This window comes from Rhinoraja longicauda, chromosome 6, assembly GCF_053455715.1.
Source record: "Rhinoraja longicauda isolate Sanriku21f chromosome 6, sRhiLon1.1, whole genome shotgun sequence".
In the NCBI taxonomy this organism is placed as follows: domain Eukaryota; kingdom Metazoa; phylum Chordata; class Chondrichthyes; order Rajiformes; family Arhynchobatidae; genus Rhinoraja; species Rhinoraja longicauda.
In genome coordinates this window covers 37,771,831-37,832,778 of record NC_135958.1, presented here as the reverse complement: position 1 = coordinate 37,832,778, position 60,948 = coordinate 37,771,831, and the positions used below count along the sequence as shown (strand labels likewise).

At 42.0% G+C, this 60,948-nt stretch overlaps 2 protein-coding genes across 3 annotated transcripts; one reads left to right on the top strand and one right to left on the bottom strand.

The window, feature by feature from the left end:
* Nucleotides 1-2,878: 2,878 nt before the first annotated feature.
* ist1 (IST1 factor associated with ESCRT-III) lies at nt 2,879-26,611 on the bottom strand. Of its 2 annotated transcripts, none has more exons than XM_078400813.1 (10): nt 26,533-26,611; nt 23,778-23,891; nt 22,545-22,725; nt 18,923-19,010; nt 16,888-16,971; nt 16,162-16,272; nt 14,195-14,368; nt 9,140-9,253; nt 5,810-5,861; nt 2,879-5,673 (listed from the first exon to the last, which is right to left on the bottom strand). In XM_078400813.1, the coding sequence occupies exons 2-10, from the start codon at nt 23,863-23,865 to the stop codon at nt 5,459-5,461; spliced, it is 1,107 nt and encodes a 368-aa protein (XP_078256939.1). In that variant the 5' UTR covers nt 23,866-23,891; nt 26,533-26,611; the 3' UTR covers nt 2,879-5,458. The 2 variants fall into 2 exon arrangements, with proteins under 2 accessions (XP_078256939.1, XP_078256940.1); XM_078400814.1 differs by lacking the exon at nt 18,923-19,010 and adding an exon at nt 18,774-18,861.
* A 24,512-nt stretch (nt 26,612-51,123) lies between these two features.
* Nucleotides 51,124-54,825, top strand: slc10a3 (solute carrier family 10 member 3). The gene has a single exon (XM_078400801.1). It carries the CDS (start codon nt 51,587-51,589, stop codon nt 52,991-52,993), a length of 1,407 nt encoding a protein of 468 aa, XP_078256927.1. The 5' UTR covers nt 51,124-51,586; the 3' UTR covers nt 52,994-54,825.
* The last annotated feature ends 6,123 nt before the right edge of the window (nt 54,826-60,948 follow it).

Genomic DNA, 60,948 nt, shown 5'->3' with positions numbered 1-60,948 from the left:
CTCAACATTTCAAGAAAAAAGTTTTGACTAATATGCAAACAGCCTAAATATTCATTCCCATCACCACCAACATGACTACAATGTGTACCAAATGTCTATAAAATGCACTGAGTAGCTCCTCCAGGCTATTCCAACAAAACTTCACTAACCTGCAACCTCTACCCCAAAGGACTACGAGGTCAACTTGGTGCACTGCAACACCACCAACAGACTCCCCTCCGAGCCACATACAATTCCTCTCCGAGTCACATACCATATTGATCTAGAAATATATTGTGGATCCTTCATCCATCAACGTCGAGCCTAAATCCTGCAAGTCCCTGCCTAACAGCATTGTGGGAGTACCTTCAACAGGAGGACTGCAATAGTTTCAGAAGCTAGCTCACTGCATCAAGGGGATTTAGCGAGAGGCAATAAATATTACAGTGCCAGTAATTCCCAGGTTTGAAAAATAAATGATTAAAAACACAAATTCTTTTCACCTTTCAACATTCCAAAATGACCACTCTCCACAGACCCCTTGGTTATCTCTTGCACCTTTCCTGTTTCCCTTCATATACTATTTTCCCAGCAAGCACAGATGCAAAACACTGAACTTTCACCGCTCCCTGTCCAACCAAATCTTTGAACACTCTTTACAGGTGACAAATCAACTTCGTCATAGAATGATACTGCATGGAAACAGGCCCTTCAGCCCAACTTGCCCACACCGGCCAACGTGTCCCAGCTACACTAGTCCCACCTGCATGCGTTTGGTCCATATCCCTCCAAGCCTGTCCTTTCCTTGTACCCGTTTCCTTAAATGTTGGGATCGTCCCAGCCTCAACTACCTCCTCTGGCAACTTGTTCCTTTCACCCACCACCCTTTGTGTGAAAAGGTTACCCCTCAGATTCTTGTTAAATCTTTTCCCCTTCACGGTAAACCTGTCATCTGGTCCTCGATTCACCTACTCTGGGCAAGAGACTGTGCATCTACCCAATCTATTCCTCTCATGATTTTATACACCTCTGTAAGATCACCCCTCATCCTCCTGTGCTCCAAGGAATGGAATCCCAGCCTACTCAACCTCTCCCTATATCTCCCTATATCCAGGACCCTCTGGTCCTGGCAACATCCTAGTAAATCTTCTCTGTAACCTTTCCAGCTTGACATCTTTCCTATAACATGGTGCCCAGAACTGAACACAATAGTCTAAATACAGCCTCACCAATGTCTTATAGAACTGCAACATGACCGCCCAACTTCTCTTCTCAATACACTGACTGACGAAGGCCTTTTTGACCACCCTATCTGCCTACAACTCCATCTTCAAGGAACCATGCACCTGAACTCCTAGATCCCTCTGCTCTCGATCCCCAGAGCTCCACCATTCACTGTGTAGGTCCTGCCTATGTTAAACTTCCCAAAATACACCTCACATTTCTCTGTATTAAAATTATATTTCTTTCTTTCACTTAAGAACAAGACCATACCAATTTCCTCACTTTGTTACAACTTCGTACCTGAACCTGCACTACTATACGTAAATGATTGAGAAAAACAAGTTATCAAGATTACCTGAATCTCAGAGTTGAACTTTTGGTTGTATAAAGGAATAATATGGTAGAAAATTGTAGATAATCTGCCACATGCTGTCATCATGTTATAAAGGTGTTTGGGTCACATTTGTTCATTACTCAATAAAAAAGCCAGCACAGATTTGAAGAATCTGATGGCTTCCTTCTGCACAATGCTAATTGGCTCCAACCCTTCACACTCCTGCATATCCAGTTCACAAGGAAGAAATGTGTAGGAAAGAACTGCAGATGCTAGTTTAAATCGATGGTAGAAACGTCACCCATTCCTTCCCTCCAGAGATGCTGCCTGTCCCACTGGGATGAAAGGCAGCATAAAGGATTGAGTGTGGCTATACTATTTAGTGCCTTTTGAAAGATGGTGCAAAGAGTGCTTCTTGTACGTACACCTTCTGTTGACCAGGTGCGATGATGGTAGCTTTGCCACTCGTAAGTTATACGAGCAGAATTAGGCCATTCGGCCCAATCAAGTCTACTCTGCCATTCAATCATGGTTGATCTATCTTTCCCTCTCAACCCCATTCTTCTGCCTTCTCCCCATTACCCATGATGCCTGTACTAATCAAGAATCTGTCAATCTCCGCCTCAAAAATATCCATTGACTTGGCCTCCACACCCTTAGGTGGCAATGTATTCCAGATTCACCATGCGATGACTAAAGAAATTCCTCCTCAACTCTTCCAAAGGTACGTCCTTTTATTCTGAGGCTATGGCCTCTGGTCCTAGACCCTCCCACTAGTGGAAACATCCTCTCCACATCCATTATCCAGACCTTTCATTATTCATTAAGTTTCAATATACTTCTAAACTCCAGCGAGTACAGGCCAGTGCCGTCAAATGCTCATCATATATTAACCCAATCATTCCTGGAATGATTCTCGTACATCTCCTCTGGACCCTCTCCAAAGTCAGCACATCGCTCCTCAGATATGGGGCTCAAAACTACTTACAATACTCCAAATGCATTCCGACCAGGGCCTTATAAAGCCTTAGCATTCCATCCTAGTCCTCTCGAAATAAATGTTAGCATTGCATTTGCCTTCCTTATTACCGATTTGACTTTCAAATGAATGAAGGCAGGGCCAGACGGACTTCAGCAAGGCCTTTGATAGGTTCCTTGCGGTAGGCCACACTGGATGGTTAGATTGTATGAGATCCAGGGACCAACTGAACAATTACAACCAACAGGAGTTTATTTTAATATATATGTCAACTTAACAATTCAAACCAAAGGGAGCTATTTTTTTTTTCAAATACAACTTAATAATTACAATCAACAGGAGCTTTTTTTAAAGTAGTTTTATTTAGTACTGTTGAAACATATAATAAACAGAATAATGTGCCCCATCTATGTATTTGGGGTTAAAGATGAATAAGGCCTTCATTGTTTACCATGAATAATAAGGATTTAGAAAATCATTTTTATCAACACATCATGAAGTCATTATTAACAGATACACTGATTATTTTTTTTAGATCTATTCAGCACCTCCAATCAACAGTAGATGGTCAATAAGTTAGGCTGCCACCTGGTTGGTTACTCAGTTTGAAGGCTATTTTACAGCTGCCAGGCCCTGTACACATTATGTCAACAATCACTGTTGCATGCACGCACAAATTAACTCTGGAATATCAGAATATGTTAATATTGCTGTTCCATCCAATTCCATCGGCCGTTATGAGAAACCATTCCAGTTGGAAGAGAAAATGCACAAGTTAAAGAATCACTATTTCAAACTGTCCTAATGAGCTTGTCACCTTGGAAGGATTTTGATAACCGATGAAAAGAATATGCATGGCTGGGCAAGAATTGTGAAACTCAGGACACTTTAATTTGCTTGCCAATCACCTGATGCACAGACACCATCTCAGCCCATATGGATTATCTGGCTGTGTTCTAGGGTCTAATTACATCCACCAAACGTCAGGTCCTATGATTAGTGTAATAGTGAGAAATATAGATGCAAGTAACAGAGTCTGAGAGTCAAAGGCCAGTCTTGAGTTTATGGAAGGCAAAGCATTTTCTCCATTTTGTCTTTAGTAATCTTGCTGTATTACATATTTCTCAATAAAGCAAAAAACACCACTACCTCAGACATGGGGTTCAATTCAAAGGAGACTGCATGAAGAACTGATGACTGACGATAATTTATGTATCTTTTATTTATAATGAATGATCTCTTGCTCTCTTGCTATCCACTTTGTTGAATTTCCCCAGTGTGGGATGAATAAAGGAATATATTATTATTATTATTAAGATCGAGAAATCTATAGCAAAACGTATTGAATATTTCATTATTAGACACCCCTCGCAGGGATAAGTAGCACAGTATGTTTTCCAGACTATTAGCATGTCGTGGCCACAAAAGAACTACAGTATCCTCAGAGCATTAATTGATGAACCAATATACATAATAATTAAGGAATTAAGTCAATAAAGCTTAATGATCGGATGGTTTTGTATATTTATATTATCTAGGAGATGCATAAAAAGAGCATTTACTAGGTTAATTCCCGGAATGGCGGGACTGTCATATGTTGAAAGACTGAAGCGACTAGACTTGTATACACTGGAATTTAGAAGGATGAGAGGGGATCTTATCAAAACGTATAACATTATTAAGGGGTTGGACACGTTAGAGGCAGGAAACATGTTCCCAATGTTGGGGGAGTCCAGAACCAGGGGACACAGTTTAAGAATAAGGGGTAGGCCATTTAGAACAGAGATGAGGAAAAACCTTTTACAGTCAGAGAGTTGTGAATCTGTGGAATTCTCTGCCTCAGAAGGCAGTGGAGGCCAATTCTCTGAATGCATTCAAGAGAGAGCTAGATAGAGCTCTTAAGGATAGCAGAGTCAGGGGGTATGGGGAGAAGGCAGGAACGGGGTACAGATTGAGAATGATCAGCCATGATCACATTGAATGGCGGTGCTGGCTTGAAGGGCCGAATGGCCTACTCCTGCACCTATTGTCTATAGCACAAGATGTGAATAACTGCAGATAAGACAGTCAAGTTGAGCAAGTTATTAGATTTCAGTGCTCACCCAAAATTAGTATATATTTCTGACATGAAAAAAATGTCCTCAGACTACCTAGGTCATAATTTTTAAATGGCCAGAAATATACATAACCCATGCAACGCAAATCTGAACACATTTTACATTTCTTTTGTTGAGGAAATGTTACATTCAGCAAATGCAATTATTATCTATCAAAGTAGATTCATAGAAATTGTTTAATCATTTCAAGTGCAGAAAATCCAGTTAACTTAAAAAAAGCTGATGTGTAATGACAGTGTTTTATTACAGATTAAGTTTACATCAGACTAGATAGTACGAGGAGTTACGCACCCATATATAGAAACCACAATTTTTTTGCGTACACAAGTTACCGCGTAAATAACTAGATCAAAACTATATACACTTTTACCAAGTTTATTGACAACTTATCTTGTCAAGATGTCTAGTTTCCTCTCTCTTATACAAATCTGACATTACAGGTAATCTCAGTTGGCAGCTGTCAACACAATGTATGGTCATGAGTGCAAGTGCACCCACAGTCCTGATCAGTTGAGGGAGTGGGGAAAGGATTAGCATTTAACTAAGTATACACTAATGAAGATATGAAGTCATGGCCAAATTTCATTTGAATCATTGCACCCATTTAGTTCAGCAAGTCCCCCCAAATACCAACATAACCTGATAGAATATTATCTGAAAGTACAGTATAACATCCACTGAAAGCCAAAAATATTTTCAAGGAGTGTTAATATTCCAGTATACACAGCATCTGGTTCCATTGTAAAGCTTTCAGATTAAAGCAGAGATACACTGGTGAATTTAGGATACTCTGAAAATTAAAGGATAATTTAATAATCAAGAAAGTTAAGTTTTTTTCTTCAAGTCCTCAAATCGACGCGAGAGATCATCAAAATCAATATCTTCTGAAGCTGTAGAAGTGCCACCCACAGATGTTGCTGGTAAGGTGTCAGGCACAGAGGGCAACTCTGGTAGTGTCATGTTATCATAGATAAAGTCGCTTGGGCCAGGAGGAGCAGGTCCAAACGTCTTCCGAGGTGCGGCAGTTGGGGCCGAAGGACCTAAACAAGAGCGACAAAAATTAATGTAGAATATAGGTTTACATCTGCTGACATTAATCACAAAAAAACTCCAATTCCATTACTAAAGCTATTAAACCAAATATATCTATATTAAACCAAATACATCTATACTTACCAGGAAACTTGGAAGAAGGCAAATGAGTGTCAGTACATCTAACATCATCAATCTATGAAACAAAATCAATCATCAGAAACGCAGTCAATTTTAACAGCACAAATGTTACTGCCAATTGCTTGCTGTGAAGTGATAACAGGGAAGCAAATGCCTAGCAAGCAGCTGTGGTCTGCATCAACATCTCTGGAAGGAGAGATCAATTTTACGAAGCATGCTTTGTTAAAGACTCTTGCTCAAGTGCCGGTATTAAGCGGATGGTGATATGTTGAGCCAAGAGAGTTATGTTTAACTGCGAAAGAAGCACAGATTCAAATCATCTCTGCAGGACCTAATCTACTAATCCAGTTCAATAGTCCACAGCATCTCACATTAAACAAATCATTCAGCCTGATTTATTAATGCATTCTTCAATGGTTCTTCTTAGTCCCCCAAAAAGCCTTTACAATGGCCCTACAAAGTGCATGGGGTGACAAGAAGAGGTACAGTTCTGCACTGAGTAGCTCCTTCAGTGACAGACTCCTTCACCCCAAGTGCGTGAAGGAGATATAGGAGGTCCTTCCTTCCCGCTGCTGTGAGACTGCACAACCAGCACTGCTCCCAGCAGACGAGTCAACAATAACAGCTAAGAACACACAGAAAACTGATGACAATTTATGTATCTTTTATTTATAATGAATGATCTCTTGCTCTCTTTGCTGCTGTAACACTGTAAACTTCCCCGGTGTGGGACAAATAAAGGAATATATTAAACCTGGTAAACTTCGTAGCTACAGATGATTAAAGTTCCAATAAATAACCTGATAATAAATAGGGTCTAATGCCTGCCTTACCCCAAGCACACATCTTCCCAACTCATACACATTTTACCATGTTCCCAACAACAATCTGATCAGTGAAAGACCAATGAAAAACTAATGTTCACTGGTGTCGTCACTCCTTCAACATGAGAAATAGAAAAGGTTAGTACCATTTCTTTTTCAAGAGATGAGACACTCATAAATTCTGTTAGGAAGAGTGATTTGTGTCCAAGACAGATTGAAAAACATTTCAAACTATAATTAGTTAATGTCTCCAACAGCCAAAAACACTAAGTATTTAAACCTAGAGCCAAGCTGCAAATATAGTGCCATTATAACGCAGATCCAAACAATGCAAGTATGGATCCAAACAATGCAAGCAGATGGCTGGCTGTTGTTCACAAAATCCAGGCATCATATTCTGTTGAGGCAACGTCTGGAACCCATGCACTATATATTTCATTATTCTACTCACAGTCCCCAAATCAAATGCATTTGCTCTTTCTATATTTGTTTCTAGACCTGCTTCCTGTCCACTGCTTACAACTCTGATTTTTGCACATTTACTCCCAGCTGACTCCCAATTCCAACTTAAAGCAATCAACCTTCATCTGCATCCACCTTCCTTCTTAAATCCTGCTTCTGCCTTATCAATTTCTCAAAAGAGTGGATTTCAATCAGAATCTGATTCGAAAATCAAAATCTGAAATCAGAGTCCAAAGACGGATGGCACGGTGGTGCAGCGGTAGAGTTGTTGCCTTACAGCCTCAGAGGCCCAGGTTCAATCCTGACTACGAGTGCTGTCTGTACGGAGTTCGTACGTTTTTCCCGTAACCGTGGAGCTTTCTCCGAGATGTTCGGTTTCCTCCCACCTCCAAAGACTTTACAGGTTTGTAGGTTAATTGGCTTGGTGTAAGTGCAAAATTGTCCCATGCGTGTGTCGGATAGCGGCACGGTAGCGCAGCGGTAGAGTTGTTGCTTTACAGCGAATGCAGCGCCGGAGACTCAGGTTCGATCCTGACTACGGGTGCTGCACTGTAAGGAGTTTGTACGTTCTCCCCGTGACCTGCGTGGGTTTTCTCCGAGATCTTCGGTTTCCTCCCACACTCCAAAGACGTACAGGTATGTAGGTTAATTGGCTGGGTAAATGTAAAAATTGTCCCTAGTGGGTGTAGGATAGTGTTAATGTACGGGGATCACTGGGCGGCATGGACTTGGTGGGCCGAAAAGGCCTGTTTCCGGCTGTATATATATGATGATATGATAAGATGCGGGGATTGCTGGTCAGTGCGGACTCGGTGGACCGAAAGGCCTGTTTCCGTGCTGTATCTCTAAACTAAATTAAAAAGAGACTCAACCCAAAACATCACCAGGTATGCTGCCTGACCCGCTGAGTTATTCCAGCATTCTTTGTCTCTCCTTGGATTTCAATCACACTTTCACTTCCCTCGTCCACCCAGCAGATTTTTCCAACTTTGAAACACCCCAGGAAATGTATCCACATTAAGGGCCATGAATCAGTCCAAGTTATCAAAAACATTGATTCAACAAATTGGCAAACAACCGGCATGATTTTCATTTATGAAGGCTCTTTAAACTGATCGGTCAACATTTTTCTTTAACAGCATTCACATAGGCTATCTGAAATTAACACCACCAAAATAGACAATTCACCTACACTAGAGCATGAGAGCAAAAGACATCTGCAAGTTCAAGTCAGCAGGTCAAGTAGCATCTAGGATTTGCAGACATTACTCGAACCGCTGAATTCTCCCAGCAGTTTGATATCGCTCCAGATTCCAGCATCCGCAGTCCCATATCTCCAGGGTGCCTGACAGTGCTTGTATTCCAAGTCTCTACCAACCTCATTTCATTCAGCTGCTCCGTCTTCAGTTTCTATCCTCCTGCCACGTTGTGATGCCCCAAAGCATCCTACTGCAGAACGTTGACACCCATATGACCACCTATCTCCTGAAGTGTTAAGGAATTGCACTGTTTGAATGTTATTGTTAAGAGTTGTAAATATATAAATGTATCCATTTATATCTAAATGACAAATTGAGCAAAATTTTGAAAAGTTCCACTCAAAAAATAACTTCTGTAATCTGCGTCTTAAGTATGTTTACACAAAATCTAGGTGCCAAGCATTACATGAACAGGGTTGCTAAAGATTTTCTGAAATCACAAATCAAAACCTTGAAATTATATATTCAATTATATATGTAAATATTCAAACTTGAAGCATAAGTGAGGCCATTTGCCATTAAAACATCAGAAGCTTAAGTGTGCATTTAAAGCCATGCTAATCATCAATTAAATCTCTCTCTCTCTCTTCAGCACAATGGAAGGAATAATGACTCCATAACATCAAGCAAGCTTAATGGTTAATGACATGGATGATGCGCAATGACATTAACAATCAATGTTAATGGTTGAAAGCACAAGTACAAGTAAAACAACGTCTTTCCTGAATATCCATTCTTCCTTCGTCCAGACTTGGGTCTGCTCTTGCAAATGAATCTCAGCAACTTACAGATTCATATGTTGGAGGCTGCATTGGAAGTGGAGGCGGATTTCCTCCAATGTTTGGAGGCTGGAAGTTGTTGAATGGCTGATAAGTGTCCACTGAGAGACCATTAAAATCATCCTAGGAGAGACAAAAAGAGAGAACTCAACCAAATGCTAAGCATCCATTGCCACACCAACCGATCGTGTGTGTCCAGCATAACGCCAACATTTCATGTATGCATCAAGTCAAAAAATGTTTTTAAAAATAAACCAAGCAATATTGCAGACAATGGAGCAGATCAATGCTCTGCACTTTTGTATAACAACTACTCATTAATAATGGTGGACAAGTAAACAAATTAGAGAAAGAGGAGGTCTTTTTCAACTATAACGGACCCCAAGATGCAAGTTCTAAAGAAAAGTCAAGGCATTTGTTCAATCGCCACTTTCTCCCAAGCTTCCTACCATCACTGAAGCTAGAATCCCACTGAAGCTAGAATCCAGAAAAATTGGTTCACGTCATAGGACATCAAGAAATGGCTAAAAGCACTGAATACATCAAAAGCTATGAAGAACAAAGAAACTGGATGTATCGTTCAGATGTTGCCACACCTCTACATAGGCTAGCACAGTTACACAATGGCCCACTAATGGTGAAAACTGCTCAGATATGTCATGTTTACAAAGAGCGCAGTGCACATCTAGCTAATTATGAACCAGTTAGTCTATGTCAGCATATTGACCGAGGCTGTCAATAATGGTGCTGTTAAGTACTACTGATTCCCAGATGCTCAGTGTGCATTTCACCAGGATCATTGCACATCAGATCTGACCTTAGCCTTGATCCAAATATACAGCAAAGCTGCATTCCTAAGGCAAGATGAGAGCGACTGCCTTTTACATCAAAGGCTCAGTGCGGTAATAAGGTTAAAGCAAAGTCATTGAGCAAAGCAAAAGCACTCCACCGAGGAAACGAGACATCAGCTCACAAAGTCGGCCTTGGAATTTGATTATGGGAACAGATCCACTGGGTCCGGCAAGGCTGGAGCTCCAGAGCCCCGGGTGAAGGGGGCAAATCTGACCGTCAATCGGAGGTCCGGCCGCGGAGGTTGGCTATGGGAATGGATCCATCGCCTCCTGCCGGGCCGGTGTTCCAGAGCCCCGGCTGCAAAGGGCACTTTCAATCTGCTGATCGACTGTGGAGGTCCTGATGAGGTCAAGATCGGCCGCCTCGCCCAGCAGAGGCACCACAATTTTGGCAGCACTTCCGCAGGGGATTTCAAGTGCACCCTCGTAATTTAGTCGGGCAACCAACCACCAGTTGCTGGAAAATCGGCTGTGGACCTATACTTTCCTTCCACCATTAGATTTAGGGATGTTCACAAAGATTGCAGAATGTTCAATTTCAAGGGCAACTCCTCTGCAAATGAAGCTGCCCGTGCTTGCAGGCAGAAGAATCGAAGTAATTGTTGACAAGCGGACAAAAATGGATAGGAAGAGTTTAGAGGGCAGTGGTACTAGGCTAACATGCCAACTTGGTCAGCATGGACAAGGTGATGAAAGAACCTGTTTCCATGTGCTGTGCAGCACTATGACTAAATGCCATTGGCCCAACAAAAGTGTCAGGAAATGTCCTGCTGCCACAAGAGGAAGTCTGAAAACTTATCTTTGGCATTCAATGGTATTATCATTGCCAATTCTTCCACCATTAATATCCTGAGGATCATTGATTCGAAACTCAGCTGGATCAATAGACAATAGACAATAGGTGCAGGAGTAGGCCATTCAGCCCTTCGAGCCAGCACCGCCATTCAATGCAATCGTGGCTGATCACTCTCAATCAGTACCCCGTTCCTGCTTTCTCCCCATACCCCCTCACTCCGCTATCCTTAAGCAAATTGGAAGCTGAGTATCCTGCATCCAGAAGTTCACCTCCATACATTCCAAGGTATTTCCACTATCTTACACGGCACACCAAGAATGTCACGGAATACCCTCCACTTGCCTGGATGAATGCAGCAGTAATTACTCCCAGGAAGCTTGGCATCATCCAGGAAAAAGCAGCCCACTTGGTTAACACCCTGAACATCCAATCCCTCCACTACCAGTACATAGTGGGCTCAGGTGTATACTATGAGTGAGCAACTGCAGTGCAAAGATGAGAGCAGGTGCTTGGGAAACATCAATCATACAAGTTCCTCTCAAAGTCAAACACCATCTTCAATTTGAAATATATCATCGATTGCAGATCACTTAGTATTTTACCATACGTGTTTATGACAATAAACAACTTAATTATCAATACCAAGCCAAAACACGTTCGGAATGCAAAAAAAAGTGCATTGTGCAATATGCATGATAAATGTCTGATGATCCACCTTTCTTTCAACTTTAGAGATACAGTGTGTAAACAGGCCCTTTTACCCCCCTACACACTCGGAACAATTTTGCAACTTATCAAAGCCAATTAACCTACAAACCTGTGTAGGAAAGAACTGCAAATGCTGGTTTAAATGAAGGGTCTCGACCCAAAACGTCACCCATCTCTTCTCTCGGATAACAACCTGTCCCTAAATACCACCAAGACCAAGGAGCTGATCATCAACTTCCGTAGGTCACATAACGGGGAATATGCCCCGATCTCTATCAATGGGGTCAGTGTGGAGAGAGTGTCCAGCTTCAAGTTTCTGGGCACTCACATTTCGGAGGACCTAACATGGTCCAATAACACTGCTGCGCTGGTCAAGAAGGCACAACAAAGACTGTTCTACTTAAGAACACTGAAAAAGTCTGGTCTACCCCAACAGCTGCTGACGACCTTCTACCGCTGCACCATAGAGAGCATCCTAACGCATGGAATCCCTGTGTGGTACCTCAGCTGCACGGAGGCAGAAAGGAAAGCTCTACAGCGGGTAGTCCATAGAGCTCAGAGGGCCATCGGAACACAGCTACCAGACTTGGAGGGCATCTACAACACACGATGCCTCAGAAAAGCCACCAGCATCCACAAAGACTCTTCACACCCCTGCAACAGTCTGTTCGAACTCCTTCCATCGGGCAGACGATACAAGGCCTTCTATGCCCGCACCTCCAGACTCAGGAACAGCTTCATCCCCAGGGCCATAGCTGCTATGAACCGGTCCTGCTGAGCCGGATGGCCACAACGCATAGATCAACTTGCACTTTACCCTGTCCAAAACTGTTACAACTGTTCGTTTCGTTGGGTTGCTGCTGTCTAAATTACCTAAATTAGTGCATCGTATGGGAGGCGCATTCCCAATCTCGTTGTACCCCTGGGTACAATGACAATAAAGATATATTGTATTGTATTGTATTGTATTGTATTGTATTGTATTGTATTGTATGTTGCCTATCCTGCTGAGTTACTCCAGCATTTTGTGTCAACCTACAAACCTGTTCGTCTTTGGAGTGTGGGAGGAAACCGGAGAAAACCCAGCGATCACAGGGAGAACGTACAAACTCTGTGCAGACAGCACCTGTAGTCAGGATCGAACCCAGGTCTCCGGTGCGGTAAGGCGGCAACTTTACTGCTGCACCAGAATGCCTCCCAGCTGCACCACTGTGCCGCTGCCTTTTTAGAGACATTCAGTAGATTTAAATTGGATTACTCTCCAAGTCAATGTTGTATATACCTTGATTGCCTTGCAATTTTCTTTACAAGAACAATGACACACACACACACACAGATTTAATTAGAAAGATTAAACCGTGTTCAATTCATTTTTGCTCATCTAATTCATTCCCAAAGTCAGCCAGAATGAGGGTTGATGACAAATTGGATCCTGTGTAATGTCCACAATATAAGGTGAACAGGTTGGAAATTCAGGTTTTCAGTAACTGAAGCATTAATTTAATAAAAAATTCTTACACTTTAGATGATTAGCCCACATCAGTCACTAAATTAGAAACACAGATCAATTAAATATTCTATTAAATTTGGTAGATAAAAAATAAAACATTTGTTTTTTTGCTAAGAAAGTCAATGAGCCGAGATTTACAGCTACAAAGCGTAGCACACTCAAGAACAAATTTTCTGACTATAGAAAGGGAATAATTTATGAGGCAGGAATGTTTAATTAACAGATGATTTAGATTCTTACACTTCGTCAAAACAAAGGCTCCAGATATATCAAGACTACCACATGTATCTGATGAAAATCTTTTAACTATATCCAAATACAACATGTATTTTAATATTCAGCAAACTATTGTGTTCTTTATAATCCATCCCAAATACATTATGATTGCATAAATGCACAACTCAAATTGGTTTATAATCACAAAGAGTCAATAAAATTCAATTTAGGTTCCATATTTGAATGATCAAGATTACAACCAGTGCTTTCCTAGCCAGTTTCTCATTATTTACTGCACCTTATCCAAGGCACTGTTGCTGAATATCCTAGCCCACAATATGATTTGTTTTCTGGTTCACATCTACTTGCACTTTGAGAACCTCCAAATTAACAAACAACCTCCATTTGTTTAAAGTACTTCATTGCCTCATCTTTCCTGAGCACCTCTCTCCCTTTTCACAATTGATGGTCATGCCTTCTTCAAATTCCTTCTTACATTTCTTCTTTCTACTCCATTTTTTTGGATGTTCTTAAAACCCTCCTAATGTTTCCCCCTTCGTCTTATTATCCATCTTCACATATCTGAAGTTGGTTTTATTACACTGCTGTATTAATTCACTGCCAGCAATATCACAGAAATTTAGTTTAGTTTAGAGATACAGCGCAGAAACAGGCCCTTTGGCCCACCGAGTCCGCGCCGACCAGTGATCCCCGCACATTAACACTATCCTACACACATTAGGAACAATTTACATCATACCGAGCCAATTAGCCTACAAACCTATACGTCTTTGGAATATGGGAGGAAACCGAAGATCTCAGAGAAAACCCAAGCAGGTCACGTGCGAACGTACAAACTCCATACAGACAGCACCCGTAGTCAGGATCGAACCCAGGTCCCTGGCGCTGTAAGGCAGTAACTCTACAGCTGAGCCCATGTAAAGGGAGAATTAAAATTTGACAGTGATTGTTTAACAACTTACTTTTCTTGGAGGGTACGAGAATGGTACAGGTGGTACAGGCATTGACATAATGCCTGCAGTGGGTGCTGTGAATCCTCCACCACCTCCTCCACCACCTCCTCCACCAGGTCCACCTTTTTTATCTTCATTAACAACATCAATCAAATCTGCTTCCACTCCTACTGGAATTTCACCCTAGAAATGAAAATAAAATTGAATCAGTATACAATTTCATTCAATATAGCACTCTTAAATCCTACCAATTTTAACAGTGCATGCCGCAACAGAAGAAACGTGCACAGCATAATATTTGTCATTAGGTGCACTTAGTTAAGCATCGTTGAAAGGATCCAGAGATTTAACAGAATGCTATCAGAGATAAATTAATGAGTTCAGTTATGTGCAAAGACCACACAAGTAGATCAAAAATAAAAACATAATGCTGGAAACATGCAAAGGAGGCAGCATCAGTGGCAAGAGAAATAAGATTTAACATTTCAGGTCAAAGACCCTTCATCAGAAGTGGAAAACAGAAAAGAGAGGGTGGGAAAGAGACGGATAAGGCTCCTCTATCTTGTTTCATCAACTTCAAATCTACTACAAACAGAGCTACTAGAGGTGCAGCTTGGGGGGACTGCACTATCCCATTCAGGAAAACTGCATTTAGCCAGGCTGTCTTCTCCTTCAGAGCATCAGATCAATGGAATTCAATACCAAAATCAGTTAGAGATTCTCCATCATATTATTCATTTAAGCGTAACGTCAAGAAATGGCTTATTGAGAAACAACAAAGTCAACACTGATCGAAGGTATTTATTCACAAAATGCTGGAGCAACTCAGCAGGTCAGGCAGCATCTCAGGACAGAAGGAATGGGTGACCTTTCAGGTCGAGACCCTTCTTCAGACTGATGTCAGGGGGGCGGGACAAAGGAAGGATATAGGTGGAGACAGGAAGATAGAGGGAGATCTGGGAAGGGGCAGGGGAAGGGAGGGACAGAGAAACTATCTATAGTTTGAGAATTCGATGTTCATACCACTGGGCTGCAAGCTGCCCAGGCGAAATATGAGGTGCTGTTCCTCCAATTTGCGGTGGGCCTCACTATGGCACTGGAGGAGGCCCATGACAGAAAGGTCAGACTGGGAATGGGAGGGGGAGTTGAAGTGCACGGCCACCGGGAGATCAGTTTGGGCAACGCGGACCGAGCGCAGGTGTTGAGCGAAGCGATCGCCGAGCCTGCGCTTGGTTTTGCCGATGTAAATAAGTTGACATCTGGAGCAGCGGATGCAATAGATGAGGTTGGAGGAGGTGCAGGTGAACCTCTCTCTGAGTTACTCCAGCATTTTGTGAATAAATACCTTCGATTTGTACCAGCATCTGCAGTTATTTTCTTATATTAAGTCAACACTGATGCTACTTATATCCAACTTGAATGTGACTTTTAAAACTTAAACTTAAAAAATGTAAACTTTAAATTAAGACTGTACTCACACTGTATTTTTACATCTGCTGTTTGGGTTTTGTCTGCTCATCTTAATTAACTGCATTGCTTTGTATGGTAATATGCTATGTTTTTAACTATTGTACATATTGTATTGTATTTCTTTTCTAGGATGCCTAACAACATCAGGCTAAGGGACTGTCGATGAAAACTAGCCTCTCGGCTAACTCGAGTACATTTACATTTGTTTAAATGTCAATTAATGTACATTGTCCCCTTTTCAAATAAATTATTATTATTATTAAAAGGGAATATCATTGAAAGGATAAGGTTGGGATGGTTATAGTAAAAATATTATAGAAATAGAGAGTAAACAATTAAGGGGTTCACATTCAATCAAAATATTTCAATCAATCACTTACAACTCACATAGATGATTATGCCCCCTATTGATTGATAATGAACTGGATGAATCCAAGTTAAAGCTTCAGTTCAGATTATGTACTACAAGAGACAGAATTAGTCAGATGACCTTGAGATATACATACCATGACAACAGAATCAGGTTCGTATGGAACATTATAGTTCTTTGCTATCTCGATTAAGTATCTCTCCACTAGGATCTTTGGGGGCGCTTCAACACTTAACTTGAGCATCAGCTGAAAGTGAATGGAGTTGATATCAAAAAAGAAGAATAAAAGCATAAAAATTAAAGTAACTATCATAGCAAATTAAAAAACAAATTAGTTACTATCCATCAAACTTATCTATAATTAACTAACAAATTTAAACTGGGGTAATTTTAAGTATATCTCATTTTTACATCCAAAGCATTGTAAAGAAAGTGACTGAAAGCATTCTCGAGAGGCCTGAGCAATCTGGCGAAATACAAAGTGAGGGATGGACTGTTAAAGTTTTCTTCCTTTTCATGGGATGGTATATTCAGGTGCTCCTTCGAGCGGACTTCAAAGTTTTCACGGCTCAACGTTGAAGAATAGGAGAATTGAGGGATAGTGTGCTGATGTTTAAAAACAAATTATATGGTCATTATGGCATTGTTACCTTTAGGCCATTGGTATGAGTAAATTGTTTTTCCTTTCTTGGATCAATGAACACAATTCAAAATTAATTCACTGTGTAAAGCAATGGAAGGTTCCAATGTCATGAAAGGCACGATATAAATATTTTCTTCCTACATCGAGAATACTGTACACTTTGACGGTATACACTTTATGACAATGAAGCATTTAAAAAGAAGATTAGACTACACTTACCCTCTCATTCACAGTTCCTATTTGGTTTGTTCTGCAAAGTTTTCCATATTCCTTACTATATTTGGCACAGAGCTGATCGGAAACCTACAAGAGAAAATGATTTTGAAATATCGTTGTCGATCCAGAGGTGCAGGAAAATGAAATGGTCTATACAATGCGGACAAAATTACAAGAGTGCACTTGAAATCTCCCCCCCCCCACCCCAAGAAGTCCCCCTGAAAAGGTTGTGCTTAAGCTGGGTGAGGCGGCTGATTGCAACCTCATCGGGATTTCTGCGACGATTGGCAGATCAAATTTGTCCCCTGCGGCCGAGGCTCTGGAACTCCGGCCCAGGCACAGTCAGCAGATCTGTTCCCATAGCCAATATCCACAGCCAAATTTGTGGGCCGGCATCTCAGCAACCCTGCGTGACAGGCAGCACCCCTGGACGGAAGGAATGGGCGACGTTTTGGGTCGAGACTCTTCTTCAGACAGCATAAAGTCTGCCAGTCTGAAGGGTGTCTACCCAAAACATCACCCATTTTTTCTATCCAGAGATGCTGCCTATCCCGCCGAGTTTCTCCATTTTGTATCTTTCCTTCCTACACATCCCCCCTCCCCCCCAGCCCCTCCTGAGGCTGTTTTTCTGTTTGTCCAGCAAAAAGGATAATCCAGCAAGGCTCTGGAACCAACAGTGCCGGAAAATCAGTGGTGGATCCTACTTAAAAGAAAAATCAAATGGACTCAAAACAAATATATGTAAATGATCAATATTTGCAAAAATCCCATTGTGCCACTTGAAAAAAGGAGACTGGCTGTGCTCCAAGCCTGAACTCTAATCATCAGATCCAGAATTAAACTTGATAAAGGTTGCCACAAGGTTCATGAGTCTCAGTGTCTATTCCATTGACCACCTGTCTACCTTTTGTCAAAAAAACAAAATCCTCAAGTGCAGACTACAACTAATACATTCAATTTAAAAGAATCGAGATATGCGAAGCTGAAAATTTAAATAAATATTATTCATTTGTTAATTCTTATTCCACTGCTAAAAAAACTCCAGAGTAGTTTCTCACCACATCCTCTACTCTGCACGTATCTATTCTGCACATATCGAGAAGATCTGCTGCCTCACACTGTCAGAGATCCAGATTCAATTGTGACCTTGGTGCTGTGTATGTGTGAAGTTTGCATCTTTTACCTGTGTGTGTAGGTTTCCCCCAGGTGATCGTGTTTCCTACCACATTCCAAAGGTGGACGGGCTGGTAGGTTAATTAATCGTTGTAAATTACCCTTAACATGAAGGTGAGTGATAGAACCTTGGGGGAATTAATGGTTTATTCTCTGTTGTATCTTGATCCAACCGACCAAGATGCTTCACTCATCATGAAGCAGCACTAGGGCTCTAACCTGACCCTCACCTATGCTCCTAATAAACAATGCGTCAAAAATATATGTTTTTCTTGCAAATCTCTCATGCACTTCACTTCCAGCCAAATCTGAAATCAATTTACATCCTTAAACTGTATAATAAAGCATTGATAACGTCAGCATGGATTAGAATCCGAGCATGCACTTTGTCAGTTAGTAAAGAATAATGTAACATGAAAATTATAAAGGAATGTACAAAGCTTACTGCTTTCCACATTAGTTTAGAGATGAGAAGGCAAAGCTGCATGCAACTGAGCTGCATTTGTTACTGCTTATATATTAATGTAGACAAGCTAATATTAATCAAGCCTTGGACCTACAAATTTAAAAAACAAAATAATAAAACTAAAGAAACTAAGACCAACAAACCTAGCTATCAGCAGCACAAATATCTAACTCCAGACACAAGCACATAAAATACACGCAAAAGCACAGCACTATACTATAACTGCACTATCTCCATTCCCGCTACTTACTATTTTCAACTCTACTACTTCTGAAGGCAACCTTGGGGCAGCCCAGATTAGTGTAGAGATTGCCTCTGCCAGACCTGCATCCAGTTCCCTGAATGAAAGGGGTCAGATGGAGATTGTGAATTTGTAATCCCGTTAAGAGGAATACTTACAGTTCTAAGTTCAACTACTTCAGTCTGTAGCCGTGGAGCAGCCCAAATCAGAGTGGATATTGACTCACTGAGACCAGTGTCAAGTTCTCTAAACACACATGAGGAAGAAAACATAGATTACAAGAGGAAATGTCGTGCAATGGGCCCTTCACTATAATTAATTAAATAATACACCAATAAACTTATTCAGCTAGATGCCACAATGTAAATAAAGGTAATCCAACTGCTGAGAAACCTACACTTACCTGTCAGCCAATGAAGTGTGGTCTTCTTCAACCCAATGAGCAAAGGGAATGCTTAGGGCCAACTGTGTGAGAAGGAACTGCCGATGCTGGTTTAAACCGAAGAGCTGGAGTAACTCAGCGGGACAGGCAGCATCTCTGGAGAGAAGGAATGGGTGACGTTTTGGGTCGAGACCCTTCTTCAGTCTACTCCAGCTTTTTATGTCTATCTTCGGTTTAAACCAGCATCTGTGTCCAGCTTTTTATGTCTAGCTTAGGACCTACTCTCAATCTAGAGTGAACTCGTATAACTGGAATAGCTATTGGGAAATATACTGGAACTACTAAACAGAATCTGCAACGCTATTCACTGGGACACCAAGTTGTAAGATTCTGGGAATATCAAGATAGAAGAATTCCAGATATATTTGACACCTACATTATCGGGCGAAGATCAATTGTTGGTGAGAATCTAGCATATCCAAGTAAAATATTAAATTACTGATTTTGCCACAGAGTTTACCAGGTTTGCCCTAAAATCACCCAATTTATTGGTCCTTTCCCCTCCTTTGCATCCAAAAAATAGCTGGATTATGACAATAGATGGGCATTAACTGGGGTCCATTCTAGGTGATTATGAAGGTTGGCAAGGATTTTGCCATTAGCAGCAATATGACAGTGTTTAGTTTAGAGGTACAGCGCGGAAACAGGCCCTTCGGCCCACCGAATCCACGCTAACATGCGATCCTCGCACACTAACACTACCCTGAACGCACTAGGGACAATTTACAGTTTCACCAAAGCCAATTAACCTACAATTTCCCCTTTACTTTCTAGTAGCCTAAACGGCAGTAAATCCAGCAATGGTAAAACTGACTTTAAAAACTCAGTTGCACCACATTCAATTAAGTAAAACTCACTTCGGCTTTGCTAGAACAAGCATTCTGCGTGAAAAATTAAAATCAGCAATTTGAATTATGATACAATACGATAGAACTTTATTTATCCCAGGAGGGAAATTGATCTATCAACAGTCACAAAACACAAAATGCATGAAGCATGAAATTAAAGTGACGAGTGGAAAGGATTGGGGATGTGCAAAGTTTGCGGAGGGGAGTCAGTCTACCCCACGGCAGAAGGGGGAGGAGTTGTACAGTTTGATAGCCACAGGGAAGAAGGATCTCCTGTGGCGTTCTATGCTGCATCTTGGTGGAACCAGTCTGTTGCTGAAGGTACTCCTCAGGTTGACCAGTGTGTCATGGAGGGGGCGAGCTCTATTGTCCAAGATGCTCTGTAGTTTGAGGAGCATCCTCCCCTCCAAGACCACCTCCCATGAATCCAACTCCCTCCCCCCCCCCCACCCCCAGGACAGAGCCAGCCTTCCTGATGAGTTTATTGATCCTATTGGCGACCGTGGCCTTCGCCCTGCTGCCCCAGCACACGACAGCAAGGAAGATGGCACTGGCTACCACCGATTGATAGAACATCTGCAGTACCTCACTGCAGATGTTGAAGGAGCAGAGCCTTCTCAAAAAGTACAGCCGGGTCTGTTCTTGATTTCATTCCAAAAGGACTTTGGTAATGCATCAAGGGAATGACAGGATATCAATGACATCAACACCTAGACTTGTTTTAAAAGAGTTTAACTGCGGCTGTACAGTACAGGAACAAACACTTGGGAGCCATTATGTCTGTGCCGAACACAATGCCAACAAACTAATCTCCTCCGTTGTACATGATCGATATCCCAATGCATATCCATGTGCCCATATAAAAGTCACTTAAACACCACTATCGTTTCACTTCCTACACCAAAACGTGGCAGCTCATACCCACCATTCTTTATGTTAAAAAAGTTACCCCGCACATCTCCTTTAAAGTTTGCCCTCTTGTCTTAAACCTATGCCCTTTAGTCTTTGACTTTCCCACCCCTGGGAAAGGAGGTCTTGACCGTCTACTCAATCTCTGCCTCTCATAATTGTTTCTACTTCCATCAGTCTCCCTGCAACCTCTAGTGTTCCTGGAAAACAATCCAAGTTTGTCCAACCGCTCCTTGTGGCCGTTACCCTCTAATCCAGGCAACATTCTGGTAGACGTCTTCTGCATCCTCTCCAAAGCCTCCACAACCTTCCTGTTATGGGGTGACCAGAACCGTACACAATACTCTAAATTTGTTCTCACCAAAGTTTTATAAAGTTACATGACTGACTCGTACACTCAATGCTTCGACTGAAGGCAAGCATACCACTCTATCTATTTGTGTTGCCGCTTTCAGGGTGCTATGGACTTGTGCCCCAAGATACATCTGGACATCATCGTTGCTAAGGGTTTGCCATTAATTGTATATTTTCCCCTTACAACTGATCTCCCAAACTGCAACACCTCACACTTACTAAGATTCATAAACAAGGAATTTCACCAAAAAAAGTTAAAATGAAGTATCTGGGATTTGGACAATGGCAGCTGATAGGTGTTTAATGAAGGTATAAAAGCCATGATCATGAAAGAGTAACATTTTCTATGGTGACTCATGTGACAAATGGACAGGAGATATAGTGAAGAGGATAGACAATTCTGTTACAGTAACCATTCAAACATTATGATGACAATATTCAGAAATTCTAGATAACTTAATTGTATTTCAGAGACATGACAGTCAAAAAACTTTATCGATAATAAATCCTTCAATAATGCTGTTAGTTTTATGAGGCCTTTTTTCGCCCCTCACAGAAATGTGAAGAGGTTGTCCTACGACAGCAGTATTATCATCATCATAGTACGTTAATATTATTCAATGTTGGCAGAAATGCAAACACTTGCAGCCAACACTGTTACACTAACTTTGTTTTGTTTTTTTATTTCCCTTGCTCCCTTCCAACAAAATACCTTGGTTACAAATTTAAAGCAACCATAACTTTTTGGTTAAATTAGAATAGATGGTTCTCTCTGCTGGCTTTGTAAACTTAATGATTTCTAAGTTAGAGTCGCACTAAGGGCGGCACGGTAGCGCAGCGGTAGAGTTGCTGCTTTACAGCGAATGCAGCGCCGGAGACTCAGGTTCGATCCTGACTACGGGTGCTGCACTGTAAGGAGTTTGTACGTTCTCCCCGTGACCTGCGTGGGTTTACTCCGAGATCTTCGGTTTCCTCCCACACTCCAAAGACGTACAGGTATGTAGGTTAATTGGCTGGGTAAATGTAAAAATTGTCCCTAGTGGGTGTAGGATAGTGTTAATGTACGGGGATCACTGGGCGGCACGGACTTGGAGGGCCGAAAAGGCCTGTTTCCGGCTGTATGTATATGATATGATATGATATGATAAGATTTTGCTTGTTAGCCATTTATGACAATCAATAACTACACAAGACTGGGACAAAAATATAAATGCCATGCTTACATACTTCATTGATTGGATCATGCCAAATCGTGCAAGCAACAAATCACAGTACAATTCCAGAATCTCCATGGCTTCCACCAAGTAGTCCTCTCGAATGATATGCTCAACGCGGATCCGTGCCCGCTCATCCTTCCCAGATGCAAGATAATCTGCAATTTCCTTCCTGGCTTTTTGAGCTAATTCAGCTGCAAGAGTAATTCAGCAATATCAAATAGAGCAATGTTCTTAATGAATGAAATCTTTTGTATTACATTTATTATTTCCCAGGTAACAAATGGGTTGTTTTAAGCAGACATTCATAAGCAGAAGATAGACACAAAAAGCTGGAGTAACTCAGCGGGACAGGCAGCATTTCTGGAGAGAAGAAATTAGTGACATTTCGGGTTGCCAAGTCACTCGATATGGTAACCATACTCTATGGTATTGTAACAAATAGTATCAAAAGCACACTAGACTTATGTCAAAGAATAATTACCAAAGGTGGAGAGAGAGGGAGAGGAGAATCTATGTGTAGGAAAGAACTGCAGATGCTGGTTTAATTTGAAGATAGACACAACCTGCTGGAGTAACTCAGCGGAGGTATTTATTCACAAAATGCTGGAGTAACTCAGCAGGTCAGGCAGCATCTCGGGAGAGAAGGAATGGGTGATGTTTCGGGTCGAGACCCTTCTTCAGTCTCTCAAGAGAGAGTTAGATTTAGCACTTAGGGCTTGGGGAAAAAGCAGGAACGGGGTACTGATTTTAGTTGATCAGCCATGATCATATTGAATGGTGGTGCTGACTCGAAGGGCCGAATGGCCTAGTCCTGCACCTATTTTTCTATGTTTTCCATGACCCAAAATGTCACCCATATCTTCTCTCCAGAGATGCTGCCTGTCCCACTGAGTTACTCCAGCATTTTGTGTCTACCTTCGAGAGGAGAAACTAGTCCTGCTCCCAGGGACAAAAGTATGTATGTATGTCAGACATTTTAACTTAATATTATGGGAGATCAATCGTACATATGGGTGTCCATAAGTCTGGTGGTTCCAAACCCAGGGATGCCCTGTATATTTAACTGAGGCATACAATATAGTGCAAAAGAGCTAGGCTATCATGCAGCAATTTATTAAATAAAGGCCTTGATACTCCAACTCCATCAACTTTATAAAATGTTTAATTAACTAATTACGGTCACAAAGATGGTTATTTAAAGTTAATTCAGAAAATCTATCATAATTTCATTAAAAACACCTACTTTTCTTTTTTTCCAGCAGCTTAAGCCTATTGATAACTAGTCGCAAGTTCACCCGTAAACGCTCGGATCGAAATCCTGATCGCAACATGACTGGATCTTCAAAATTGAATCAACCTAACGAAGATAAAGGATAAAATTTAAACAAGTCACAAAAATGTCACCCATAGGTGACCCAAATGTCACCTAGTTTCAAACTGAGTTATATCTATGATAATAATTAATACTAAATAGAAAGTAGTCACACCATTTGTGTATTGTTTCTTTCTATTTCCTTGTTACTTTATACTTCATGCTGAATATCATTATCCTCTTGTATCCTGATTGGAGTGATCCAGGATGGGGAGGAATCTGCCTACAGACAGGAAGTGACACAGCTGGCGTCCTGGTGCCTTCACAACAACCTGGAGCTCAATGCTCGCAAGACAGTGGAACTAATTGTAGACTTTCGAAGAGATCCCCCTCCCCTCCTGCAACTCACCATCAACAACACCATAGTCAAATCTGTGGAGTCATTTAAGTTCCTTGGAACCATCATCTCCAGGGACCTTAAATGGGGGGCCACCATCGACTCCACGGTCAAAAAGACCCAACAGAGGATGTACTTCCTGCGGCAACTGAAGAAACACAATCTGCCACAGGCAATGATGGTCCAATTCTATACTGCTATCATTGAGTCCGTCCTCACCTTCTCCATCATGGTCTGGTTTGGCTCAGCCACCAAGCACGACATCCGAAGGCTAAAAAGGATTATTCGCACAGCTGAGAAGGTTGTTGGCTGCAACCTTCCCCCCATTGACGAACTGTACACTGCAAGGCCCAGGAAGCGAGCAGGCAAGATAATCTCTGACCCCTCTCACCCTGGCCACAAACTCTTCGAAGCACTTCCCTCTGGAAATGATTGTCAAAGCAGCCACAGCCAGACATAAAAACAGCCTTTTTCCACGAGTGATAGTTCTACTCAATAACCAAAGTCTGTAGTCTCTTTTTTGCTCTGGTTTATTTTCACCCACATGTTTAGACCGTAATGGTGTATCCTTATTGTTTTGATGTGTTTATGCTTTATTCTTAATTGTTAACTGTATGTTTGTGTTGTCATTTGTGAGCAGACAACAAAATATCAATCTATCAAATAAATCAATATGATGCACAATACAATCTCCGTTTATGAAGGCCCACAGCACCTCCTGGATTGACAGCTGGACTGATAAATGCATGGACAGGCTGTTTCACATGGTGCATGTTGATAGGTGCCAGCATTCTTCAAATAATAATCTATGTTGCTTAAAGGAAAGCTAGATGTCCTTGTTACCATTTGCTGAGCACCTTTGCTGGTGATGAAATTTCTTTTATATTCTATTCTCATTCACAAATTTAAATAGACGACTAACGGCCATTAAAATCTATGTCAGAAGAAATAATCTGTCTTCTCAATAGTCTATTCATTACCTTTGCTATTTGAAATAGGCCTGATAGCACAATCTTACTATCAAAATGTTTCTCATCATCACCACCGTTGTTGTAAACTGGTATCACAAAATATTAGACTCTTCATTCCTTCAAGTGATTGCAATGCCTCAATTTTTTGGCCCACTGCATAATCACAAAATTAATTTAGACACAGTTGTAATAAAGGACAATAGATTTGGCACACCAAAGTCCTATAAACAAGAATGAAATGCCTTTGAGGTTAACTAAAAGTTTTTAAAAACTGAAGATGCTGGAAACGTGAATTACAAAACATAAAATGTTGGAATAGTCAGCAGATCAACTGGCATCTCTGGACAAGAAAGAGTTAACATTTCAGGTCCGTGTCGTTTCATTAGAACAATGGGGGGGGGGAAACAAACATTTTATGTTGCAGACATGTGGGAGGGGTGAAGCAAATATAGGAATGTCTTGAGATAGGGTGAAGACCAAGAGAATCTAGATGACAAAGATGTTGGTGATATAATCTACAAGAGGGTTGTTAGGGCGTGGTAATGTTACAGATTTATGACTTACATTAGAATCAGCATATGATTTTGCCTTAAAAAATAAAAAGGGATTATCTGAAACTGCTGAATTTAATATTAAGAGTTAAGAACTACAAACATGCCAGGAAAGCCAATGAGGAGTTGTTCAATCGTGATCTTTTGAGTATTATTTGAAGAATAACTATTGGCTTTATCCTGACCTCCAACGGACTGAACTTAACCTCATAGCTTGTTAGACTTTCATATATTTTGCGCTTAGTCTCTTAAAATGGCAACACAAAACTTAATGAAAGAACTCTTCCTTGAGCCAGAAGACCCACCTTACATGATCCTCGCCAATGTTAGAAATGTACCCATAGTTTTGCTTTAGTATATGATTTTGTTAAATAACTCTCAATGTAAAACCACCAGGACTTAACTACAACCTTTTATTCCAACAAAAGAATGGGAAGTTTTTCAAGACAATCACAAAAGCAAACTTCTGGGTCCCGCAAGTTTATTGCCCTTCCAGGGGGAGGGGGGAGATATCAAACTAGATGCGATGTTCAAACTTTACACAAAGCGATGGGCTTCCTTATGCGATGATTTTTAGGCCCCAAAAGTGTGGAAACACGGAAGTGGGTACAGAAAGATAAACAGAAGGCAGTCATTAAAACCCGGCCTTGAGGTCTCGCTGTCGAGGCCCGGTGCTCCCCTGCTGTGTCGGGTCGCGCAGGGGAGTGTGGGTGCTGGAGTGCCCCCAGCCCCTCACTCCATCCCCTCCTCCTCGCTTCCCCCCTCACCTGTCCTCCTGGCGTCCCGATTGCTGTGACCAAACTCCCGGTGACGTCACCGGTCACCTGACGCCAGTGACCCTCGCCGCCGGAAGTGACGCCATGCCTCCGCACGGTCATCGCCGGCTGGCGTTGCTACGCAACCGGCTGCTGCTGAAGATCAGCGTTCATGGCAACTATCTGCACAGGTCACATTATACTTCGTGAAGTCCAGGATAGCGCTAACACTGTCGCGTAATAGAACTTGCCTGAAGAATTGTTATTGAAATGTGATGTTCCAGACCGAGTAGTTTCTGCTCTTTGCATCTGAAGAGACTGCAGATGCTGGTTTATACCGAAGTCAGACAGACACAACAAGTTGGAGTAACTGTCTCAGCGGGACAGGCAGCATCTCTGGAGAGAAGGAATGGGGGACCTTTCCCATTGGTCACATCACCCATTCCTTCTCTTCAGAGATGCTGCTTGTGTGTCCAGTTTCTGCTCTTTCCTGCGTCCACTCTTTCCTATCTCAAAACCACAATCTGGACTTTAAGAAGCACATTTGCCGCTGTGTGTGAAAAGCCAGCTAGAGCCACAGAACAATCGCTCACACTTTCTGAATTTTTTTTAAATGCTGGGAATACTCAGGAGGATCAGCCCACTGGGGAGTCAATAGACTAGACAATAGACAATAGGTGCAGGAGTAGGCCATTCGGCCCTTCGAGCCAGCACCGCCATTCAATGTGATCATGGCTGATCATTCTCAATCAGTACCCCGTTCCTGCCTTCTCCCCATACCCCCTGACTCCGCTATCCTTAAGAGCTCTATCTAGCTCTCTCTTGAATGCATTCAGAGAATTGGCCTCTACTGCCTTCTGAGGCAGAGAATTCCACAGATTCACAACTCTGACTGAAAACGTTTTTCCTCATCTCCGTTCTAAATGGCCTACCCCTTATTCTTAAACCGTGGCCCCTTGTTCTGGACTCCCCCAACATTGGGAACATGTTTCCTGCCTCTAATGTGTCCAACCCCTTAATAATCTTATACGTTTCGATAAGATCCCCTCTCATCCATCTAAATTCCAGTGTATACAAACCTCGGTATTTATTCACAAAATGCTGGAGTAACTCAGCAGGTCAGGCAGCATCTCAGGGGAGAAGGAATGCGCGACATTTCGGGTCAAGATCCTTCTTCAGACTGATGTCAGGGGGGCGGGACAAAGGAAGGATATAGGTGGAGACAGGAAGATAGTGGGAGATCTGGGAAGAGGGAGGGGAAGAGAGGGACAGAGGAACTATCTAAAATTGGAGAAGTCAATGTTCATACCACTGGGCTGCAAGCTGCCCAGGTGAAATATTAGGGGCTGTGTATACAAGCTTAGTCGCTCCAGTCTTTTCTCCAGAGAGAAACTGTTATCGATTGAGCTTGTTGACATATCAATATGCATAGGAAATGTTAACACTTTTTTCACTCTCAGTGGATGTTGCTTGATCTGTTGAGAATTTTCGGTACTTTCTATCGTTATGTTAGATTTTAGGCATGTGTAGTTTCTGCCCTTCACTCAAGCATTCTGAATGGTTTGATTTCAGCTGGTGTTAACCTGATTGGCTGACCTATCACTGAACACATGGCTGACCATCATGCATTTGTTAGCTGCCATCTCAAATATCTGGCAAATGACTCAGGAAAGCATCCAAAGGAAAATATGGTTAAAAATTAGTGATATGGGTTGGCATATATCTTATTGACACCCTACATATATGTTTGCAACTGCCCTAAGTTGCACGCTGAGTTTCCTGAGGAAATGAAGTTCTAAAATATTTTAAAAGCTTAAGCTTTGCATATTCAGTGTGACAGTGATCCTGTCCTTGTGTAGCTGCAGTAACAGGCATCTGCTGCCTCTCATCTTGGTTCTCATAAGAAGTCCAAACTAACATGGCATATGTAACACAAACTGATCTCAGATCAGAGCTCTAAAGTGCTGATCAATCAAACAAAAAGAAAGATGTTGATTATAATTTTTTCAGCACGAATACTATGAGCAAATCCTATCAATGAAACAAGTAAGTACATACTATAAGAACTGACCGTGTTGGCATATTTCGCCGTTAAAGGCTTCAGAATCTTCAATTGGTACAATCCTCTCACTTTGCTTCCACTGGTAAGTTCTCAAAAATTACATGGAGTCCAAGTTAACTTACAAAATTCATGTCCATATTGCTCTAACTTCTCCGTGGATTGTCATCTTGTCGTGGTGGAGAAGCTTGTGTGGTCCTGAGATCCTGAGAGCGATGCCGTCTGGAGCTATGCTCCTGGTAGGGTCACACATGGCGGTAAGGTTGAGGGAGAGGTCCCTGACAAAGAGCAATCCAACCAAGACCTCAACGGTGAAACAGGCGGAGGATGATGGCTGACTTTAGTGGAGCGTCGCAACGGCTGGGAAGGCGGATGAAGGCTGCGGTGAGCAGGTGCTATAGATGGGAAGGTAGACGCTCCCGCCTCCATGAGACTCGGGCAGATGATGCTCATCAGCCTGGGAAGGCAGTCCATCTCGGAGAGGGGAAACTCTGATCAAAAATCTCCACTGTCTTGTGGCCATATCCAGTCATGGAAAAGGCTCCAGGAGTAAACCTCAAAAACATCTGGAGTCGGAGTCCCTATGGCAGTTCATCGTTGTCTACAACCTCATTCTGGCAGCTCCTGCGACGGCACTGGTGGTAAACTGTAATGGTTCTGCTGTTCCTTTGGATCGGTCAGCGACGTGGAGAGGGGGGACGTGCTGCATGGGCAACAGCCTGTCCTTCATATGACATCGCCCTGGCTTGCATCCGACCACACATCTACGCTGCTCTAGCCGAGTTTTGGAGCAAGCAGCCAACAACCAAGATGCATCACCCATGGTCAGCCATGACCGAGGGGGGCCTTAGATTAGATGGATTGCTCTAATTGAGCAGTAAGTTTATTGAAATTAAAATCCAACCCCATCTGAGGTGGTTGAACCACAAAGCCAAAATACCGATCTGAAATGTGGAAACCAATGGTTTAAACCTTCAGTTTGATCAGTTTGTGTTACATATGCCATGTTCCTAGTGAAAATCATTATATATTAGACTAATATATATTAGTCGGAGAGGGGAGGGGGGAGGGGGAGGAGAGGGTGCTGCACCAATGCAGGAGAGGTTTGGGCTCAACGGGTCCACTTGGTCAAGTCTTTCCTATGACAGGGTGTCCAAAACTGAACACAATACTGTAAATGTGGCCTTACCAATGTCTTGTACAACTCTAACAAAGCCTCCCAACTTCCAAACTCAATACTCTGACTGATGATGGTCAGTGTGCCGAAAGCCTTCTTGACCACCCTATCTACGTGATGCTATTTTCAAGGAGCTATATAGCTGCATTCCTAGATCCATCTGCTTTACAATATACCACAGAGCCCTGCCATTCACTGCATAGGTCTTGCCCTGGTTTGACGTCCTAAAATGCAACACCTCGCACTTATCTGTATTAAACTCCATTAACCATCCCTCAGCCCACTTGCCGACATTTCCGTCACCACCAACATGATCCCATCACTAATTACATCTTCCCATCTCCACCCCTTTTCATCTTCTGCAGAGACCACTCCCTCCGCAACTCCTTGGTTCACTCATCTTTTCTCACCAAAACCACCCCCTCCCTAGGTACCTTCCTCTGCTGCCGCAGGAGATGTAATAGCTGTCCTTATATCTCCTCCCTCAATTCCACCCTGGGACTATAGCAATCCTTCCAGGTGAGATAAAGATTCACATGCACTTCCTCTAACCTCATCTACTGCATCCGGTATTCCGGTATTCCTTACCGGATGCAGTAGATGTTGCTGTACATTGACAAGACAAACCATTTTGCTGAACATTTACGCTCGGTCCGCCAAGTCGTCCCCCTTCCTCCCCACCACCCCCACTATAATCAGTGTTAAGAAGGGTCCAGACCCGAAATGCCATCTATCCATTTTCTCCAGAGATGCTGCATGACCTGCTGAGTTGCTCCCGCATTTTGAATCCATCCTTGGTATAAACCAGCTTCTGCAGATCCTTGTTATCGTACTCCAACAGGTCCTGACTTGTGCCTTGTGCCTTGTAGATTTTTTCTAAAGGCCTTTTAAAGATTTTCTGAAGATCTAAAGGTCTTGGGTTCCCAGAGGTGAGTCACTCATTGCAGAATTCCCAGCCTCTAACTAGCTCTTGCAGCCATGGTATTTATATGTTTGGTCCAGTTGAGGATATTGATGGCAGAGGACTCAGTGATGATACGTCTTTGAATGTCTTCATGGAAGTGATCAGTAGCTGACACTTTCCTAGCACAATTGTTATTTGCCACTTATCAGCCCCTGACTGAATGTTGTCAAACTCTAGTCGCAGGGCTGCTTTATTTACTGAGGAGGTGAGGAATTGAAAACCGCGCATTCATTAACAAACATTGGTGTTTTTGACCTGTTGTTGGAATGAACATCATTGGTGCAGCAATGGAGGTGACCTAGGACAGAAAGATCAATATGTGAAGGGGTGATGGTTAGGCCTAAGATACTGCCCTGAATAGTTACAATTTGATAATTTTATTGGAATCAGCTTGGCTATGGACTTGGTTGGTTTTGGAATCTAGATCTTCATTACTATTGGTGTGATATTGTCTGGTTCCATGACCTTTGCAGTTTCCAGTGATGTCAGAATGTTGAGGATTTCCACATACAGTATAGACAAATCAGCACAATAGTCCCATATTAGCTGACAAATGTCATGATCATTGATTGTGATGATTGTGCTTCATAGAAACATAGAAAATAGGTGCAGGAGTAGGCCATTCGGCCCTTCGAGCCTGCACCGCCATTCAATATGATCATGGCTGATCATCCAGCTCACTAACCTGTACCTGCCTTCTCTCCATACCCCCTGATCCCTTTAGCCACAAGGGCCACATCTAACTCCCTCTTAAATATAGCCAATGAACTGGCCTCAACTACCTTCTGTGGCAGATAATTCCACAGAGTCACCACTCTCTGTGTGAAGAAATGTTTTCTCATCTCGGTCCTAAAAGACTTCCCCCTTATCCTTAAGCTGTGACCCATGGTTCTGGACTTCCCCAACATCGGGAACAATCTTCCCGCATCTAGCCTCTCCAACCCCTTAAGAATTGTATATGTTTCTATAAGATCCCCCCTCAGTCTTCTAAATTCCAGCGAGTATAAGCCTAGTCTATCCAGTCTTTCTTCATATGAAAGTCCTGCCATCCCAGGGATCAATCTGGTGAACCTTCTCTGTACTCCCTCTAAGGCTTGAATGGGCAAGAAGTTGTAAAAATTCTCCACGTCATGTTGTGAGGAATCTAAACAACCTGCACTAGATTCGATCTGGCACAGGAAATTGCCTACATTTATTTTATTGGAGACTGACAACAAAAGGTTTAGTTAGTGTTCCTGATTTTTGTTTTAGTTGAGTATATTCTTACCGATTTTAAATGTTTTGTGTTTTTCAGGGTTTTATTTTTACCATTTTTACTTTTTTTAAAATAATGTGTGCTTTTTCCCTCATTCCCGGGGTGGGTTAGTATTTGTACACTCTGTGTGGATTTAAAGTGCTATCTGCATTCTATCTCTAAACTGCTAGTTGTTCACTGTAAGTTAAACAATGTGGTTGTGGAGTGTAACAGGAAGTAACAGTGATATGTTAAACGTGCTTTGCAACTGGACAAAATAATTGCAGGTGCTCTGGCTGAGTTTTATGAGTCATCATTAAATAGGGGTGAGGGGGCCGAAGACTGGAGGGTGGCACATGTTGTGCCTCTATTTAAGAAGGGCTGCAAGGAAAAACCTGGGAACTATAGGCCTGTGAGTCTAACATCTGTCGTCAGAACATTACTAGAGAGAATATTGAGGGATGAAATATACATTTAGATAGACAGGGGCTAATTAGGGATAGTCAGCAGGCTTTTGTACATGGGAGAACATGTCTCATGAACTGAATGAGTTTTTTTGAAGATGTAAACAAAAAGATTGATGAGGGCGGATTATCGGAAGGAACTGCAGATGCTGATTTACACCGAAGATAGACACAAAATGCTGGAGTAACTGAGTGGGACAGGCAGCATCTCTGGATAGAAGTTATGGGTGACGTTTCGGGTCTAGACCCTTCTTCAGACTGAGTCAGGGAGAGGGAGACACAGAGATAGGGAAGTGTAAGGTGTGAAAACAAGACATCAAAGAGGATACAGCTCAAAGAAAATGAAGATTATTTTTAGCTAGGAGAAGGTGACAACGAAGCATACAGAGATGTAATCAGGGGGTACAGTCAGACTGGCCAGAGAACTAGGAAGGGAGAGGGATGGTGGGAGGGAAAGCAAGAGTTACTTGAAGTTCGAGGTCAATATTCATTCATGCGGCTGGGGTGTAAGCTGTCCACGTGAAATATGACTTGCTGTTCCTCCAATTTGCATTGGGCCTCACTCTAACAGTGGAGGAGGCCCAGGACAGAAAGATCAGTATGGGAATTGGAGGCGGAGTTGAAGTGTTTAGCAACAGGGAGATCAGGTAGGTTTAGGCTGACTGAGCGGGGGTGTTCAGTGAAATGATCGCTGAGCCTGCACTTGTTCTCGCTGATGTACAGGAGTCCACACCTGGAACAACGCATACAGTAAATGAAGTTGGAGGAGGTGCAAGTGAACCTCTGCCTCACCTGAAAAGACTGTCGGGGTCCCTGGACTGAGTCGAGGGAGGAGATATAGGGACAGGTGTGGGGGCAGGTATATATGGATTTCAGCAAGGTATTTGACAAGGTTCTGCATGGTAGGTTGCTCTGGAAGGTTAGATCATATGGGATTATAGGGGAGCTAGCCAACAGGATAGAAAATTGGCTTCATGGAAGGAAGCACTGTAATGGTGGAAGGTTGTTTTTCGGACTGGAGACTTGTGACCAGTGGTGTGCCTCAGGGTTCGACTCTTACATAGACCATTAAACTCACAGGTTCTTAATCATATTGAAAACTGCCTTTCATTTGCTTAAATGTGATGTGCTCCACTGATACTCCTCTCACAACCCTTCTATTAGGTGCCAACAAGTGCATGTTTCCAGCATTAGGCCGTAATAGATTTTGCCATTTATGTAGCACCCTCCGTTGTATTTTTGAACAAGGCTTCTGCCTGAAACAAGCTAGCAATTAGGAACCAGTGGATCACCTCTGGAAGATGGATGGTAAGAACTGCACACTGACTGTTTTAGACTGCTATGTCTTCTTCGCATCTCTTGCAGTGCCCTAAATTCTACACTTCTTCCTTACCTGGAATTTCAAAAATCCTTCCGGCTTCAAACGCCAAACAGGCCAAACACAGCTAAATGGGACTAGCTTAGACAGGGAACCTTGTTCGCTGTGGACGTGTTTAGCTTGTTTCTGTGCTGCATGGCTCTATGACTGGCACGGTGGCGCAGCGGTAGAGTTGCTGCCTTACAGCGAATGCAGCGCCGGAGACTCAGGTTCGATCCTGACTACGGGCGCCGTCTGTACGGAGTTTGTACGTTCTCTCCGTGACTTGCGTGGGTTTTCTCCGAGATCTTCGGTTTCCTCCCACACTTCAAAGACGTACAGGTTTGTAGGTTAATTGGCTGGGCAAATGTAAAAATTGTCCCTAGTGGGTGTAGGATAGTGTTAATGTGCGGGGATCGCTGGGCGGCGCGGACCCGGTGGGCCTGTTTCTGCACTGTATCTCTAAAAAAAAAATCTAAAAAAATGACTATGACTATGACCACATGTACTACAGTATGTGTAATTTTCAATGGAAACTGGCATAGCAGAAATTTCTGTGTTTCTGTAAAACATTCTGCTATAATCTTCTTTGCTCTTTCATTAAATGACTCGTATGCTGCAATTGAAATTCAGTTACATAGCTTCTCGTACAATACTATTAAATAAACCAGGAAGTCTCTTTTCCCAAATGAAAATCTTCAATGGCTGTGTTGTCATTTTGTAATGTTATAAAACATTTAACATTGTGGTATTAAAAATTCAACACTTTCATTAATTATTGGTGCTGCCCTGGTCCTTGGTCTGCTTATATTACTTAAGACATTTGCTCAAATGGAAACTAAACAGTAAACTTTTGTTAAATTAATGCAACACCAACTATATCGGTGGTTCAGAATATAGGGGTATTAAAACCTGTATCACATTGCCTATGGTGGAATTTTACTGTGCTGTGGGAACTTGCTTCCTTAGACATTTCTTACTTTATAACAAGTATTATATTTTGGATAACCCAAGGTTTAGTTTAGTTTAAAGATATAGTGCGGAAACAGGTCCTTTGGCCCACCGAGTCCGCGCCAACGGCATCCAACAAAAACCAGGGACAATTTACGTTTATAGAAAGCCAATTAACCTACAGAACTGTATGTCTTTAGAGTGTGGGTGGAAACCAAAGGTCTCGGAGAAAACCAACGCGGTCATGGGGAGATCGAACAAACTCCGGACAGACAGCACCCATAGTTGGGACTGAACCCAGGTGTCTGGCTGTAAAGGCAGCAACTCTACCGCTGTGCCAAGGTTGCAAAAGGCACTTGAAATATATCCATCTTTTTTTCTCTTTAGCCTTTGACACAATTTTGATGCAATATTTCCCTTAAGACAAACTTTCAGTATTTTGTCTTGTTCCATAAATGGTAACAGCTAAATAAGAAATTGGAAGTGATGTGGAAAAAAAAATGTATGTGGTAAAATGTTTTAATATTTATTTCTACATAATATAAAAGAATAACATCAGTATTTAGAGTGTGCAAATAAGAAAAGCAAATTCAGCCTATTTGTATGAAAATAAATAGTAAGATCAATCTCAAGCACTTGCCCTTTGAATCTGTTCTGCAGTACAATGGCAAGATAATCGGCGTCAATGTCGGTCAATGGTGAAGGGGAACTCCCTTGTTGTCCTTTCTGCTCGTGCTTTGCAGAACACAACATCTGGGAGGCTTTTGGATGGGCATGTGGACGTGCAGGGAATGAAGGGATGTGGACCATGTGCAGGTAGAGGAGATTGGTTTGGCTAGAAATCATCTACAGCGCAGGCGTGTGGGTTTGAGGGCCTGATGCTGCATTGTACTGTTCTATGCGCTTATGTTTCACCATCATCAATGTCTTCACCTTCTTCCACCCATCATATCCACAAGGCACAGTTCTCCCTCACCTACTCTATTGTTTTCGTCCAAATTAATGTTTCTCGGTAGATTTCCTGCCAGACGGAGAACTGCTCCAGTCTCCTTGTGCTATCAAACTCCCTCATCTCTAAGGCTGCTCTTTTCTACATGCTCTGTGCCTTTGGTGATATTTTCTCCACTTTCCTGAAGAACAGTGTCCAGACTTTATGGAAATTAGACACCATACAGCACAAACGTAAATAAAATAGGGTGTTTGGGCCAGTCTCATGTTTAAAATTGTGCAATGTAATTGCCATTTATTTTATATTGAACATCTATCTACATGATAAGGATCCTGAATGAGATTAGACCTAGATTTAGATTTATTATTGTCACATATACCAAGGTACAGTGAAAAGCTATGTTTAACATGCCATCCAGATAATACTATACATAAGTTTCCAGGTCTTTACACACTTTTAAAATTATGTTCTCATTGCTCTCTTTATTCTTTCTATCAGAGTGAGTGTGATAGGGCAGAGATTGAGTAGTGGACTATGAGCCAGAGGTTTGAATCATTAGTCCAGAAGCAAGGCTTCAAACTCCACCATTGCAGTTGGGGAATTTAAATTGAAAGTGTGAGGTGTTACATTTTGGGAAATCAAACCAGGACAGAGCCTTCGTTGCCCTGAGCAGTGTTGGGGAGCTAAGGGATCTAGGACAACAAGTACATAGATTCCTGAAAGGAGTTCACAGCGAGATAGGATAGTGAGGAAAGCTTTCAAAAGAAAACATTGTCCTTCATCAGTCAGGGAATTGAGTGTAGATGTTGGGATGTTATGTTAAAGTTGTACAACACTTCGGTGAAGCCGCACTTGGAATGTTGTGTTCAGTTTTGCTCACCCTGCTATAGGAAAGATGCCATTATGCTGGAAAAGATACAGAGACAAATTGCAAAGATTTTACCAGGATTTAGTGGCTTGAGCTATAGGGAGAGTTTGGGCAAGCTTGGACCTTATTCCTCAGTGCGCAGAAACTGAGGGGTGTTCTTATAGAGGTGTATAAGATCATGAGGGGAACAGATAGGGTGAATGCACAGATTTTTTTTTTTTACAAGGGGAGGGGAATCACAAACTAGAAGGCATAGGTTTAAGGTAAGACGGGGAAAGATTTAATAGGCACCCGTGGGACATCTTCCTCACACAGAAGGTCATGACTATATGGAATGAACAGCCAGAGGAAGTAGTTGAGGCAGGTACAATAACAACATTTAAAAGCAATTTGGACAGGCAAGTGGATAGGATAGAACATAAAAGGATACCAGTCAATCATGGGTAAATCGGACTAACTTAAGTGGGCATCTTGGTCGACATGCATGAGTTTGCCAAAGGGCTTGTTTCTGTGCTTTCTGAGTTCTTTGGGGTTTTGCATTTTTGTTGGAGACTTCTTTTTGAACCTTCTCGTATGGAAGTTTCCTCACAGATACGTCTCATATTTACACAATGAGCAGGATCTGAAATCAGAAAACAAATAGCAACCAATGTCACAGAATCTATCCACATTCAGAAAGATTACAGAATTAAATTTTAAGCCAGGTGGTTTTCAGTTTTGTCACATATCAATAGAGGAAATATTTATTTTTAGTCATGAGGGTTAAACAAATTTGGAAATACTACCCACAGATTGTATTTACCTTGAACATTCAGTTCTATGGATGTCAATGGAGTAGTAGAGTAGGAGGGTGGAGTTGTGGTATTTAGGGTGGAATGTTGGCCTAGATACTGAAAAACTCCCCATTGTACATAGAAACATAGAAAATAGCTGCAGGAGGAGGCCCTTCGGCCCTTCGAGCCAGCACCGCCATTCATTGTGATCATGGCTGATCATCCACAATCAGTAAGCCGTGCCTGCCTTCTCCCCATATCCCTTGATGCCACTAGCCCCTAGAGCTCTATATAACTCTCTCTTAAATCCATCCAGTGATTTGGCCTCCACTGCCCTCTGTGGCAGAGAATTCCACAAATTCACAACTCTCTGGGTGAAAAAGTACATGCAGTACTCCAACTGAAGTCTGACCAATGTTTTATAAAATAGGAGTCTAGCCTCTGTGTTCTTTTAGTCAATGACCTGACTAATGAAGGCTACAATGTTTTCTTAATTACTTTAACTACAATCGCTGTCACGTTCATTGATCTTTGGACTTGTACTCCAAGGACCTCTTTTCCTCAATACAAATGGTGCAAATTTGAAAGAGTTCATCTTGAGTTGAGTAGACCAGGGCTCTATTTTCCAGAGGTTTGAAGAGCGTTTCCAGAGAGATATAGCATGGAAACAGGCCATTCGATCTAGTGGGCACCCATCCATATTAACCACATTTTTCAGTTCTTGGGCCGTAGCCTTCTTGACAATTAAGCATCAGGTAGATACGTCTTAAATGTAATCAACACTACTTTCTCAGGCACTGTATACCAAGGACTCACCACTCTCTGGGTTAAAAAGGTCCCTCTCAGATCCCCACTAAATTTCTTACCCCTTACCCTACCCCAAATCTATTCCCTCCAGTTTTATCTTTCTCTGATATGGGAAAATATTTCCTGTAATCTATGTTATCTATTCCCCTTATAATTGTACATATCTCAGTCATGTCCCATTTTAACTTCCTCCACTCCAGGGGAAACAGACGTATCCTCTGGTCTCTCTTCATAACTCTTCCATACCGAATGAATCTCTTCTACACCCTATCCAGCGCTATCCCATTGTTCCTGTGGTGACAGAAATGAACTCAGTATTCCAACTGAGGTCTGACCAATAAAATAGAGCATTCACTCCATGCTCTTGTATTCAATTCACCTATAAATGAAAGTCACAATGCTGACTTAACCGTGTTATGCATTTGTGCTGCCATTTTCAAGGATCTTTGGGTTTGTACAACAAGTCAAGTCGAGTCAAGCCAAGGATCAGGTACAATGAAAATCTTGCTTCCAGCAAATTCACAGACATATAGACTCACGCAACACAGAAAAAAACATAAATCTGATATAAATTATATATTAGACATAAATTCTGCAAGACAGTGAAACAAAAAACACTGCAAAAAAAACCAACAATATTAGTGCAGAGCGCAATTTGATAAAAACAAGAGCATGGTCCATCTGTTCCTCAGTACTCCCATGCAACATATTGTTCATTGTATATCCTTGCCTTATTTGTTCTTCCAATATGCATCATCTCACGTTTATCATAAGTAAGCTCTATCTGCCATTTCTCAGCCCATTTCACCAATACATCGACATCACCCCACAGCCTAAGACTACACCACACACAATCAGCATTTCCACCAATTTTTGTGTCGACTGTTCAACTTTATTGGTGTAAAGCACATTCTGGGATCATGAAAGGCACTGCAGTTTATTGCCTTAAAATTCATGCAAGGTCACTAATAATAAATTGAAGTCAATGGAACCAAATTTCAGAAGCAAACTGAAATATGGTGTTACAACCTAAAAAGGTGTTTGGCAGTATTATAAGAAAATAACTGCAGATGCTGGTACAAATCGAAGGTATTTATTCACAAAGTGCTGGAGTAACTCAGCAGGTCGGGCAGCATCTCGGGAGAGAAGGAATGGGTGACGTTTCGGGTCGAGACCCTTCTTCAGACAGTTTGGCAGTATTGACTGAGGATGAATTTCGAGCTTCTTGGCAACCTTGCTTGTGAGTTGAAAAGTTAAGGGTTTGCGCTCCATTCTAGATATCTCGGTAAGTAAAGATGCGAATATCTAATTAAAATTCTTATGCATTGACATTCAATCAGATTCTCACATCCATTTGGAGTGATGTCCCCAGACACACTGCATCAATTGGGGGAACAATACCTTAAAATTTAAAAACAACGGGCCGAATGGCCACTCCTATTGCTTATGATCTTATGAAATTAAGGGCAATCGTATATCTGACGGCTTTCAATTCTGGCAATGGAGAGGTGACAGCCTACTCCCTTTTGCATCTTTTCAGACTTCTTGGGATGAGTTACGACTTAGTCTGAGAAAATTGGCAAAGTACAGATATTTAAGGAAATCGAGTGATTGTCTGATGGGCAGCTAACATGAAGATGAAAACACTTGATATTTACTCACATGAAATCCATCCTAATCTGCAGCCTTTTCATTATGTATTGTTCAATAATTGAAACTGAAAATTGATACAAAAGATACAGTGGCAGGTCATGAACACCAAGAACTGGGCATTGTAACGGTGGAAAAGTGATATGCACACGGGGATAAGGTTACCAGACAACACTCCTTCTGTTTTCTTTGCTTGACCTGCTGAATTTATTTTTCTAACAAATAAGGTTCACATCAGGAATTAAAATATTTCAATATATTATAGCTTGATGTATGGCTGATGTCTGATGTGTTTGGAAGTGCTTTACTAACTAGAACTGGCAGTAATTGCTGTCATTTTCATTTGAATGAAAGTTATGTTAACACCAAAAGTTGTTCGAATAGAATAGGAGATTCTTAACTTAGTGCTTTTACAGAAATTTGAAATTTTAGATTTCCGTGTTTTGAATTGATGTTTGGAATTTTTTTTTGTATTTATTGTTCATATTTTGATCTCTCACTAATTGCTCCTCTGACTATAGGTACAGTAGCACAGTATTTAAAATACCAAAATGGTATCCAGATATACGATCTACCCAGAGCTACGAGAACAAATTGCATGGGAAACTAGTTTCAAATAAGTATGTAAAATTGGAACGAAGATATGAAACCACTTGTTGAGGCACGGTTGTGCATCGAGTAAGAGCCGCTACCTTACAGTGCCTGAGACCTGGTTCCATCCTCATATTGGAGGCTGTCCATGTGGAGTTTACATGTTCTCTGTGTGATCATATAGGTTTCCTCCTGGAGCTCCAATTTTCTCCTACAAAGATGTGAGCTTGTAGATTAATTTGCCTAGCATGTAGGTTAGTGGTATAATCATACCACTAACCTACATACCATAAGGTACTATCACGATGTTCAAGAGACATTTGGACAGGTACATGGATAGGATAGGTTTAGAGGGTTATGTGCCAAGCATGGGAAGGTGGGACAAGTGTAGATGGGGCATGTTATACATGTTGGTGGGCTAGTTGGGCTGAAGGGCCTGTTTCCATGCTCTAATCTGGGAGTTAGCAGGTATGTGCAAGAATTTTAAAATGGGATTAATGTAGGACTACTGTATGTCCGTGCTTGATGGTTGGTGTGTGCTTAAGTGCCTTTTTCCATGTTGTATATCTCTATGAGTCTACCTGATTTTTGTTTAAAAACCTATCTGGATTACTAATATCCTTGTATGTGACTGCAGACATTTAGTGCAAGATAAAGTCCAGTAAAGTTTGTAAAAGAATGAGGTGATGGTAGGCCAGGACTGCTCTCTAGTTGGTGATAGGATGATTCAGTTGCCTGATAACAGCTGGGAAGAAACTGTCCCTGAATCGGGAGATATGCATTTTCATGCTTCTGTACCTCTTGCCTGATGGGGGAGGGAGAAGAGGAATTGATGGGGGTGAGACTCGTCCTTAATTATGCTGGTGGCCTTGCGTGAAGTGTAGATGGAGTCCATGGAAGGGGTGTTGGTTTGCGTGATGGTCTGGATTGTGTCCACAACTCTGTGCAATTTCTTGTGGTTTTTGATGGAGCTGGTCCCAAACCATGCTGTGATGCACCCCGATAAAATGTTTTCTATGGCACATCTGAGAGGTTAGAACTTGGTATGGAGGGTGAGGGGAGAAAGTTTAGTGCAGAATTGGCAGGAGAAAAGCAGGGAGCGAGTAGGTTATGTTGGTTTAAATTGCACTTATTTTAATGCAAGAGGCCTGATGAGTAAGACGGATGAACTAGGATAGGTACGTGTGACTAGGACGTTGTAGCCATTACGGAAACCTGGTTAAGAGAGAGGCAGGACTGGCAGTTAAATGTTCCAGGGTACTGATGCTTCAGTACAGACAGAGGTGGAGGTAAAAGAGAAGAGGGTGTTGTGTTATTGGTTTAGGAGGATGTCACGACAGTGGTCAGAGGTGACATTAAAGATGTTACATCTAGTGTGGGTGAAGCTGAAGAACAAGAAGGGGATGTAAGAAAATAACTGCAGATGCTGGTACAAATCAAAGGTATTTATTCACAAAATGCTGTAGTAACTCAGCAGGTCAGGCAGCATCTCAGGGGAGAAGGAATGGGGTCTCGATCCGAAACGTCACCCATTCCTTCTCTCCTGAGATGCTGCCTGACCTGCTGAGTTACTCCAGCATTTTGTGGACAAGAAGGGGATGATCACTTGTTGGGAGTGTACTACATGCCCCCAAATAGTCAACAGGAATTAGAAGAGCAAATATGCTGGCAGATTGCCGGAAGCTGTGGGTCTAATAAGGTTGTCATAGTAGGGGATTTTAACTTTCCCAATATTCACTTAGAATGTCATAGTGTGAAAGATTTAGATGGGGTGGAATTTGCCAAACGTTCAGGAAAATTTCCTCTGGCAATATGGAATAGAACACTTTATTGTCACATGTGACTAGGCACAGTGAAATTCATTGCTTGCATTCCCAATGCATACAAATAGCAGCCCCCTGCGGTGCAAAGTTACAAAGCACGCAGGCTCCCCCTTTTCTTCTTCCCCCAACCCCCCACAGTGGTTCCCCCTCGTTGGGTCCCCATTGTCCTTTGTTCTCCCACCCTCCCCAATTGTCCATTATTCTCCCTCCACCTCCCTCACGGCGGTCCCCCCACACTGGGTCCTCCATTGTTCCTCCCCCTCCCTCACGGTGGTCCGCCTACGCCGGGTCCTACATTGTTCCTCCCCCTCCCTCACTGCGGTCCCCCCACGCTGGGTCCTCCATTGTTCCCCCCCCTCCCTCACGGTGGTCCCCTCACGCCGAGTCCTCCATTGTTCCTCCCCCTCCCTCACGGTGGTCCCCCCATGCCAGGTCCTCCATTATTCTTCCCCTCCTCCCTCACGTTGGCCCTTCACGCTCTCATCGACTGTGGGTCGACCCTCAAGGTTTCACCACTGCCGAGGCCGCATCGTCGCGAGGCTTCACCGATGCCACCACTTCACTGCCGCCGAGGCCTCACTGCTACTGACGCCCCACTTCACGTGTCCGTGGTGCTAACCCGGGCACCAGCTGCGGGTTCCGTCGGCCGCTCCGCCGTCCCAGGCTTCTACACGGCAATCCAGGAGGCCGTGATAAAGGCCTCTGGTTGCGTTCCCAGTTCAAAGCCGCGGCCCGTCGGGAAGCCTACTAGTTGCGTGGCCCTTCGGGAAGCCTTCCCAATGTTAGCCTCACAGGGGAGAGGGCAATGCTTGAGCTAGTCTTGGGAAATTGGGAGGGGCAAGTGGTTGAAGTGTTCGTGGGTGAGCCTTTCGGTCAGGGCAAGTGACCACTGTTCTATTAGGTTTAAGACAGTCATGGTTAGAAACAGGGCGGATCCACGAGTTAAAATTCTAAATTGGGGCAAGGCCAACTTTGAAGGAATTAGACAGGAACTCGGTCAAGTTGATTGGAGCAGGTTGTTTGAAAGAGAAGGAACGTCAGGAAAGTGGGATGTTTTTAAAAGTGTATTGACAAGAGTCGAGGATGTGCATGTTCCTGTAGTAGTGAAGGCCAAGACAGGTGTGTGTAAGGAAGCTTGAATGAGGAGGGAAATTGAGGCTCTAGTCAAGAGTAAGAAGGAGGCACGGGGCAGCTGGGATCAAGCGTATCCCTGGAGGAGTTTCGGGAATTGAGGATCAAGCCAAAAAAGATCAGGGGGGCAAAAAGGGTCAGGAGACAGCCCTGGCAGATAATATGAAGAATAATCCCAATAGATTGCATGTACACACGGGTCAGGAGACAGCCCTGGCAGATAATATGAAGAATAATCCCAATATATTTTATGTACAGAAAGGGAAAAAGGGTAACCAGAGAATGAGATCCCTAAGGAATCAAAGCGGTCAGCTCTGTGTGGAGCCACAGGAGATGGCAATGTCCTCCATGAGTATTTCTCTGTTTTTACCATGGAGAGACATAAGGACTGGCGAACTTGGGGCAGTTAATGGAAGTGTCTTGAGAGCAATCAGTATAATAGTCGAAGAAGTGCTGAAGGTCCTGGCACTTCTTGAAGGTAGACAAATCTCCTGGGTTTGATCAAATATATCCGAGGACACTGTGGGAGGCTAGAGTATTCTAAGCGATAAGGTAAACATGCACTTTGATGGACAAGGGCTGATCAGGGATAGTCAGCGAAGGTCGTGTCTCACAAATCTGATTTTGAGTTTTTTGAAGATGCGACCAAAAAGGTTGATGAGGGTAGAACTGTAGATGTTGTATATATGGATTGCAGCAAGGCCTTCGACAAGGTTCCACATGATGGGTCGCTCCGGAAGGTTAGACAGCATACGATGTAGAGAATGCTGAATGGATAGAAATTTGGCTTCATAGAAGGAAGCAGAGGGTGATGGTGGAAGGTTGTTTGTCGGACTGGAGGTCTGTGACTAGTGGTGTGCTTCAGGGTTCGATGCTGGACCCATTGTTATTTGTCACCTATATCAATCATTTGGATTAGAACATACACGGCATGATTAGCAAGTTTGCAGATGACACAAAAATGGGTGGTATTGTAGATAGTGAAGATGGTTGTCAAAAATTACAGCAGGATCTTGATCGATTGGGCAGGTGGGCTGAGGAATGGTTGATGGAATTTAATAGAGAGAAATGTGAGGTGTTATATTTTGGGAAGCCTAACATGGGCAGGACCTACACGATGAATGTAGGGCTCTGGGGAGTGTTGTAGAACAGAGGGATCAAGGAGTGCAGGTACATAATTCCTTGAAATTGGCATAACAGGTAGATAGGGTGGTCAAAAAGGCTTTCAGCACATTGGCCTTCATCAGAGTATTATGGAGGTTAGGAAGTCATGCTGCAGTTATGTAAGATGTTGGTGAGGCCATATTTACAATATTGTGTTCAGTTTTGGGCATCATGTTTTAGAAAGATGTTGTCAAGCTGTAAAAGGGTGCAAAGAAGATTTACAAGGATGTAGCCTAGACTCAGGGGCCTGCGCTACATGGAAAGGTTGAGAAGGCAAGGAATTTATTCCTTGGAGGAGGAGGAAGAGGGGTGATCATATGGAGGTGTACAAATCATGAGAGGAGTAGATCGGGTAAACAGTCTTTTGCCCAAAGTAGGGGAATGAAGAACCAGAGGACATAAGTTTAAGGTGGAGTGGTGGGGAAGATTTAATAGGAACCTGAGGGGTAACATTTTGGAATTGGTAGGGAGTTGGCTGGTTATCGCAACGTTTAAGAAAGTTTTAGACAGGTGCATGGATATGATAGGTTTAGAGGGATGAGATTTCCCCCTCCCATTCCCACACTGACCTTTCTGTCCTGGGCCTCCTCCATTGTCAGAGTGAGACCCAGTCCAAATTGGAGGAACAGCACCTCATATTTTGCTTGGGTAGCTTACACCCCAACGGTATGAACATTGACTTCTCTAACTAGTAACCCTTGCTTTCCTTCTCTCTCCTTCCCTTCCCAACTCTCTGACCAGTCCTTCTCCCAGCTAACAATGATCTATTCTACATGGTCCTTGATCACCATTCCCTCTGCCCTGTTTTCATACCTTACTCTTCCTTATCTATGTATCTCCCTCTCCCATGACAACAGTCGGAAGGGTCTCGACCCAAAACGTCACCCATTCCTCTCCAGAGATGCTGCCTGTCCCGCTGAGTTACTCTAGCATTTTGTGTCTATCTTAGGTTTAGAGGGATATGGGCCAATCGCAGGCAGGTGGGACCAGTGTAGATGGGACGTGTTGATCAGCGTGGGCACGTAGGGCTGAAGGACCTGTTTCCAGGCTGTATGTCTCCGTATGTTTCAGTTGGTGAGAGAAGTTGGTATTTATCGGTTAAGATGCAAGATTCTATTAGGAAAACAGGGGGTAAAGGTATTACATTTTGTAGTTGGAATGTCAAGGGTGTTAATGAACCAATTAAAAGAGGTAAAGTACTTTCACATTTAAAATCTATTGATGCAGACATAATGTTCCTTCAGGAAACTCATCTCAAAAATGTAGCACATAATAGACTGAAAGGCAAATGGATTGATAAATTATTTCACTCATCGTTTCCCTTTAAATCAAGAGGTGTTGCCATTTTAATTCGTAAGGGTATACCATTTATACATACTTCCTCTATAGTCGACACTGAAGGTAGATATGTTATATTAGTGGGAGAACTATATTCTACAAAATTCATATTGGTGAATGTCTATGCACCAAATTTTGATAATCCGTTATTTTAAAAATATATATTTAATACCATTCCAGAATTTGGACAATATAACTTGATAATTGGAGGAGATTTAACTTGTACATTAGATCCTTATTTGGATAGATCGTCAACTCAAAGGAAAACAAAATCCAAGTCGTGTGAATTATTAAACTCTTATATAAATAGTGCAAATATAAAAGATGTTTGGAGGATTGAAAATCCTTCAGGCCGAGAGTATTAATTTTATTCACCAGTGCATAAAACTTACTCAAGAATTGACTATTTCTTGGTGGACTCCAAACTTATTCCTTATACGTATAATTCAAAATATCATAATATTATTATATCCGATCATGCCCCTTTAACATTTAGGGTAAAACTCCAAGGAGTAACGGGGAAACAGACTAATTGGAGATTTAATCCGCAAATCTTAAATGAAAAAGCATGTTATGACTATCTTAAATCGCAATTTGAAACTTTTTTTTACGCAAATGACCTCCCTGAAACACCTGCGTCCCTGCTTTGGGAAACATTTAAAGCGTTTGTGAGAGGATGTATTATTGCCTTTCAAGCGTCTCAAAACAAGAAGAAGCGGGCTGAACAACATGACCTAGAAAGTCAGATAAAACAGTTAGACATAACAAATGCCATCGCTCCCTCTATTGAAATACATAATAAAATTGCAGCTCTCAAATATAAGTTAAATTATATTCTCTCAGCTCATATTTTAAGGCTTTTTCAATATACTAAACAAAAACATTTTGAATTTGGAGATAAACCACAGAAATTGCTAGCACGTCAACTCCGCAAATTAGAAGATGATTCTACAATTCATAAAATTAGATCAGAAAACGGAGATTTGCTTAAATTACCTAAGGATATTAATCAGAGATTTTTTGCAATTTTATCAGTCATTATATTCATCAAAAATAACAGATAGCTCTGCGCAGATGCAAAACTTTTTGCAGGAATGTAACCTTCCTGGTTTGAATGTGAGTGATAGAAATTCACTGGGCGCAGAAATAACTATGAAAGACGTTGAAGAGACCATTAAATCCATGAAAAATGGGAAGACTCCTGGCCCTGATGGCTTAAATAATGAATTTTATAAAAAAAATAGTGATTTGATCTCTCCACGTTTGCAAACTGGAGTCACGCCTTTAAACAATAGAGATTACCGCAAACTCTGACTGAATCAACAATAATCCTCATTCTTAAAACAGATAAGGATTCTGAAGACCCTGGTTCGTATAGGGCGATAGCTCTTTTAAATACTGATCAGAAGATATTAGCGAAAATCTTAGCTCATAGATTAAGTCTAGTTATAGATAAATTGATACACCCCGATCAATCAGGCTTTATAGCCAAACGATATTCATTTTTCAATTTGAGACGCTTGTTCAATATAATATATTCAAATAGACTATTAAACGAAGATTTAGCAATCATCTCGCTAGATGCTGAAAAAGCATTTGATCAAGTAGAATGGCCCTATCTTTTCTCAGTGATGGAAAAATTTCAATTAGGTGAAAATTTTTGTTCATGGGTGAAACTTTTATATACATCCCCAACAGCTAGAATATTAACTAATCAAATGCTGTCATCCAAATTTCATTTATCTAGGGGTTGTAGACAAGGATGTCCACTATCACCGCTTCTATTTGCCCTTATTATAGAACCACTTGCTGAGAGTATTAGATCAAATTCAGATATTCATGGCTATAATACTAAACATACAACCAATAAAATTTCTTTATATGCGGATGATGTATTAATATATATTACAAAGCCAGAAATTAGCATTCCGAATTTATTAAATCTCATAACTCAATTTGGTTCATTTTCAGGTTATAGAATTAACTGGTACAAAAGTGAAATTATGCCAATAATGGAGCATAATCCGGCCATACTTCAACAATTTTCTTTTAAAATTGCCTATGAAAAGTTTAAATATCTTGGAATTTACGTGACTAGGAAATATACTTCTTTATTTAAATTAAATTTTCCTCCTTTCTCACTAAATTACATAGAAATATCCAATTTTGGAAAACACTTCCTATATCATTAGTTGGTCGTAGTAATGCTATAAAGATGATCTTTCTCCCACAGCTACTATACTTATTTCAAGCAATTCCGATCTATCTTCCAAAAAAGTTTTTTTTTTTAAATTGATTCAATTGTTACTAATTTTATTTGGGACTACAAGACTCATAGAATAAATAAATGACATCTATGTAAGTCTAAAACTAATGGAGGAATTGCCTTACCTAACTTCTTATTTTATTATTGGGCGGTTAATATTAAAAATATAACCTGCTGGTTGGATGATTCTGATCAACAACCGGATTGGTTAAAGATGGAGAAAGAGGATTGTTTACCATTTGATATTGGTGCGATCCTCTTAGCTCCAATAAATTTAAATAAAAAAACATATGGAGGTAATCCCATTATACACAGTGTTATCCGTACCTGGAAACAATTAAATCTTACGTTAAAATTGAGTAAATTATCTGTTTTCCTTCCTATTGCGAATAACCCTTCTTTTAAACCGTCTGTCTTAGATAGAGGATTTGCTCAATGGAAAAGTTATGGAATTAAAAGGGTGGGAGATCTTTATCATAAGGGAACTTTTCTTTCTTTTCAGGATTTACAGCGGAAGTACGGATTACATGTTAATAATTATTTTAGATATTTACAACTTAGAGATTATGTAAAATTACACATGCAAGAATATAAATTTAGAGGTCCAGAAACACTTGATGTATGCCTGAATCGACATTATAATTCAAATAAATTAATATCCTTTATTTATAATACTCTCCTAGACACTGACATTCCGTCATCAGAATCTTATAGACGAGCATGGGAGGACGAATTGAATCAACTCATAATGCAATGAAAGTTTACAACATATACACCAATGTTCATTAAATACTAGACATTCCTTAATACAATTTAAAATAATACATAGGTTACATTATTCAAAGACGAAATTAAATAGGATTTTTCCTAGTATCTCTCCTATTTGTGATAAATGTCAATTTCAAGAAGCTAATTTAACTCATATTTTCGTAACTTGTATAAAAATGCAAAACTTCTGGTTGGAGATTTTTAAAATAGTTTCTAAAGTTATTAACAAGCAATTGGATATGGATCCAAAATTAATTATATTAGGATTATCAGAACATACTACAAACTTTACAACAAGTCAGGTACATTTTCTTGATTACAGTCTAATAACTGCAAAAAAATTAATACTTAAATTTTGGAAAAAACCAATAACCCCCACAATTAAAATGTGGACTACGGAAATGACAGAGACCCTGCATTTGGAAAAAATAAGATTTGCCTTAATTGACAAACCTGAGTTATTTTTAAAAATATGGTCTCCATTTATTGAATTTTTAGAAAAGTAAATGGGTTTGGCACAGGACTAAAATAAAAATTTTAAATTAAAAGTTGAAACTTGAGTTAGGGGTTGGATGTACAACTGTGGTTATTGTCTCCCGGATCTACTCCCTTTAATTTTTATAGTTATATCTTTTTTTTTAATCCTCTTATTCTCTCTTCCCAATAGTTTAGTTTTTTTTCGTTTTTTTTTTCCTTTCTTCTTTATTTTTTTTATTTTCTCTCTTTAAAATTTTAAAAATTGAAGCTATGTAAGAACTCTGTAACAAATGTGTCTTTTATTTCTATTTGTACATATGCTTTTCAAAAATTTAAAAAATTTAAAAAAATTAAAAAAGTTGGTAACATACCAAACCCTTGGCATCATGTTCAGCACGTACACTGTGGGCCGACAGGCCTGCTGCTGTGTTGTAATTTTCTATGTTTTATGAAACTAATAAAAATCACTTGATCACTCCTTTTAAGACAGTCCTTGAAAGGATTTTCTTAAACCATGGTTTTGATCACCTGCGCTAAGATATCCCATGTGACTCAGTATCAAGCCCTGCGAGGAACCATGAGATGTTTTACCAAACTGAGATGCTACACACATTGTTCTTGTTACTCGTATTTCTTAAGTAAATTTATTTTGAGCTAAAATAAAGAATATAAAGCTGTTCTTGGTGCAGATTTAAATTCCAAACATAGGTTGCTTTGCTTGCGCCGTTTACGTGGAGACTAATTGCACACCTTGGGTATGCAAGCAAACAATTTCACTGTGACTTGTCACATGTGATAATAAACTATTCAATTCAATTGGACCACAGGGCGAAAAAAGTAACCTTTCAAGCCATCTGTCTGGGCAGAAACTGTACAGATCACAAAGGGGGGGGGGGGGGCTAAGGTGCGACACGCCGGGCACATATACTGGCAGCCGAAACAGAAAGCAAAAGCTCCAAGTCGGTGGGGTGAGAGGATCTCTTCCCGCTCGTCAATAACCCACATCAAATTAAAAGTCAAAAATTGGGATTTCCCAATCAAAAGTACCTATCAAATTCTAAGATAAGACACAAATAGCTGGAGTAACTCAGCAGCAGGACAGACAGCATCTCTGGTTCCTACACAGACCGAGTTCTGAATACTGACTCGGTTTGAGCGTGGATTCTGCAGTCAAGATCTCAGTTCGTGCATACTATCGGATTACAGAGTTGTCTGGTAACTGATACCTGCTCTGGAGCACCGTCAGCATGTAACGGCCTGATCCGCTGAGTTCCTCCAGCACTATGTAATTTGTTAAAACTAATCACCCGAATGCGCCAGAAAGTAAACGCTTGGTTCCCCTATTTGTTGCTCGGGCGGCAGTATTAGAACCGATGCATCATCACAAGGGAGAATTGGGAGGAGGGGGAAACCTGGCGTGATTAAGGACTGGCCCCCACACATTGTAAACAGACTGACTCACAAACAGACTGACAGACTTTAGGGGCACGCTGTTTAAAGACAAAGTCCGAAATCACCCGCCTCAAATGCAATACAGAGCCTTGGGGCTGCAGTGGACCACGTTATGGGCGATCGGCCGAGAGAGGCGGTGAAGGGCATCGCGTTACGGCTGAGACACCTGGTCACCGGCCGCAGAGCCCTGGGTGGGTGGGTGGATGGATGGAGGGAGGGTGGATGGAGGGTGGGTGGATGGAGGGAGGGTTGATGGGTGTGAGGGAGGATGGGTGGGAGGGTAGATGGAGGGTGGGTGGGAGGTGCATCTTTCGAACCGCGGGGGCGCGTTATCTCCAGGCTGACGTCGGTGGAGGGGGAGCCGCTGCCAACCAATGCTCGCCCTCTGACGGCCTTAGACCGAGCTGTGCCGGAAGGGAGCTCCAGCAGAGAGAGAGAGAGAGAGGTAGAGGGGTGAGGAGGAGAGAAAGAGAGAGGTGGAGGAGGAGAAAGAGAGAGTGGGAGAGGAGAGAGGTGGACGCCCGCTGGCCGGGTGGGTGGCGCGACGTGCCTGTGGCCGGGCGGCCGGAGTGGAGAGCAGCCTCCCTCCCTCCCTCCCTCCCATGGCGGCGGGGCGGCGAACCCCCGGCGGTGTCTCGGCGGGGCAGGGGTGCGGGCCGGGCCGGGGCCGGGGGTAACCGAGACCCCGGCCTCCTGCTGACAACCAAACCTGCTGTGCTGCTGCTGCCGTCTCCGGACAGCCTCTACCTCGCCTCTGCCTTTCCGCGGGAGTGACGCAGGAACAAAAACAAAGTTGCCGCGGGATGGGCGATGGCGCCTGCAAGTTGCGGGCGGCGCTGCTGATCGTTGCCGTGGCCATGGTCGGCGGGCTGTGGGGCTTGGGCCTGTGCCTGGCGGAGCCCAACCCCACCCTCACCGCCACCACTCCCTACTATGTCAACATCGGCGACGGCTCCGCCACGCAGTTCGACTTCCCCGAGAACACCCGCGGTATTATCGTGGTGTCCAGCCGGTACCGGGCGGCCGGCGGGGACGGGGTCAAGGACTGCACCAGACTGACAGTCGAGTCTCTGGACCAGGACGTCCTCAAAATCATCAACGTTACAGAAGCCGAAAACAGCGCCGGGTCGGAGAAAGGCTTCGTGGTCAGCATCCAGTCCAGACTGGCCGGCACCGCATCGCTCTACATCAGGCTGCAGGACGTGGCCGGGGACAGGGCCAAGCCACTGACCGTGGAAGAGCGGACAGACTACATCATTAAAGTGTCGCCCACAGACGACCCCATCAGTTATAATGGCCTGGGGCATTTCTCTGAAAACCCTCTCCTTTACTTTCTTTTACCGTTGATATTTATAAATAAATGTGCTTTTGGCTGCAAGGTGGAGATAGAAGTCCTTCGAGGTATCCTGAAGCAGCCCCAGCCTGTGATTCTGGGAGTGATAGGGCAGTTTGTCATCATGCCCTTGTATGGATATATTTTATCCAGGATCTTTTCTCTGCCTAAAGCCCTCTCCCTCGGTCTGGCAATTACCTGCTCTGCCCCAGGAGGAGGGGGAGGTTATCTTTACAGTCTTCTTCTGGGAGGGGATGTAACCCTTGCTATTTCCATGACCTTGATTTCCACTTTGGTCGCCACCGGTATGATGCCACTTTCATCCACAATATATAGCCACATTCTCAATGTTCATGAATCACTTCATGTGCCATTTACCAAGATTTTGGTGACATTGTTGTTCATAGCTATTCCCATTTCGACAGGAATGTTAATCAAGTATAAATTGCCACGGGTCAGCAAGTTCTTACTTTTGTTTATCCAACCTCTCAGTTTTATATTGATCATTGGAGGACTCTTCGTGGCTTATCAGATGGGAGCTGCCATACTTTACAATGTGCGTAAAGAAATAATTATTGCTGGAGTTGCTGTTCCTGTGTTTGGACTGTTCATTGGATATCTCATGGCCCATTGTTTGAGATTGCCTGTACCTTTGTGCAAAACAGTCAGTATTGAGATTGGAGTCCAAAATAGCCTGCTAGCTCTTGCTGTACTTCAGTTGTCCTTCCGCCGCATCGAAGCAGATTTTGCCTCGCAAGCTCCTTTCATTGTGGCTCTGAGCAGCACTTCAGAAATGCTGCTGCTTGTGATTGTTCATTTCATATACAAAATCCTCAGGCCCGGCCCAGTCTCTGAAGAAAATGGCTTTAAATCTTAACCTTTCTTGGATTTGTTCCAATAAAGCAACTTCGCTGCACTGCAAATGTATTTGAAATATTTTTGTATTGACCTATTTTCTAAAATGAGAGTATATAGCTACTGCAGTAACTTAATATGTTTACATGGCTTTCTGAAATGAGCCACTTTCATGTTTTTTTTGTGGTAAGCACAAATGGACTGTAATTGGAAAAATGTTGGTGTGTTAAAATAGGAACTCTGGTGTCATCTAGTATCTAATTTCAGTGGAATTCAGCTGGAAAATGTTCTTGTTGAAGAGAAGAAATGTCTTTAATTTGTTTTAAGTTTTCTTGCTTTAAAATAGCATTTTCTTTTTGTACAACAGATTGTGCAGTGGTAGTTCCTGCCCCCATTAACATTAAGGGTATGACATTTCAAAGGGGAGCACTGGGACATTGCCACCTAGGCATAATGAGGATTTCAGTATTGTCCGAAGGGCAAATGTCAGCGTTGTTTGCTTTGAATGGTAATTGGCAACATTGTCTTAAAACACACGTGTTTAAAAATATACTGTAATTATTATTTTTGTTAAATTGCACAGATTTTTCAATGGGCACATTCTCATTGGTGGGGGTGAGTAGCATTCCTTGCTCATGATCCTGCATCAATTGGACTGCTTTGCAAAATGTTTGATATTGACTGCTCCATCCAGAAGTAGCTAATGAATAGAGATACTTCTTTTGTGGAGCTTGGCATCAATAAGAATGCACACTTTAAAAAAAATGCACTCTGGGCTTCAATCTGTATCATGGCGTTTAAATGAAATGTCTGACTTTTTTCTAGTGCACTGGTTAGATTTTTCCCACTGATTCCTAGCCTGAGCCCATTATTCAAATGTGGGCGATCATGATGCACATTAAGCTGCTTGATTTATTCAGAATACCTCTGTCAAGTCCAATTACATCTTTGCACGTGAACTTCCCAAGAAAGGTCATTGAATTCCTCCATCATTCTCACTTCAATCTTTCTCTAGCTGAAAGTTTGGAAACTTTGTCATGCCACTATCATTACTGAGATTGGTTACCATGCCAAAGACTGCAAGGCAAGTTATACACATATCTTTAACTTAAAAAAAATCATTTTCTGTAAGAAACATTTCCTTTAAAATTGGATTCCTATTCAAACATACACAAGAAATCAATATAGCTTGGAATGCTGGACTTGAAGCAATTAATTAGTTGTGTCATCAGAGGTTATTTTGTGCAGTCCATTTGCCGTTGACTTAATTAGCTAGCATCTTGTCATAAAACAATTTTTTAGATAATAATATGAATGTAGAATTGCTTTTGAATTTTTTTGGAGGAAACTTTGTTGGAGAAAAAGTTATAATGGAAAAAAATGTATTTTGACCAACACCAGGAACAAAATGCAAATGCACTTTTACCATTAATAGGGAGAGTTACACTTATTCAAGCTAGTTTCAATTTGGATTTTAATTTTACTTTCAGTTACTCTTTTTCTGCTAAAGACAGCTATAATAGGTTGTGCAATAATGTTTATTTGTTCATATTTTGTTATGTAAACTGCAATTCGGAATCCCATTTTGTAGTGCATATTCTGCATTTAAAGATGTTTGTTAAGTAAATTTTGTGCTGAGAAACAAGATGATGTCCATTTCTTTGGTTTTTGCCTACTGTGTAAAACTTAATCCATTTGAAAAAAAACATCCTCGCAATGAAAGGCATTGGTGTATTCTAAGGATATGAAAGGTACAATTGAAATTCACGCGGAAATAAGAAACACCAGAGGAAGCCCGAGTAGAAGCTCATTGATACTTTTGCTAATTACCTTAAATTAAAGGTGTGAAAGATGCTTTATGGAGTGTGTCCATATTTGGAATATAGTACATAAAAGAGTATTCTATTAATATTCAACATTCATTTCCAAACACCTCAATGGAAAATTTGCATAGCTTTGGGATAAGAATTGGAAATCGTATTCGTCATTTTTTTTAAATGACAAGGGGATTCTTTATATTCTATTTTTAATAATGGTATCCGAATTTGGCAATTTAAATAAAATAATCTAGGTATAAATACTCTTGAGAACATTTCCCTAATACAAGAACGATGTTACTTTTTAAAATGAAACCCTATGAACAAATACATTGAATTGTATACAGAATGCCAATAATACTTTAGCTAGGCAGTTGGTAGATTTGCTTACAGTATTCAAAACAGATTGGCAGATAAGAATGACTGACTGTACCATTAACTGTTAAACTGCTCTCTGCGATATATTATGGAATACTTTTTACTTTTTTGAAGGATAAATAATTAAACGGTTTCACATATACAATCACCTTCAAATTGCCATATTGTGTGAGAAGTTGCAATTCAGCCAACTATGACAAAATAATCTTCTGAAATGAAGACTTCAATGATAATTTAATCATCTGATGAACACAAAATATTATTTTTATATTTTCATATTTCAGATACAGCGCGGAAACAGGTCTTTTCGGCCCACCAAGTCCGCGCTGCCCAGCGATCCCCGCACATTAACACTATCCTACACACTAGGGACAATTTTTACATTTACCCAGTCAATTAACCTACATACCTGTACGTCTTTGGAGTGTGGGAGGAAACCGAAGATCTCGGAGAAAACCCACGCAGGTCACGGGGAGAACGTACAAACTCCTTACAGTGCAGCACCCGTAGTCAGGATCGAACCTGATTCTCCGGCGCTGCATTCGCTGTAAAGCAGCAACTCTACCGTTGCGCCACCGTGCTCAGCGGGACAGGCAGCATCTCTGGAGAGAAGGAATTCCTCCTTCTTCACATTCCTTCTCTCCAGAGATGCTGCCTGCCCCGCTGAATTACTCCAGCATTTTGTGTCTATCTTAGGTTTAAACCAGCATTTGCAGTTCCTTCCTACATAAATTGATCCTCTTCGAGGGATGGCAGAGGTTAATACAGCATTACTAAGGCAGTTATAAAAATTGTATGAAAACACTTTCTCTTGTCATGTGTGCACAACATTCCCCAATCTTCCTAGTGTTTATTAGCCTTTTCCATGAGTGACTTAATTAGGCCAAAGATCGATAATCTCACGGTGAATGTCTTATTTCATGGCATTTAGGTTTGAATCATTCAACAAAAAGTTAGTGAAATTACTAATAACTTTAAAAAAAACTAATGAATATAGTTCTTGCATTCATATTATCTATTGTCATGCAAAAGCAGTGAATCCAACTGGTTGCTTCATTCAAAAGAACTGAATGAATCATTCTACCATTCAAAAAGAACGTTGCGTTTTTCTGTACCTATTCGCAGAATGACATATTGTCAATCAGGCAACATTAAAGTACAACTTTTTGCATCTGTTGGCAGGAAATGAAACTGATGTTGACTAAGTGGATGTAGGCGAAAAAAGACAAACTTTGCTTAACCACATCAAAAATTTGTTTAACCCCATCAAATACCATTTCTTGGTATTCCCCATTCACAGCTTCCTGCGTTAACAATTTCATTTGCTCTCATACGTCGAGTGTAGCCTTCGTTAGTGTTTCTCAATATGCAAACATAAATCACCTTTACAATTTAAATTGTTTAAAGTAATATTTTGCTTGAGAGTGGAATATATGACAGGACATATATGAGGGCGGCACGGTAGCGCAGCGGTAGAGTTGCTGCTTTACAGCGAATGCAGCGCCGGAGACTCAGGTTCGATCTTGACTACGGGTACTGCACTGTAAGGAGTTTGTACGTTCTCCCCGTGACCTGCGTGGGTTTTCTCCGAGATCTTCGGTTTCCTCCCACACTCCAAAGACGTACAGGTATGTAGGTTAATTGGCTGGGTAAATGTAAAAATTGTCCCTAGTGGGTGTAGGATAGTGTTAATGTACGGGGATCACTGGGCGGCACGGACTTGGTGGGCCGAAAAGGCCTGTTTCCGGCTGTATATATATGATATGATATGATATGATATGACATCTGAAAATTTCCTTGTATCTATCCAAGCAGTAGAGAGAAATATTTTAATATCCCAGAGTCATTAACACAACACTAGTTATAGAACAAAATACTGTGAATGCAGAAACTCTGAAATAAAATCAGAACACTTGGGGTGACACGGTGGTGCAGCAGTACAGTTGTACCGTACAGCACCAGAGACACGGGTTCGGTCTTGACTATGGGGGCTGTCTGTACGGAGTTGGTATGTCTTCCCTGCGACCATGTGGGTTTTCCCCGGGTGCGGTTTCCTCCCACACTCAAAGACGTACAGGTTTAGAAGGATGAGAGGAGATCTTATCGAAACACAAGATTATTAAGGGGTTGGACACGTTAGAGGCAGGAAACATGTTCCCAATGTTGGGGGAGTCCAGAACCAGGGGCCACAGTTTAAGAATAAGGGGTAGGCCTTTTAGAACGGAGATGAGGAAATATTTTTTCAGTCGGAGCGTTGTAAATCTGTGGAATTCTCTGCCTCAGAAGGCAGTGGAGGCCAATTCTCTTAATGCATTCAAGAGAGAGCTACATGGAGCTCTTAAGGATAGCGGAGTCAGGGGGTATGGGGAGAAGGCAGGAACGGGGTACTGATTGAGAATGATCAGCCTGACTCGAAGGGCCGAATGGCCTCCTCCTGCCTATTGTCTACTGTTAATTGGCTTTGGTAAAAATTGTAAATAGTCCCTAGTGTGTGCTAGTGTAACGGGGATCGCTGGACAGCGTAGACAGGCCTGTTTCCACGCTGTATCTCTAAACTAAATTAAACATGCTGAAAATAACCATCGTGTAGAAAATAATTTCTTTCTTCGCAGATGCTGCCTGACCAGCAGACCGTTTCCAACATTTTCTGTCTTGCGAGGCAAACGTAAATGATTTAACCAAGATAAAGGCGCATGAGGCATTAAGCCCAGAGTAAAATACGGTGTATTGCTGAGAGGATTGAATGTTTAACCTTCTAGAACCAAACTTCAATTAAAGTATTTGTTACTGTTCAACCAGTAATTTAGACGTATAATTTTGGAAAACTTAATGCCTTGTGATTGGTAACCATTTGCAAATGTATTTGCAACATTTTCATGTTTCTGTGGGTGAGCCTCTCTGTGTCTTTGACGGCTGCAGCAGTTAAAGGTGTGCACAGTTATTGTCTAACATGGTGTCTCTGGTAAGCATATGCAGGTACCCCTCACCCCTGCACCATAGCATTCGAGTTATGGAGGTTCACCTTTAGGAAATTCACAAATGACTATCCAAAAATTTGAGATATGGAATAAAAATCACTCTTGATGAATTTGAGGGGGCAAATAGATAAACACAAAACGTGATAGCAATAATAAAAACCGTTTTTTCTTTTTAGTCGCTCAATACTGGGGTGATAAGATATGCACATGATGGCAATATGATTGGGTTGTCAGTCACAGATGAGGCCCCCTTTGCCACGCCCTTCAGTCTGAGGAGGTGTGGACAGATGTCTCAGAGTCTGTCGCTGCTGTGCTGCTTATCTGAGGCATTTTCTTCGACCCGTTGCAATGCACAGAGCTGCAGGAGCTGTGACCAGCTTCAAGTAATCCCTTGGGCTTTACTCCACTTCCATTAAAGGGCCTGTCCCACTTAGGCGATTTTTTTAGGCGACAGCTGTCGCCACATGGCTGCCGGGGTGTCGCCTCTATGGTCTTGAGTAGTCTCCAAAGAGCAGCGTCTTTCTGGTCGCCGCTGGAGTTTCAGAGGTGAGTGGGCAGATGCAGTTTAATGTCACAGGAAGGCCACAGGAAGGCAGATTATAATCTGAATGGTGTCAAGTTAAGAAATGGGGACGTACAAAGAGATCTGGGTGTCCTTGTTCACCAGGCACTTAAAGTTAGCATGCAGGTACAGCAGGCAGTGAAGAAAGCTAATGGCATGTTGGCCGTTATGACAAGAGGAGTTGAGTATAGGAGCAAAGACGTCCTTCTACAGTTGTGCAGGGCCCTCGTGAGCCCGCACCTGGAGTACTGTGTGCAGTTTTGGTCGCCAAATTTGAGGAAGGACATTCTTGCTATTGAGGGAGTGCAGGGTAGGTTCACTAGGTTAATTCCCGGAATGGCGGGACTGTCGTATGTTGAAAGACTGGAGCAACTAGGCTTGTACACACTGGAATTTAGAAGGATGAGAGGGGATCTTATTGAAACATATAAGATCATTAAGGGATTGGACACGCTAGGCAGGAAACATGTTCCCAATGTTGGGGGAGTCCAGAACCAGGGGCCACAGTTTAAGAATAAGGGATAAGCTTTTTAGAACGGAGATGAGGAAAAACTTTTTCACTCAGAGAGTTGTAAATCTGGAATTCTCTGCCTCAGAAGGCAGTGGAGGCCAATTCTCTGGATGCTTTCAAGAGAGAGTTAGGTAGAGCTCTTAATGATAGCGGAGTCATGGGGTATGGGGAGATGGCAGGAACGGGGTACTGATTGTGAATGATCAGCCATTATCACATTGAATGGCGGTGCTGGCTCGAAGAGCCGAATGGCCTACTCCTGCACCTATTGTCTATAATGTTGAAAAGTTTTCGGTGACAGTGGGTTTGGCGCCAATGAGCGTAGCTTGATGTACCCTGACGTAGGTGCTGTCGTAGGTTGTCGCCAAATGAGGTAGGTTGTCACCGGTGCTGACTTTGGTGAATTCCATTGGCGACTACCTACGTCAACCGGCGACAGATACCGGCGTCAAACCCGGAGGCGAAAATGACGTGAATTGTCTTCAGTTGTCGCCATCAGGGTCGTAGCTTGTTGCGGGTGGACAAAGGTTGACTTCGGTTGTCGCCTATGTGGTCGTAGGTGAGGTCGTAGGTGGACGTCCTACTTGCGACGATTGGGTCACCGGTTGTCGGTAGCTTGCCATAGCGTGACATCGACTAGGTGGTAGGTTGTTGTAGCTTGTCGTAGACATTGTCGTAGGGGGCATCCAGTCGCCAGTTTTTCGGCGACCTGCTACGATTATGACAGTCGCCGGTCTGAAGAAGGCTCTCGACCCGAAACGTCACCCATTCCTTCTCTCCAGAGATGCTGCCTGACCTGCTGAGTTACTCCAGCATTTTGTGAAATAAATACCGTCGATTTGTACCAGCATCTGCAGTTATTTTCCGACATGACAGTCGCCAGCAGTCACCTAAAAAATTACCTAAGTGGGACAGTCCCTTAACTCACTGTGCTTTAACCCATTACTCCCCCTCCCCCGCCAACCCCACCTAACCACCTTTCTCTGAACCCTTATCCGTAATGTCCCCATTTCCTCACCCTTTAAAAATCCCTGAGCCTAGTGCATCAGAGAACATACCTGCAGATGAAGGGAGCTGTGCTCTGAGATGTCTGCTCATCCATCCTCAGACCAGAGAGGCCGTGGTAAAGAAGAGACACAGTTGTCACTGACAAGCCAATTGATGCAGGGACCATTGCATTTAAATCTTAATCTCCAACAGTACTCAGTGACTGAAAGTTGACAAAATGGGGTGTTTCTTTTCCAAGAGCCTTATCCTCCCACCAAGCCTAATTTATCCCAACACTAGTCACATCTTCCCAACTTTTGACTGATGGTAGTTAATTTATAGGTCAAGAATTGGCAAAATTCCTGATGAATATGACTCTGAAATATCTTGACAAACTAATTGAAAGAAATTTTAATTAGCTAATGTTGTGTAGATGAGGTATCTATCAGGGGGTTCCCTGGATTACAATTGACCTGATTTACAAAAATCTGATTTTTTTGCATATTCTCTGCATTATTAAAGCATCTTCAAGCTAGTACTAATAAAATGTTTCATGGAATTCATTAATGACTGGATACTGTATGTATTCTATCAGTTTAATAGTCAAGTCAAGTCAATTTTATTTGTATAGCACATTTAAAAACAACCCTCGTTGACCAAAGTGCTGTACATCAGTTCAGGTACTAAGAAACGAACATACAATGGCACACAAACATAACAGCACATACATAAACAGTTCACAGC

Bases quoted from the DNA above. Each gene is read 5' to 3' on its own strand.
- ist1 (XM_078400813.1), bottom strand. From the start codon at position 23,865: ATGTTGCGATCAGGATTTCGATCCGAGCGTTTACGGGTGAACTTGCGA. The intron at 22,726-23,777 runs GTAGGTGTTTTT...TTACTCTTGCAG, and splicing joins GCTGCTGGAAAAAAAGAAAA to CTGAATTAGCTCAAAAAGCC. The intron at 5,674-5,809 runs GTAAGTATAGAT...GCTCTTGTTTAG, and splicing joins GCCTTCTTCCAAGTTTCCTG to GTCCTTCGGCCCCAACTGCC.
- slc10a3 (XM_078400801.1), top strand. From the start codon at position 51,587: ATGGGCGATGGCGCCTGCAAGTTGCGGGCGGCGCTGCTGATCGTTGCC.